The sequence below is a fragment of the Myxocyprinus asiaticus genome, chromosome 12 (assembly GCF_019703515.2).
Source record: "Myxocyprinus asiaticus isolate MX2 ecotype Aquarium Trade chromosome 12, UBuf_Myxa_2, whole genome shotgun sequence".
Lineage (NCBI taxonomy): Eukaryota > Metazoa > Chordata > Actinopteri > Cypriniformes > Catostomidae > Myxocyprinus > Myxocyprinus asiaticus.
Genome location: NC_059355.1, coordinates 25,895,978 through 25,968,066, shown reverse-complemented (window position 1 = coordinate 25,968,066; position 72,089 = coordinate 25,895,978). Strand labels below are relative to the sequence as shown.

Genomic DNA, 72,089 nt, shown 5'->3' with positions numbered 1-72,089 from the left:
ACTGAGTTGAATCCAATGTGCCATATGGCTAACAGAGTCCCATCAGAAATTCCCTTAAGGCAGGCGACGGGTGTACACAGTGCGATTTTCGGCTGTCGTGTGAGCTCCTGACCGATTGTTCCCCTTCTGTCACTCACTCAACGTTGTGTCGATGTAGTGACACTAGGGGTCGATCTTGAGAGCCCGAGCCACCTTTAGATCTTTGAGAAAAGGCCAATGAGAATTGGCGAGTAGAATTTGCATGCCACTCCCCCGACATACGGGTATAAAAGGGAGGCTGGAATGCGGATTCATTCAGAATTTTTCTTCGGAGCTGAGCGGTTGTATTTCAGCGAGCTGAATACTACTACTGATCCATTCACCTCTTCAGAAGCATGTGCTGTTGGATATATGCCGCATTCCAGCGGCTTTCTCTCCACTCTGCACTCCACTGCAGACTACACCCCTACAGTGCTTTAAAAGAGTTTATTTCCTCTATTAGAGCAGGCACAGTGATGTTGAACATCTTTTTAAAGACGCGTCTTTTTAAAGATGCACTTCCGTCTCTGTGCAGTTCCTGGATGCGGTCGTTACCTCTCTGCCTCTGATGGTCACGATCACTGCCTCACGTGCCTGGGCCAAAATCACATTGAGGAAGCGTTCTTGGATGGTTCATGTTCTCATTGCGAGAACATGACCATGGCAACGTTGCGGTCACGGCTTTCCTTCTTTCGAGGGAAAGCCACTTCAGTTGTCCCCACCCTCTGGTCCTTCTACCTATGGGTTCGAGGCTGCCCTGGTTGACGTTGAAGGCAATTCGGGGGCTTCAATGGGTACGGTTCTGCTGGGTAAACCCCCACGGACCGCCCATTCCCCAGTATGCTCATTTGCCCCCGTCCAGTTCTGGGTTGAGACAGGCAGCTCGCCTCAGTGCCAGCTTAATGTCTCTTTCGGAGCTCGTGAGCCGGATGAGATGTCGATCGCTGCATCGGAGAGCGCCTTGGTGATGTCGGACGCCAAGGACTTGACCAAGCTGCAACACCCTGAGGTCAACGCGGAGCTGACCACCATGCTTGCCTGGGCCGCCGTGAGTGTTGGGCTTGAGTGGAACCCTCCACCCGCCCCTGAGCACTCACGGCTTGACGACTGGTTTCTGCACTCGCGGTCACGTCCCCCTCCAGTCCCCTTCTTCCCGGAAGTGCACGACGAGCTGACGCGATCGTGGAGGGCACCTTTTGCTGCCCGATCCCGATCCTTCAGTTCTTCCGCTCTCACTACCCTCGAGGGTGGGGCGGCCGAGGGTTATTCCGTGATACCCCAGGTGGATAAGGTGATCTTGGCACACCTATGCCTGCTGAGAACCACCACCTGGCAGAGTCACCCTTTCAGCCCTTGGACAGACCTTGTGTTCCTGTGGGCTGGAGTCCCCATACAGCAAGTGTCCAGGCGCGTCATGGTTACGCCTCCAAGACAGGCTGGGGCACCGTGTGCAATGTGCATGCAGCCGCTGGCTCCTGGACAGGACCTCGCCTGCATTGGCACATCAACTGCTTCGAGTTGCAAGCAGTACAGCTCGCCCTGCGGAGGCTATTGCCGTTGATCCAGGGCAAGCACGTGTAGGTCTGGATGGACAACATGATGACAGTGGCTTATATAAACTGCCAAGGCAGTTTACGCTCTCGTCACATGTCGCAACTCGACCGTCACCTCCTCCTCTGGAGTCAGCGCTGACTCAGGTCGCTGCGGGCCACTCATATCCCTGGCAATCTCAACGTCACAGCAGATGCTCTGTCGTGGCAGGTGATGCTCAGGGGAGAGTGGAGACTCCACCCCCAGGTGGTCCAGCTGATTTGGAGTCGATTCGGCAAAGCACAGGTAGACCTGTTCGCCTCCTAGGAATCCTCCCACTGCCTGCTCTGGTATGCCCTGACGGGAGCTCCCCTCGGTACAGATGCGCTGGCACACAGCTGGCTCCGGGGGCTGCGCAAATACGCGTTCCCCCCAGTGAGCCTACTTGCACAGGTTCTGTGCAAGGTCAGGGAGGACGAGGAGCAGGTCATTCTCATGGCTCCGTATTGGCCCACCCAGACCTGGTTCTCAGACCTCATGCCCCTCGCGACAGCACCTCCCTGGCAAATTCCCCTGAGGAAGGACCTTCTTTCTCAGGGATGGGGCACCCTCTGGCACCCACGCCCAGACCTCTGGAATCTCCATGTCTGGTCCCTGGGCGGGACACGGAAGACCTAACTGGTCTACCGCCTGCAGTGGTTAACACGATCACTAAGGCCAGAGCTCCTTCTACAAGGCAGCTGTATTCCCTGAAGTGGTGTATCTTCGCTAAGTGGTGTACTTCCCATAGCGAAGACCCCCAGAGGTGTGCAGTCGGGTCAGTGCTTTCCTTCCTGCAAGAGAAGTTGGACGGGCGGCTGTCCCCCTCTACTCTCAAGGTCTATGTAGCTGCTATAGCAGCACACCATGACGCAGTTGAAGGTAAGTCTCTCGGTAAACACGACCTGATCATCAGGTTCCTGAGAGGTGCCAGGAGGTTGAACCCTCATAGGCCGTGCCTCTTTCCCTCATGGGACCTCTCCGTGGTCCTTTTAGGCCTACGGAGAGCCCCGTTCGAGCCCCTAGAGTCAGTCGAGTTAAAGGCCGTCTCATTGAAGACCGCCCTCCTGACCGTGCTCACTTCCATCAAGAGGGTCGGGGACCTGCAAGCATTCTCTGTCAGCGAAGAGTGCCTAGAGTTCGGTCCAGAAGTCTCTCATGTGATCCTGAGACCCCGACCAGGCTATGTACCCAAGGTTCCCACAACCCCTTTTAGGGATCAGGAGACAGACCCAGCCTTATCGTTGCTGTGTCCAGTGTGTGCTTTGCGTATCTACTTGGATTGCACGCAGAGCTTTAGATGCTCTGAGCAGCTCTTTGTCTGCTTCGGTGGACAGCGGAAAGGGAACGCTGTCTCCAAACAGAGGCTTTCCCACTGGATCGTGGACGCCATCGCTTTGGCCTACCAGACCCAATCCGTGCCCGCCCCCTTGCAGTTGTGTCCCTCTTGCCACAGGCTGAACTACACCGCTGTAATGGCCGGGACCTTGTCTCGGCTCTTCAGTGCAAAAACCTGAATGTATCTGCATTCCAGACTCCCTTTTATACCCATATGTCAGGGGGAGTGGCATGCAAATTCTACTCGCCAATTCTCATTGGCCTTTTCTCAAAGATCTGAAGGTGTCTCGGGCTCTCAAGATCGACCCCTAGTGTCACTACATCGACACAAAGTCTCGTTCCCTCCATCAGGGAATGGAGGTTACGACAGTAACCGAGACGTTTTCCAGTCGGGAGTGATCGCGTGGAAATCGTTCGTGTTCGTGTGGTCTCGGCTTGCATTGTGTGAGAGGAAGTACGAGTGGAGCCGAGCGGCTTACGAGCAGCTCACGACCTCCCGATAATTTTTAAAACTATCTAAAAAATTTGGCCATTGTCTGTTTGAATTTGTGAGGTGTGTGCTGTTGAACGAGCTGATTTGGCGATCTACCTGAAGTTGACTAATCAGTAGAAGGTGTTACAACTCACACGATCAATGTTCATGAAGCTTTTACACATTTTGAGAAAATGGTTGCGTTAAAACTGTTTTTCACATATTATTCACAACCACATCACTGGGAAGGATTCTACGGAAAGATCATGCTGTTCTCTGCTCTTCAAGTAAATAATTTGCCTTATGGGTTGCGCTAGAAAACAATCTTTATCACTCTGACAGAAAAAGTTAAAAAATTTCCATCATGGTCTATTTTTATTTGTTATACTTGCATTCATTTCAGTTCTAGGGTGACATTTAGGGGGGTAAATCATCTTTTATAATAGTATATACATGATAGTGGATATGTGAGAGATATTTTTCAACTCCTTAAGCATGAGTCTGGTGAAACCAAGGACTTCTAGGTTGAAAGTTCCACCTGTCAATCAACCGCAGTGCTAAAACAAGATTTTTAAACTTTGCTACTTGCAGCTTTAAAGCGCATTTACATGGACAAGACTTCTTCAGCATGTCTGCTTTCAACATGCTAGCAGTGACACATATGAGAAGGACGTATCCTACATCTCCACTACTCCACTACTGTAAAATAATTCTGCACTAAACGTCATGTTTGCACTTAAATTAAATAACCGTCAGAAACGGTGCTCATCTGCTGATAAAAAAAAAATACAATATATATATATATTTATTTATTTATTTATTTATTTTAATCGGCAGATGAGTTTTCAGATAATGCAGCCCCTGGCCATGCCAGTCTTCTTTTTTATTTCTAAATCGCCTCCTCTGGCTTTATGTCTTATAATGATAAATAGTACAAAAATGTGTGCGATTGCTTCGGAATTCGGCAGGTCTTTAAGTCGTGTCATGTATCACTGCATATGTAGCCTACGATTATCAGATAAACTGACTCATAACATGTGCAGGGGCTCACGACCTACTGAGAATCAGAAGTCGCACCGTGTACGCTCGGCTTTATACTGTACAAGACGCGATATAACTCCATTTAAATATTTAAATAAAAACAACGATTCTTACGTACTTTAATCACAGATGAGTTCAGTTTACTTGTAAGTAGTTAACATTACTTAAAAAAATTGGTTCAGTTTACTTGAGCTAAATAAGTATGTTATCTTAGAACTGATTGCCTTGAAATATCTAAGTAAGGCCAACTAATTCGATTTTACAGTGTAGATGATTCACATTTCTGAAAGAATAATATAAAGCATCATAAAAAAATTCACTTCTGGCATAATGGCATTAAAGAAATAACCTTATACAGGTTCCTGCACCTTGTTTTAGGTGCAGGTATAAAACTATATAGACAAAGAAGAATAGTTTCCCACGTTGTGAATTACGCTACCCTCAGCTCACTTTTGTCACAGTGACTTCTCCACCTAAAATCAGTTATGTCACCATTCATGGGAAAATTCCTGTTGCTGGTGGCTATCAGTAAAAAGGCGAAATGCCAAATTTGAGTAATCCAGTAGGACAACTTTTGGTGGGAACCAGATTTGTTTTCTATCTCTTTTTCTTTTTTTTAAAAAACTTCTATTGCCTTAATAGTGATAAACTGGTTTAGGATTATTGCTGAATAATATTAGTCACATCTAGGACAAGTTGTTAATCCACAACCAAAACAGTTATTATTATTATTATTTATCTCTGTGAAAGCATGAAGAAAACGCAGGTCTTGCAGCAGCTAAAAAAAAAAAAAAAAAAATATGTTCCTGAACTGTATACAAATGCTGCTTTTAGACATCATGATCTTACAGGATATTGGTGTGTTAGTTATTTCCTTTGATATTTACAAAGAAGTGAAATAACACTGTTTTTGGTCTCAGTTCTGTAAGGGTTAGATTTAGGAGTATATCTAAATCTATTACTTATTACTGTAAATTCTATTAAAATGTTTCCAAAAGTAGGACACACATCACATTCCTTCAAAGAAGTGGAAAAAAAATGCAATTTTGGTATCAGTACGGTTAAGGTTTAGGATAGGTTTATATATTAATGTAATTATTCCTCAGATGTTTAATTTGGATGTTTGCTCATATCTTGCGCTAGTACAGTGCACGTTGATTATGAAGCATAAAAAAGTGTGTGCATGCATTCAATTTTAGTTCCAGCTTTTGCCACAGTGGGTAAGTTTGGAAAATCTGAAAGAAGTGAGCGATTTTGACACCCTGTCGATGATATCCTGCAAGATTAGTCTGGGTTTTACCTAAACAGGTGCAAAAGTCATGTAGAAAACACACTTCTATTCCTTTTTTCACCTCTTCAATGGTTCTTTTTTCTATGCCAATTTAATAACAACAATTCAGTTCAATGAAGGCTGCAGAGTTTGCAAAAGTTAAGAGTAAGTGAAAATTAACAAGGATCATGTACATGTATGATAATATTAACAAAATTTATTTTAGCTAAATTTATTTTACTAAATACAGTGCATTACTATATCATTATAAGATCATTATTGTTAATTATCATTTATTCAACAGCTCTTTGTTGAAAGTAAAAAACAAAAACACATTTCCACTGATTATATGAAAAAGTGGAGCATACACTATGACATATAGGAAAGCCACCGTGCTTGTTTAAACAGGTTTTTCTGGACTTTGTTTTTTTCCCCCTCAATCTCTCCAGCATCCTTTACAGTTCATAGAGGGAAAATACTTTGTAAATATGACACAAAGTTCATGCCAGCAACCCCCCAAAAAACAACAGCCTCAGATCTCAGGCTTAAAATGTCAAAACACAAACAACACAAGTAATAAATCAATCACTGAAATTGCTTTGCCTTTGATCCACCCAAATTTTGGTAGTGCAATATTTTTTGTCTACCTATTATTATCTGAAATTATCCTGCCTTTTACTTTCTATTTACATAATCCAACAGGGTTACATTAGTGTTTGTGGATACATATTAAGTGTAAATATAAAATGTTTGCATAGACACTACAACAACAATGTATTGACAGAATCTGAAACAAAAACCCTATTACATTTGAACTTTAGAGACATAAAAGTGCTTAAGAATTCTTTTGGGGTTCAAAAAAATTGTTTTAGATGTTGTGAATATGTTGATATTGTACGTTTCAGTGTCTGTCTAAATTTATAAAAATGTACATGTAAGCATTATGTAAACGCTCCATACAACTGTCTATGAATGCTAATGAGATGACCCTGAATTATCTTGCTGGCCTATATTATTAAGCCTTAATTTTCGGTTGCCAAAATGTGAGCAAGGATTTGTTCATATTCTTTTCTTTTTCTTTTTGTATAATATAAAGTAAACAACTGCCTTGACTGCAGACAGAGTTAATATGTACTCTATGGCCTGGTGCAGTAAGGGGTCTAGTAAAGAGAGACCTATTTTAACAGCCCTTATACACATCTGAGCAGGTGTCTCCAGCTCAGCACTTCTATGAGGTAACCTTATCTTTGATATTCTAACTTTCAAAAAAATAGCTCATGATGTAAAACTTATGGCCTGGTGTTTAGCAACCAGGAGACTGGTATCCAGGCAACTGAGTGACAAGAGTGATTGGTTCCCCCCTCAACCCATTAAAATGGATGTATGCGTAGTACATAATGTGGCATCTCAATGACACCTTATCCCGGGTGCATGAGCTACCACACATCCATGCGTAATTTGAGAGAGGCTCTAAGGTGTCTTTTGTTACTGGATAGGCTTTAAAAATAAAACAGGATGAGATTATTCAGAGGGATGCTTTAATGCCAGCTAACAGATTTTACTGATTAGAAGATTTAGCTGAAGGTCTGTGTGACTAAAAAGGCATGCTTCAAGAACAAATAAGTGTATTTCCAATTGACTATAGAAGTATGATGTCATTGTACTTCAAAGATTCATTGAAATAGGTTGTTACTGTAAGTCATTTGCCTTACATGACCATTAAGGCCTGATCCACATTTTTTCCAGTTGTTATGGAAACAGACTTCATTGACTAGATAAACAATACCCAAACATTAGTTGTAGCTGCTGCTTATGGCAATTGTGTTGGCCTGTGTCCACATGAATATGTATGCTGTTGCTGTGACTGATTCACAGTGGCTACTTTACAGTAAAAGGCACTCATTTCACATTGTTAAATTTCCATCACGAGTCATCTCTAAAGCAGGCTGATGTGACAGTGTTTAACAATAATTGAGTTTTTTTCTATTGGTTCCCAATTGACGCATCTGCAATGGATACTCATGGACTCTCTAACTCGTGGAGTTAGATGCGAAGGCCATGTAATCTGTTTTTCTAATTGGTTTGGCTTGAGGAATTTACACTGCCATGGAAGAGAATGAAAGCCGATCGGGGTGAGAGGAAGGTAATAGTGGTGTGTATGTGTGTGTGCATGAACGCACACACTGTAAGGTGGGCCAGGTTCCTATGAGATAACGTAATTTGCCAATCAGGACAACCAGCTGCTGGGTTAGAGTTTGTCTGTATATTTGTGTGTGTGCACATGTATATGTTTCCAAGGGACATGGAGAGGTCTCATAAAGGCCATCCATTCTTCTCTGCTCTTCAATCTCCTTCAAATGACCTTTCATTCACAAAGAACTATAATTAAGCATCAATCGTGTGCAAACAATGCTGTGTTTCAGGCAGCATATATTGGTTTTCAGATGGTTAAACTCTAAGGAAGGTTTGGTAGTTGACTGGGAGTTGAGGATTACTCTTTAATTGGATACGATACATTCAGAGCTCATGGTGATAAACACGTCAGCAGCTGGATTTACACTACAGCTCTGTATTACGGTCTGTGTCACTTTGTCTTATTCTGAAGTTTAGCCTGGCCAAGTCAAGAACTAATGTGCCATGCTAATGTGTCATGCTAAGGGCTAATACCTCTTATGAATTCACAAATGAAAGTAGTACCTTAGTTATTCCACTGCTGGAAACAGAGTGGAGGATCAGTTCATTCAATGTCCCAGTTCTTAGCCAATTTAAAGAAATAGTTCACCCAAAAATTTAAATTCTCTCATCATTTAATCATCATTTACCATCATGCCATCCCAGATGTGTATGACTTTCTTCTGCAGAACACAAACAAAGATTTTTAGAACATCTCAGCTCTGTAGGTCCATACATTGCAAATTAATGGTGACCAGAACTCAGAAGGTCCAAAAAGCAGACACTGTAAAGACAGCATAAAAGTAATCCACATGACTCCATGTTTTATGAAGCAATCTACTGTAAGTGGTTTTGGGTGAGAACAGACAAAATTGTAACTTCTTTTTCACTGTACACCTTGCCATTGCAGTCTCTGGGCACAATCATGATGTCAAGCTTGATTGCATTTCCTAGTGCTTGACACATGCGAAGAGAGCTAGCTCAAGTTTGAAATCATGATTGCCAAGGAGATTACTGGTGCCAAGATTAATGAAAAAGGGGTTATATTTTGGGCTGTTCTTATACAAAATTGATTGGATCACTTCAGAAGACAATGGTTAAACTCCTGTAGTGGTATAAATTACTTTTATGCTGCATTTATGTGCTCTTTGGAGCATCAGAGATTTGGTCACCATTAATTTGCACTCTATGGACCTAGAGAACTGAGATATTCTCCTAATAATCTTAGTTTGTGTTTTGCAGAAGTGCTCAAGGATGAGCATGGGATGGCATGAGGGTGAGTATATGATGAGATAATTTTCATTTTGGGTGAACTTTTCCTTTAAAGTCTTGCTGTCAGGTGATTTGAGTGGAGTACTACAACTAATTTATAAATATAAAAATACTGTTGGTTCTTCCGTGAAATCTGAGGGAGCAACCTGTGGCTATATCCCTTTGGGTTTGATGTGTATATTTGTGCATTCATGTAAGTGTTGAGATGAGCAGCAAAACTCTATCCAGTTCCTCTAGCTGTGCAACCCCAGGGCAAATTCAGCTGGTTGTAGATAAACCTACCACAATAGACAGAAAATCTCCAGACTCAAACTCTCTACCCTCTACTTAAGTCTACATTAAGTCAAAGTTTCAACTAAGTGATACAGCAATCGCCATTCCTTTGAAAAATGTGATGTGGGAGGAAAGTGCAAAGGTCACATATATATAAAAAAAAAAAAAAAAAAAAAGCAAAACAAAAAACAAACAGCAAATACATACGTTCTTTGTCAAATTTGAAATTAATTATCCAAATTTTCAAATAAATTATTTGACATCTTAAATTGCTCTTAAACTGAAATAAAGTTATCTTGAAGCTAGCTTTTGCCAATGAAATGATTCTTAGTTCAGTCATGAAACTCTACATGGCCAAGATGATAGGTCCTTTGAACATATAATCTAATAAGCCAGTTTCACTGCAGCACGCTATGAGAGTTTCTCCCTGAAACACTCCTCCTCCCTGGCACCACCTGTCTAGGTCTGCTTCAAGGAGATTGTATGTGGCTGATTGTGCAGCAGAAGCATGTCTTACATGCTCAAAACAGCATGTCTTTGTATGTTTTACCTGTAACAAGTCTTCGTACTTGTTTTGCAGCAGCAGCAGCAGCAGCATAAGCAGATCTAATCCACCAAATCCAAACCTACCAATATGTCATATTCATTTATAACACCTTTAATTTATTCTGAGAGTTGTCATGACAGAACTGAAATAAAAAGTAATGAGAGTAATTAAAATCTATATACCTCACTCATTTTGCCCATTGGAATATAGCAGACAGTTTTTGCAGATATGTACAAATATAAAGAGATATACAAATCCAGGCAGCATGTTGGTTGATCCCATGCCACAATCTTAACATGGCTCCTCACACAAGTGAAGAAAAACCAACAGGTCTGTCATATATGCCACGTATAGATATATGATTAGAAGCTTAGAACAGAACCATATATACTGTATATCTATATTGTAATTTGCTCTATGTAGCTTTTTTTTTTTCATCAAAAACTGTCAACTAGGAGTCAGAGGATTCTGAGAACCAGTTAGTTAGTGTCATTCCACCACCTCAATTACAGACTTAGTCATGGCGTTTGTTCATATTGTCTCATATACAATAGATTAAAAACAAGCCATCAATCAAAACACTATGAATTTCAACAGGTCACATGACACCAGAACTTGGATGTCTGCATGTGCTGCACAGGGTTTTTCTTCCTAGCCTTGATTATAGAAAACAACATACAGTATATAGGTGTGTCTCTGGCAGTTAAAAAGTATTTTTCATTTTAGTGTAGTAGTAAGTCTTTTCTTTGCATGAGTTTATTGTGCAATGATTCTCTATGTGGCATTCACAAAAAATGAGTTGCTCCTATAACACTATTAATTTGGCAGAGCTGTTTGTGTTCCTTTAGTGCCCTATTCACTAAATAAATAATGCAAATCAGGTAATGCCACAAATGTGAATTTACACTAAATTAGTACTGAATGCAGTAGAGTCTGGTTTCAGAAGTAAAAATCTTATTCAATTGCTCCATAAGGGAATAGATTTTTAACAATAACTTATAAACTTTTAAAAACAGACCTACCTTGAGCTCAGAGTTTGTTCATCAGTAGTGTAAGGTTTTGTTAAAACCATCAGTCCGCATTATTTCAACTTAATTTTTTGTGTTTAAAGTGTTTAACAGTGGTATTTCTGGTGAAGAACTACACTACCCATGATCCTGAAAGGCAACTTTCTACCAAGAAGAGAACAGAACAAGCTGTACAGTGCTGCGAATTACAAAATCAAGTTGGTCTTCCTATACTCTCATACTAATGTATGTGCATATATCTGAATATTTTCCAATAAAAATTGTATATGTTATTTAAATGCATTTATACCATAGGTCTGTTGAACGCTTGATTCAGATTGGTGTACAGACGTTCTAAGGTGTGCAACTATTTTTCAGTAAACGCACGGCAATGAAGTAGTTCCAGGTCTTGACGCATAAAAGTTCCATATCACTTTGGCAAATTATTTCAGTTATTTCAAAGTGTCATACACGCTACCACAGCAAAATCACAGTTTCTACATTATCAGAATTTATTTTTTTTATATCTATGGAAAGCACCCTCACACTCTCCCTCTCTTTCGCTCTCACACACACACGGACAAACACACAAACGCACTAACGCAAAGCAGTGCAAGCCTCTGTTGCTAGTTCTAAAGTGACGCTTTTAAACTAGCAACTCCACTGTGCGTCGTGGCCCCATTACCACCTCGGGGTGTGCATTATCTTTCAATAATTCAACGGTCCATCTTCAATTACTCCTTACATAATCAACAACTTTAAAGTCAATAGTTTTGTGTTGTTCCATCCTTTTAATTCACAATGCTTCATGAAGGCTTTGTAGTTCATTCCCTCATGAAAGATGTTAAGTACAAAGTGTTGTACCTTTGTCTTTTTGTCTGATTTACAAATACCCATTTTGCTTCAAATTAAAGTTTGTAACATTGTGATTCACTTTAGAGCTGGTTGATTTGGATCATGGCTTGGAACTGTTTTATAAAGGATTTTATGAAATCCCTTTGTAAAAAAAAAAAAAAAAATAGGGGGAAATACATTCGGAACCCTTTCAGTAATTTTGACCCAATTGTAAAAAAAAAAGAAAAAAAAAAAAAGGTTATAATACACATTAACACATCAAATGTCTTCAGAATAATATACTATTACAGTAATCGAGGGATTTTGTATTGATACCTCATGGTCCTGTTATCAGTGTGAGTGGGGAGGCACAGAGTTACAGTAGATACATCCAGTAATAGACTTACAATGATTCCCCACCCCATATCAATTCTACAGATGTGATTCTACTTACACAAATCAACTGTCTCTCAGCACCACCCAGGTTATTAATGTCAATTATGAGACTACTGTCCATCATTTCTGTCTGCAATGTGTCAAGCCATGCAAGTCTCGCCCGAGATAATTCAGCTCTCTCCTCCTTCCATCCGCTCCTCCCCCTGTCATTATGGCAGAAACAATATTTACCAAGTACCCCAAATACATGCAGAGTCTGAGGGGCAGGAGGAGCAAGAGCAGCTCATGTCTGACGAAGGGTTATCACCCAGTGGACATCTGGTGAAACATTACCCCCCAGCTGTCGCCCTCATCTACTCACTCTAATTTATCTCCCACCACACAGACATCTGCGAGTGGCATGCCAGCAATTTCAAGGAGGACATATTTGTTGCAAGGGGTTGTTGGTGATACAGTGGTGGAGAAACAGCAGTAATGCAAGAGAGAAGAGCAAGAGTGAATGAGAATGAAAAAAAAAGAGGTTAGATGTATGATTTTGTTACATTAAAAATAAAAACTTACATCGACAATTACAAAAAAAGAGTAAGCAACAGAGAGTGAAAGAGAGTTCTACATTATGTTTATACAGTATGTATATGCATGTGTATGCAGTATGTATACAGTATATAACATACATACTTTGGCAATTTAAAGCTTCTTTTTACCATAGCAATCAAGCTACTTGATTCTGAATCTAAAGTGTTGTGATTCTCATTTATGCACATATTACGTGCCCATCACATTGTTGCTCTACTCCAAAAGGTCAATAAGGGGAAAACTTCCAGGAATACAATGGGGGAGAGAGGCCAGAGCTGGGTGTGGGATATGGTGGCGTGCACTTTGGGCGTTAGCTTTCCTTGAACACATGCACCCGCTGACATCTTAACCTGGCTCATGAACTTTCTCGCTTGTCAAGAGGGGTTTGAAGCTTAAGGGCCACGGGGGCTGAGGGGTGAGAGGATGGCCATTGCTCCAACTCAGGTCACAAATCCACAGCCCAAATGTAAATACCTGAGCTTTAGCTGGCTCAGATTTTACAAACAATATTTATGAGTTAGATTTATTTCTATTTTTTTAATTGAGCGCACTCAGAACGTGAGGCATGTAAGTGACTGGTGGAGGAACAGACATATTACAAAAGTAAATGCTGTGCTCTCCATCACAGAGAGGGTAAACACACAATATTTGGACATTTAAGCAACACTTAAAAATGTATGACTGTTTTTATACAAGAATATACCAAACCAAGTTAGAGACAGACAGACAGACAGACAGGCAGATAGATAGATAGATAGATAGATAGATAGATAGATAGATAGATAGATAGATAGATAGATAGATAGATAGATAGACTTCATACATCCACTAAAAACTATCAGTTTCAAACTTCTCATTAAGACTGCTTGAAAAGGAGAAAGCAGTTGTTATAAAAAGCTGCTTTAGGGCTAATGTGATGACCTTAAATGCCACAAACTAAACAGAATAACTGCTTGTTTAGCTGTCAATATCTTGCTGACTCCAAACTTTCCACATTGCATTGCAGTGGATTGTGTTACATTGCATTGCATAAAGGCATGCATTGCCCCCTGTTGGCAAACAATCACATGTTTGAAATTGAAATATATGGTGTGCTGATTTCATGTGGGATGAAAACAGACAATGAATTGCAGAGATGTCAAACAAACATGCAGATGCAAAGTAAATATTAAATATCCTATGTTCCACTGTACAATTCTAGCACTCTATATTTACCACAAAGAACTTCTGCAAAAATGTTAGAGATTGTGGTGGAATGTGATTGCATTGCAGCCTGCTCGTTAGCTCTGGTATCCCAAACGCTTAAACCAGCAAGGCACATAGGGTTTTTTTTGTGGGTGCATTTTTTGGGCTTCGGTTACACTGGGGGCCATAAAGTTTGAGATTGCTGGGAGTCACAAGAGGGATGGAGTGTGCACTAACACACCTTCAGGGCTTAGGGTGGGCCCCAGAGAAATGTCTGCTCTTTCTCTTTCTGATCTGCTCCCTTAAAGCATCTGTCAGCAGGCCTCACGCTGCCCCCTTGCTGCCTCAGTAGCTGCACGGCCTGGCAACAACTCTGATACAGCGCACATATCAAACTCTCTCAACACTATGCTATGCTTCACATCTAATTGGCTATGTCAACTGCAAGGTTGCCATTTTGAAGTTACTTGGAATTTAGATTAATAAGCAATGCATAATATTTGCAAATATGTAGGCAAATTTAGGATCTTAATTCAAAAGTGTCCCGTAAATGCATTTAGTTGAGATAAACATATAGAGGTTTTACTTTTGCTTAGGTGTTAGGGCTTAAAGGAATAGTTCACCCAAAAAGTTACAAATTCTGTCAATATTTTCTCACCCTCATGCTGTTCCAAACCTGTTTGACTTTGTTTTGTGTAAGGTTCTCTTATGTACTCTCAAGAACACGCAGCAGACATCAAGATTTTCACTGAATAATGACTTAAATGTTGCCTTTCACCCAAAAACTTTTGCCTTCAGAAAATTTGGAATATGACGCACAAGTTGCATGGATACTTTTGTGATACTTTTGCAACGTTTTTGAAGCTTGAATGTGGAGTCACTATCTACTGACATTGTATTGAACATATGGACTGGGACAGTTCTTCAAAATTAATTTTTAGCTCCACAGAGGAAAGACAGTCAAATGTGTTTGGAACAGCATGAATTTGCATTTTTGGCTGAACTATGTCATATCTATGAAAGAAAAACTTTTTTTGTTGTTCTAACAACACTTTAGAGGAAGAAAGAACCCCTATGTGTCTGAGATAATGTGTTAAGATAAAAATACAAATTTATTGCAGGAGCTTAAGGGGACATCAATACATTTTTTCACGAGTAAAGTCGCACAAGAATACCCTCGTTTGTCATCTTCCTGTAAATGCAATGACTAACACATTTCTGGATCAAAGATCTTTATCTTATCATGGTGTGTTGTTTTTCTTTCCTCTTTTCCTCTTCTTGCTGAGACAACAGGTTGCGCAAGGGGATAGGTCCTCTCCTCTTAGGTATTGATTTCAAGATGATTTCTGTTTAGTGAAATGCCATGGGAAATTCATTACGCAACCACAGCACAATTCTTATTAAAATTAAATTATAGAAAAAAAATCAACATACTGTAATAAGGCAAATAATGATTTCTTTGTGTGTTTGAAAAGAGTAGTTGGGATGAAAGGTTTAGACACTACTTTCACTTTATAAATTAGCACTACAACATTGATGTGCTTTGTCTTTTATCTCTTCCAAATCTATTTTATTAGTTGGCAGTTTTACTAATGTGTAAATTGCAGTTATTTTTTTCATTGATTTATATTGACATAATTACTTATATGGCAAAAACTTTATACATATATTGTTTTTTTTTTTTTGCATCACAAATTATATTTTTCTTTTGCAGTATCAATATAATGCTAATACCTTTTTGGGTAACTTAATGTGTAGATCTTGAACCCCACCTCCAAATAAATAAATAAATAAATAAATAAATAAAAAAAGAAGAAGAACAAAAAAAAAAAAAAAAAAAAAGAAGAAGATTTATGATACAGAAAATGCAAATGTATAAGAAATGCAATTATCCTTCCAGCTGCTCCCATTAGGGGTTACCACAGCAGAGCATCCATGATCCATATATTTGACTTGGCACAGGTTTTACACTACATGCCCTTCATGGGACTCTCACTCACACCTATGCAGCAATTTAGAGTCTCCAATTAAACTGAATGTCTTTGGACTTGGGGGAGAAACCAGAGCACCTGGAGGAACCCCACACAAACATGGGGAGAACATGCAAACTCCAGACAGAAAGGCCCAGTTGAGCCAGGGACCTTCTTGCTCTGGGGCAACAGTGCTAACCACTGAGCAACCGTGCTGCCCAAGAATAGCAATTATCCAATCGAGAGAAAAAAAGAAAGAAATCTTACATAACACAAATATAATCATAAATCATCTTTCATGGATAAGATTTCGAGTTAAAATAATGATTGGCTGTAAACAAAATTACAGGGGCTGTTGTTCTGCAGTGATGACTCCCTCGCATTTTTGTCATAGCCATTGTTTTCCATGATCTGAATCCAGGGTGTGCTCCACTCTACCCTTCACACTCACACTCATAGCTGAGAGGGCTAGCAAAGTTGATTCCTTTCCAAGTGTCCCATTCCCCTGTACGTTTGACACCACACTCCAGACACAACACTGACAGCTGAGGCAGGAGCAGCAAAGGGGGGGGAGGGGGGATGAGATAAATAAAAACAAAGTATCCCTATCTGCATCACATGTGCCCGTGCATGCTTACACGCTCCAGCTAACACACAGCTGTATGGCTGACAGATGGAAAGGGTAGAAAGCTAAAAGGAAAAAGGTGGCTGGGGTCATAAAGCATAATAAATGCCATCGGACTGGTCTAGTTGGCAACCCACATTCCGCAAACAGGTGCCTCATGTTTACTGAACAAACAAGCAATGGTGAGAGAGACTGAGATGGAATGGCACTAGTTTGACCTGTGGGCCCCTACAGGTCCACCCTTATGGCCAGCCCCCCACCCTCTTCTGGTGCATCTCAGAGCACGCTGCACATGTAAACACTGGATAAACCACATTACCCCAAACTGAGTTAATTGAGACCATTATAGTATGCAGTGCTGTCATTCCGCTATAATGATTTCACTCTAAAGCTTAATTTTTACAATGGAAGAAGCCAAACTTTTTGACCTGAACGAACTAAAGCACACTAGGTGAACAAAGCCTGCGTTAATACGCAGCCACCGATGTTTTAAAATAAGTTAGCGGAGAAAAATATACATTTTGTGATAAAAATTTAATTATTGATTCGTACAGTAAACAAAGGAAAGCAAAACATGTATATACACAGAATAAACATTTAACCCCCACTATTACCCCTCCCCCTTCAAATCCCAACCCCACCCTGACCCTCAACAAACATTCCTGTGGTCACACATGAGTATATATATAAAATATATATATACTGTATAATAATCACACACATTTATAACTATACCTCTCTCTCCACTGCCCCTCCTCGAGAGCCCTCCAAGAACACCAAATAGTTGCCCTATTTCCCAATAAACGAATCCAAGTTCCCCCGTCTTCTAGATGACACTTCCTCGAAAATCGCCACCCTCTCCATCTCCGTGCACCACTCCTGAAATGGGGGCGCTCCAGCCGACTTCCATCCCCTTAAAACAATTTGTCTGGCAATCATAACACTGGTAAGGACCCAATTTTTTGTGTGTTTATTCCCTATATTGATGACCGCCCCATCGCCTAAAATACAGAGTCTGGGGCAAAATGAAATTTGAGTGCCCAATACGTCACACATAAAACTCTGAAACTTCAACCAAAATTCTTGGATCTTAACACACCACCAAAAAACATGGGTTGTGTCTACATCTTCTGTTTGGCATCGCCAGCAGGTGGGTGTATCTTTAAGACCAAGCCTATACAATCTAGAGGTTGTCCAATAGAATCGATGTAAAATCTTGAATTGCATAAGGTGCACCCTTGCATCTCTAGATGCAGATTTGACGTTTTTTAGAATCGTAGCTCACAGTCCCTCCTCCAATAACAAGTTGAAATCTTTCTCTCATAATCTCTTGACAGAAGTTAAAGCTCCATCCCCCAGACTCTGAATTAGCAGGGAGTAATACACTGATGCCTCATGACCTTTTCCAAAAGCAGTAATGATCTCTCCCAAAAATAGTACAGAGCAGGTGGCGCAGCTGTAAATACCTAAAGAACTGAGATCTGGGAATCCCAAAATGTTGAACCAAATTTTCAAACTATCTCAACACTCCACTCTGATATAGTTCACTGAGCGTAATAACCTCCCTCACAATCCACTCTGACCAGCAGAAAGGGGACTTATTAATACATAATTTGCTTGAGGCAACATTTAAATAAATGTCCGAATTAAACACTCTGGACACTTTTGTCCATACCGAGTGCAAATGCGAGGTAACAGGGTGTAACTTAACTTCTCCGATTAATTTGATAGAAAGGCTTTGCAATGGCAAAATAGGGGAAATATCTTCCTGTTCAATACAAAACCAGAGAGGGGCTCTCTCAGGTGGAAGTGACCAATTAGCCAAATGTCTGAGACCGAATGCATAATAATAAAACAAAATCTTGGGTAGGCCTAGCCCACCTTTGTCACCTTTGCTATGCAACTTACTAAAACGTAATCTGGGATGTTTACCATTCTAAATGAAGGACTTCGTTATGTTATCAAATTGCTTGAAATAAGAGAGGGGGATATCTATAGGGAGAGACTGTATCAGGTAGTTGAATTTTGGAATACAATTAATTTTAATAACATTAACCTTCCCAATCATAGATAAATGTAATGAAGCCCACCTGCCCACATCACTCGAAAACCTTTTTATTAAAGGTTCAAAATTAACTCTAAATAAATCACACTAATTTGCTGGGAATAAAATACCCAAATACTTAATGCCCTGTTTGGGCCACTGGAAGGGGCCCGGCTGAAAAGTACGCGTCAGAGATCTAGCATAAGATCTAAAAAACTCAGCGGCAAAGCCATCTGGCCCGGGAGCCTTGCCTGTAGGCAAGGCCTTAAAATGACCTTGCCAAGCTCCTCCAAGGTTATCTCCGAATCAAGAGAATTTTTTTGCTCAGCTGTCAGTTTAGGAAGTTCTAATGGTTCCACGAAGTTTCTAATATCCTCATCAGTAGACGAAGATGTGGAACTATAGAGATCAAGATAGAATTCTTTAAAAGCATTATTAATATCAATGGCTGAGGTAAATATTTCACCACCAGCAGATTTCACTGAGGGAATGGTAGAAAAAGACTGCCTTGTCCCCTGACTCAAAGTATGACTGTCTTGCCCTGAATAGCCAAAACTCCACCTTCCATGACAAAATGCCCACATATATATAAAAATCTATTCTAGAATAAATCCTATGGTCTGATGAAAACAATGTATAGTCCCTACCAGATGGGTTCAAAAGACTCCAAATTTCTGTAAGACCAAGATTTTTACACATCCTGTGAAATGTCAATGTTGCTCTAGGGGGCTTGCACACTTTTGCTTCACTATGATCAAGGACTGAGTCCATCAAAAGATTAAAGTCTCCTCCCAATATTATAACATGAGGGGTGCCAGTGGCTTGCAACATCCCTTCAAGATCTATAAAATAGCCCTGATCATCAACGTTTGGTACGTAAATATTAGCCAAAATAAGACTTTGCCCCTGAATTTCTGCTAACACAATAATGACTCTTCCTAATTTATTTTTAATCTGTTTGAGACATTTAAATTGTAGATGCTTACTTATCAGTGTAATGACTTCCCTGCTCTTACTTGAGCCAGCACTAAAGAAAACATGTCCACTCCAAATCTTCCCAAATTTTTCAGCTTCCTGCGGGGAAATGTGCATTTCTTGAAGAAACACTATATCATATTTCTTACGCTTAAGAAGAGAAATAACCTTCTTTCTTTTTATGGGGTGCAACAACCCATTCACATTCCACGTGGAGAGAGACAATCCACTCATATTAACATTTGACATTTTGACATATTAGAAAAAATAGATTGTGTGTCAAAATCAAAATTATAAAGACCACCGAAGGTGAGTTACTCCACAAAACAATCTCCAGCCGCTAGGGGGAACCAGCACAAAACAAAAAAAGGTGCTCAGTTTCCTCGGACAGTCAAACAAATGTTCCATTCAGCTGCTACATGAGTGCAACAAATGACCTAATCACTCCAATGTCTTGCAAGAAATACTCCACAAAACAAACTCTAGCCAATAGGAGGCATAAGCACAAAGAACATGCAGATCCATCCACAAAACTGTCCCAAAGGAGTGTTAATCCAGAAAACAAACTCCAAAAAGAAACAAAAAAGGTACTCAGATTCCTCGAACAGTCAAATGAATGTTCAGTGAGTCGGTCCACTTGGCTGCAATGTGAGTATCACAAAATAACTTATTCCATTGACTTTATGAAGGACATCGCTTCCTGGGGACATGTGAATGTGTTATGGCCATCCTTAGCATCTATTCTCAATTTGGCCGGGAACATTAGTGCAAAAGTGACCTTCTGATGATGTAAGAGTTTCTTGCATTCTTTGAATTGATCACATTTTTCTCTTGTCGAATTCGCAAAGTCTGGGAACAAGAAAATGCTGTGGTTCTTCCAAGAAAGCCTTCCTTTACTCCTCGCCTCATGCAACACAAGATCTTTATCGGATGATCTTAGAAATTTGGACAGAATTTATCATGGCCTTTCTCCCTCAGTGGATCGCTGAGCCAGAACTCTGTGAGCTCGGTTGATTTCCAGCTTATGGCCTGTTATGTCAAGCAGGTTTGGAAAGAGCCCGTCCAGGAATTTCACCATATCCTGACCCTCTTCGGCCTCAGGAATTCTGACGATTCTGACATTATTCCACCGGCTACGGTTCTCCATGTCCTCCAACTTCTCCCAGACACGCTCCAAATCCACCTTGGTCGCTAGCGGATTAGCAGATAATTCCCTCTCTGATGACTCCAGATAATCGATCCATTTCTCAATATCCCCCACTCTTGTAACCACCTCAGTGAATTTCGTCTCCATGGCAGTGATCGATCGACTTATTACAGCAAGATCCTTAAAGTCAGCAACGACCTTCGTCAGCATTGCCAACATGTTCAACATTTCTCGCTGAATTTCCCTAATTTCTCCGACCAAATCTACTCCCGGGCTCGGGGCCTGCTCAGGGATGTACGTAAGTTTCTTTTAATGTCTCTAGAGCCTGAGGATTTTGAATTCTTTGACATATTGTCCTCCTAGAACAGTTAAGGAACAGAGTTTATCGAATCTCACCGGTTTATTTCATTAAAAGTGCGCAGAGCTCACCGTTCACACGTCCGAACCACATGGCATTATGTGACTCCAGAAAAATATACATTTATGTAAAGAAAATACACCCACGATTAGCTTTAACCAATGATCAATGCTTTTCGAGTTCTCAAGTGCGAGTTCTCCTAGGTTAAAAATTGGGGATCAGGGATGCATCATTAAAATAAAACACATTATTGGAACAAAATATGTCAGTACTTTAATAAATAAATAAATCCTGTTCGCCCAGTAAGCATAAATTAGCCTTAAGATTGCTTTGCCTATTGTTTTCTTTAAATACAATTTTTTTATTATTATTATTATGAGGACTATATACCAAATTATCCTAAACATTTTCTAGAAATTAGTGGTTGTTCCTGGTTTTCTGAGAATTTACACAACCTTAGATAAAACACACCTTCAGAGTTATGGCTTCAGCTTTAGTAAGTGTTCCTTGGAGACTGGGAAGCCACAGTCTTTGTGTCATGTCAGGTTGGCAATTGACTCTGTTAGTGTGGTATTACTCACCCCAGGCATGCTATGTTATGCTGGTGTTAGACAGGCCATTTGGGGTCATGGGTGCCTTGAATGTTTCTCAACCCCCATCTCTTTTGCCAATCAAATTCCACTCAAGGGCAATGGGGACTCTCTATTCTGATCACAACAAAACCAGCAAATCCAACCCGATCTCATGAAAAGTCATACATAATTTACGAGTTGGCTATTTCGTATTGTTGTACATAATTTACGAGTTGGCTATTTCATATTGTCTCGCACGATGTTGGTCGCATAAACGCATAACAAATTCCCGGATGTCTAATGCGAGTTCTGCGCATGAGGCGTTAAGGACATTATGCCCTTACCCAAACCCCTTATCTAAACTTAACCAATCAGTAGACTGTGTAAACATGATAGGAAGCTGTTGTGTGTGACAGAAGCAAGTAATTGTCGCATATTAGATGAAACGATGTCAAGCGACGTCATTGGCTGTAGTGAAAGTTGTAGGAGTTCAAACGAGTGGAGTTGCACGATATAATACGAATTAGCCAAATTTAGAAAAGTCATACAAATCCTGACGATTTCGCCGTGAGAGTGTGTTGGCAAAGTGGCTGTCTAATGGACAAGATTTGCCATTCCACTGATGCTTGACCTGTGTGAAGACACAAAGCCCTCTAAGGAAATACATATGCCACTCAAACACGTCTCTCATTTGAAATGTAAGAAATCTGTATGTTCTACCATTCAAACACAAATGACTGGAATACATGACTCTATAATCCAATCACAATACAAAACACTCACAACCATTCACTCACAATTGTATCATGATATGAACACTGAACAGGAAAGACAAGTTGTCTGAAGTCTTTTAATTCTGCTAATGTTGCGTTTCAAAAGCTAAACTATACATTTATGTTAAAGTTTGAAAACAATTTATGAGTCTCTGATGTAGGACAACATTTACTACAAAGGACCTTGCATGGGACTCAGGCATGGAAAAAAGCCTTCCAGTCCCCCTTTTCCCCTTTTATTACCTTTATGGCTTTTATGTTAACTCTTACCCATTTCCAAAATATGTGGAAAAAACAAAAGGCTGTAGTTTATCTGAGGTTGTGCTTCATCTTAAAAAAAAATATGATGGGAAGAAGGAGCCATATTCTGTAGCCTTGGGCTATGTCTTACCTTTTCACAGAAGAATGCAGCTAGAACTTTCTCTCATTATGAAACCTCAAGATGATTAACAGAGGAACTCTGTGTGCTACATGTTGCAAATGAAATACCCACACCTAAGCACAGGGATTACAACGGATGTTTATACATCCAGTATAGCATATCCACCTCCCCAAATCTATTAATCTGTACTTTATTCAAATACTGTACTTATGCCTACTGTATACAGTATGTACAATATCACTCTTTGAAAAGGTAGAAGCTGTTGTTATTTAAGGCAAGTTAAGGGCTCTGCTAATGGTCTCAAGCTAGTATTCAGTATACATTATATTTCCAATAGTAATTTTCTATGTAACTTTTAATAACATAAAAGTTCAAAAAGAGTGTAAACTTGTGGGATTTACATTGTAGCTTAGAGCACTGATCCAAAATAAACTTGTTGAGAAAGAACCTTTAGCTGAGTTTAAACGCACTCTCACTAAAATCAGGATGTCTTTCAAATAATTCAAATATCATTCTATTTTACGCACATTTTAGCAATATCACACGAGCAAGAGTGCTGTAGTTCTGTAAAGAGCCGCAGGTACTCACAGCTGTGCTGATATTCAGACCAAAAGCATGATTGCGAGTGTGATATTGCTTTTATATAACAGTTCATCAAATAAGTAGCCTAAATAATATTAAATAACTTACGTTTCAGAAAAAAATGGGCAGTAAGTTAAAAGTACATTTGTCTCCATCAGCGAAAAATAGTTTCAAAAGAAGCCAAAGCATCAAGCACAACACCTCTCTCTGCACTGCTCTTACAATAGTGGTGCTTAAATGTAAAATAATCTGTGGTTTTTAATTGATATTTTAAGGGAACAAATCATTCTCGGTCGTTTCGGACGTGAACGACTTTATAATGAATCAGCTGAGTCAATGACTCACTTACAACTTAAAATACACTCATTTGTCGCCACCGACTGGAGTAAATATGCAATCACCAGAAAAAGTCACTAAACAAATCAGTGAACTAATTCAAAATGAACGATAAATCAAATTACCCACCACTATTTGGAAAGCCGCGAACACAGACTTGTCTAGTGATACAAATAGAGATCAAGATTTGAGGATTGGAACTAACTGTTGTAGATTAATTTTTATTTCCATAATCAGCCCAGATTTTGGAAAAGGCTCTGTTATTTTAGACATGACCTACTATCCAAGACTCTAGTTCTTTGGGGGAAATTTTAAAGGCAGAGGCTATTTGCACTAAGTGCAAATAGTGATAGATGCTATTTACTCTAAGTGCAAATAGCAATAGTTCAGAGCTCGAGTTGAAACTGCTTCGTTGAGCCCCTCCACCGTGGACAGCAATGCCAAATAAGTTTAACCTTAAAAGCTAAAAGATTACATGGGCAAACAAACTTGTGAACTACTATTTACAACATGTTACTGTAGTAACACCAGGGTTAGTACATCATAACTATATAGTTTCCACCAAAACACATGGTTACTACAGTATTACTACAGTAAAACCTTGGTTAATTTAATCAGGATCAAATCCTTCTCTCAACTCCCCAGCCTTCACTGTGACCAAATCACTGCGAGGAATCTCTTTTATTTATTACTATAAGTAGTATTATAGGAAATATTAAGAGACATGGGAAAAGGTGTCAAGGGGTGGGATTCAACCCAGATCTCCAGCATGACAACACATACACATACCGTCGTTACAACCAGAGCTACCGCAGCTGCACATGGGGATGCAGTTTGCTGTAAAATTCTGTTTCCACCAGACTATTGGAGCGCAAATAGTGACTTAGTTATCCAGTCTCTTAATCCACTAAATGTCTAACCCGTTAACCTGTTTAATGTCTCTGCCCCATCGTGAAAAATTAAAATATTCCCGCCTTCATTTGATCAGCAGTTGACCCCAAATAAATCTGTTGTGTGTGTCTTGAGTTTGGTCTGAGCAGTGGTGGGCGGAGTTAGAGTAAATAGCCTCTGCCAACAAGATGAGCTATTTGCACTTAGGGTAAACAGACACTCCGATTTTTAAAAGACTAAACAATATGTACAAAAGATGACTAAAAGAAAATAATTGTTGTGCTGCCTCCATGGAAACATAACTCTACACAAGCAACACCACAATTATAGGGATGACATAAATATGCTTACAAAACCCATGAGGAGAAATAGAAAAGCAGACCACAAATGGCTATATTAACTGAAGTCAATCCTACAGCGTGAGTCTATGACAGTCAATAAAATCAAACATCTATCACAAGGCACTTATGGAAATTTCCTTTGAGTGGTAAGATACAATACTGTTCTGTCTGTTTCATCTTGTCATTTTCCTAGTGGAATCATGATTCTTTTACACTTCAGTGAAGCTAAGGGGATATGTCGTGCCACTATAACACCAGTAATAACAAGGTACATTGCTAATATAGACACTCCCATCAAAAATAGCAATAATATTCTATCACTTATCCTCTTGTGAAATCCAGCTCATGTACACACAACAGTGTCATCACTCTGTTTTATTCTGCCTCTTTTTAAACAGTGTACATTTATTTGGCATTTGATCCAAAGTTTACTCTGTAGATCTTTCATGAGCAGAGGTGGAGATACATGGATGAGAAGCTATGGCCTGAGGGCACAGCAGTGCCTGATCCTGGATTATGAGATAAGTCCCCACTTTGGTAGGAAAACATTAACCCTTTGAGACCTTAAAGAGAAAAATACAACATACAAAGCAAACATGCAAGGACTGAACCATCTAAATTGATTATAGACAGTGTTGAAACTCTGATAATTGTGAGGAAACATCTTATATCTTATATAACACAAATATTGCAACCATGTAAAAAAAAAGTAATTTGTTTTTCAATTTTTAGAGTTCTTTTAACCAGTCTGATCTAAAAAAAAAAAAATAATAATAATAATCTGAAAATATCTAATAAAATCGGTCTATGCTTTCCGAATTTCCAAACTACTCCCAGTGGCAGTGACTGAACAATTGTGTGCATGTGCACCTTCGCATGAGCCACTGCACAAGAACTTACTTTGAATTGACGTGACCTGAAACACACAGCACGTCTGATTTTCTGACACATATACTCCTCCTAACCCTACCTAACATAAACTAACCTAACCTAACCCTAACCCAAATCCTAAACCTAAACAGTACTGAGAACAAAACACTGTGCTTTCACTTACGTCTTTTCAAATATAGTATCTCGCTAGCCGGAAATCAAAAGGGACATCGAAGGCATAGCACGGGCGATTTGTGGGGCATGAATATTTTCGGCATGGTGGCACTTGTCCAGAGTTTAGCATATCAGTTCTGAAATTGGGTGGTACAACATTCAGAACTTACACACAGATTTCCAGTGTGACTATGTAGGACTGATCTCCTTTGACTTGTAGACAAAGGATATTAATATGCTTTAAAAAAAAAAAAAAAAAAAACCTACATGGTGAAAACTTTACATTATTACATGAGCAATAGGCTGGCAACATTAACATACTAAAAACTCAAACTCAAACTGTGGAGTGTAAATAACAGGTTACAAAGCAGGCCATTAGCATGCTTTGCTGTAAACTGATATTGTGAGACGTTGATGAATGGATAGAAAGCACACGTTCGCAGAGAGCTTCTGGTTTAAAATCTGGTAGCAGCATTCACAAACACTGGGCTATTGTGCAGCCTACAGAAATCTAATCAGATGAACAAGAGATTAACACATAACATCCGCCAGACCAGAGTTATGGTGTACATTCTTTAAGTCTTCATTCTCTGCACATGGGGACAGATCCCTCTTTACAGAGAGGGTGCTGCAGTCAGGTAGTAAACGACAAAAAACAATCAAATAATCTGCTAAAATTTGCAAAATTCCAACAATCCATACCTATTAAGCTGAATACTGTTAAAGTGGGACAACTGGTAAAGTGGGATACACAGGGCCCTATTTTAAGAGTGCATGCGCTAAGCGCAGTTTATGCTTTAAGTCATATATGCAAAGTCACTGGGCATGGCCATGAAGTTTTGGTGTTTTAGAGCAAGTATGTGCTAATACTAGGCCATGTGGGATTGGCGAAATTGCATGCGCAAAGTGCTAATGGGCTTGGTCAAGTGCAATTTAATTCTGAGGTTCTTCTCCAGTTGATGCACCGTATGCATCCAATTATGTAGGACATTCTCTGTCAAGTACCAGTGATATAAACAGATAGCACATTCATGAGAAGTTGGTTGAGTAAATGGGCTGTATGCAATGAATAAGAAGAATAGAAATATGGATTTACATTCTTTTATGCATTAACTGCATCCTTGTTGAATGTCTGGCATATTTCTATTGACACACTCCTTTTATACGCATGGAAAATGTGGTTCTCGTTAGGCTCCATTAAATTATAGAGAATGTAAGTATTATTAATCATATTGATCAAGTGTCACACAAATCATGGCTAGTATTTACAGTGATTGTATAGGATGTGAATCGAGGGATCGTATTTTTATTTGTATTTATTTTTTGCACGCACTTCACTTTTGCTTTCAAAATTAAATTAATTTATAGAAACACAAAAGTTAAACCAAAAATATTTCTAAATTCAAATTACACTTCAAAATTAACAAAAATATCATCAAAATAACAAAGTTATCAAAAAATAAAATAAAATAAAATAATATATATATATATATATATATATATATATATATATATATACACACACACACTACCAGTCAAAAGTTTTGAAACACGACTGAAATGTTTTTCATGATCTTAAAAATCTTTTGATCTGAAGGTGTATGCTTAAATGTTTGAAATTAGTTTTGTAGACAAAAATATAATTGTGCCACCATATTAATTTATTTCATTATAAAACTAAAATTTAATAAAAATAAAAAAAGGTTTTTGAAATTGATGACTTGGACCAAATAATAAAGAAAAGCAGCCAATAAGTGACCAACATAGATGGGAACTCCTTCAATACTGTTTAAAAAGCATCCCAGGGTGATACCTCAAGAAGCTGGTTGAGAAAATGTCAAGAGTACATTTCTGCAAATTCTAGGCAAAGGGTGACTACTTTGAAGATGCTAAAATATAACACAGTTTTGATTTATTTTGGATTTTGTTTAGTCACAACATAATTCCCATAGTTCCATTTATGTTATTCCATAGTTTTGATGACTTTACTATTATTCTAAAATGTGAAAAAATAATTATAATAAAGAATGAGAAAGTGTTTCAAAACTTTTGAACGGTAGTGTTTATATATATATATAATCAGAATCAGAATCAGAATCAGAATGAGCTTTATTGCCATGTTCTCATGAAACAAGTGCACACAGAACATTACAGTGAGACACAGAATATACAACAAGGTAAGACTATAAATAGTGCAAGTGGTAAGGTATGTGCAAGGTAGGGGTATGTACAGTTATTTAATTAAATATGTGAATTTACATATGTACATGAGATAGGTATTTACATTATTGCACTATGGGGAAGTCCTGAGGCAGTTCAATTGTTCATGTGGCTGGATGTCCTGGTGCTCTGTGCTCTGTAGCGCCAGCCAGAGGACAACAGTTCAAAGAGGGAGTGGGCAGGGTTTGTGGGGTCCAGAGTGATTTTACCTGCATGTTTCCTCACTCTGGAGATGTACAGGTCTTGGAGGGTGGGCAGGGGGGCACCAATAATCCTCTCAGCAGTCCTGACTGTCCATTGTAGTTAATCAGTGTCTGATTTGGTGGCTGAACCAAACCAGATAGTTATAAATGTACTCAGGACAGACTCAATTATTGTCAAGTAGAACTGTGTCATTAGCTCCTGTGGCAGGTTGAACTTCCTCAGCTGGTGAAAGAAGTACAACCTCTGCTGAGCCTTCTTCACAATGGAATCTATGTGGGAGCCCAGGAACCTGAATGACTCCACTGCTGCCACAGTGCTGTTCAGGATGATAAGGGGGGCATTTCTCCTGAAGTCCACTATCATCTCCACTGTTTTGAGCGTGTTCAGCTTAAGGTTGTTGTGACCGCACCAGACAGCCAGCTGATCAACCTCCCGTTTGTATGCAGACTCGTCACCATAGCGGATGAGACCAATGACCATAGTGTCATTTGCAAATTTCAGGAGCTTGACAGTGGGGTCCTTTGCAGTGCAGTCATTCGTGTACAGGGAGAAGAGCAGTGGAAAGAATGCATCCCTGAGGAGCACCAGTGCTAATAGTGAGGGTCTTGGATGTGAGTTTCCCCAGTCTCACTAGCTGCTGTCTATCTGTCAGAAAGCTGGTGATCCATTGACAGATTGGGGTGGGCATGGAGAGCTGGGTCAGTTTGGTTGAGAGAAGGTCAGACATGATGATATTGAAGGCTGAACTGAAGTCCACAAATAGGATCCTTGCATAAGTCCCAGGTCTATTGAGGTGTTGCAAGATATAATGCAGTCCCATATTGACAGCATCATCCATAGACCTGTTTGCTCGGTAAGCAAACTGAAGGGGGTCCAGCAGGGATCCAGTGATGTCCTTCAGGTAGGCCAAAACCAGTCTCTCAAAGACTTCATGACCACAGACGTGTGAGCGACAGATCTGTGGCCATTAAGTCCTGTGATTTTGGTTTTTTTGGGGACCAGAATGATGGTGGAGCATTTGAAGCACCAGGGAACTTCACATTTCTCCAGTGATCTATGAAAGATCTGTGTGAAGATGGGGGCCAGTTGGGCAGCGCAGACTTTCAGACAGGCAGGTGAGACACCGTCTGGGCCTGAAGCTTTCCTAGTCTTTTGTTTCTGAAAGACCCGGCACACATCCTCCTCACAGATCATAAGAGCACATTGAGTAGCAACATGATTTTTAGGCCTTTCCACACAGATGCAGGATCGTTGGCTGAAAACAGTTTTTTCAGCTTTTCAGAGTAGCTTCTTTTAGCCACTCTAATTTCCTTAGTCAGTGTGTTCCTGGCCTGGTTGTACAATATTTTATCCCCACTTCTGTAAGCATCCTCTTTGGCATGACGAAGCTGTCTGAGGTTTATCATTATTGAATTATAAAAACGTCCTAGTAGGGATATACATATCCTCACAGAAACTGATATATGATGTCACAGTATCTGTGAGCTCATCCAGGTCTGTGGCTGCAGCTTCAGAAACACTCCAATCAGTGCAGTCAAAGCAGGCTTGTAGTTCCAGCTCTGCTTCATTAGTCCATCTCTTTACAGTCCTTATTACAGGCTTAGCTGATTTTAGTTTCTGTTTGTAGGTCAGTAGAAGATGAACCAGACAGTGATCAGACAGTCCTAAAGCTGCATGTGGGACAAAGCGATATGCATCCTTAACAGTGGTGTAGCAGTGGTCCTGTATATTTCTGTCTCTGGTGGGGCATGTGATGTGTTGTTTGTATTTTGGCAGTTCACGGGTGAGGTTAGCTTTATTAAAATCTCCCAGAATAATAATAAGTGAGTCCAGGTGTTGCTGCTTTGTGTCTGTGATGTGATCAGCCAGCTGTTGCAACGCTGCATTCATGCATGCTTGTGGCGGGATATAAACACTCACCAGAATGAATGAGGAAAACTCCTGCAGCAAGTAGAAAGGCTTACAGTTGATGAAGAGTGCTTCTAAATTTGGACAGCACATCTTCTTCAATGCTGTTACATCTGTACACCAGGTTTTGTTGATGAAACACACTGGCCAGAATGGCTTCATTCTGTCAGATTTCCGTGAAACTCAGAGCAGCGGAGTTAGAAAAGTTCTTATTTGTTTGAGTGAGCAGAAGCAGTTTGTCCGTTTTGATGGCGAGGGAGCGGATATCCGCCAGATGAACACTCGGCAGCGGAGTCCTAAACCACGTTGACGAAGCTTCACAAGCGCGCTGGCTCGCTTCCCTCACGTGCGTCTTTTGGACCGCTTGTAGAGCACCGCTGCGCCTCCAACTAAGATGTCTAATAAAACGTCAGAATAACCCAACATCGACAAAAAATTATCAGGTATGCTCTGGTGAATATTCAGCAGTTCATCCCTGGTTAAACTGATCGGGAAAGAGTGACAAAAAACATGACAAACAAACAAAAGTAACAAAAACGCTAAAGAGCTCCACACCGAAGCAGTCATCTGCAGCGCCATCTTGAAACTAAAAAAAAAAAAGAAATACATATATATATTGTTGGGGTGTTGTCTGTTACTATATACTGTACTTTACTGTTACTGTAGATTGTGCAATCTGCGTATAGACAGCTGCGGAACTGCAAATCTGTACATATCGTAAATGGGTCATTCCTACAATTTGGTGACATTCCGGCTTTGAAACTTTTGAAAAATAAAACATACTTTTACAAGTTTCTTCATGTTTCATCATTACAGGGACATATTAAAGATTGTATTAATCATACTGGTCAAGCTAAATTACAAAAAAATTCAGATATCCATCCAGTTAAATGGGCAGCATCAGGGTGGACAATAACAGTGTGGACATTCCGTGGATAAATGAGCCAATACATGGTCTGTGATTGCTATCTAGGAAACATATTTGTACACTAATATTTATAATTTTATTTCTGTTAACATAAATACTGTATATTGACATTTTAAAATTATATTAATTTCCAGTTTTTCTTCCCATAATAGGGTGGACATATTATGCTTGACCACCACAAAATATAGGAAAACATAAATAAAACAATAGAGTTATAAACTTCAAATAACTCAAAATAATTTTGCAGAATGGTTGATGTCCACCTCCAGTGTGTGTGATGTCATTTCATAACACATATCTTCAAAGAAAAGTCATAATATGACATAACAGGGTGCGCAATAAATCAAGGGACACACAAAAACCTCCACTATCATTGTTAAAATTCCACATTTACCACAAATTAATACATGTTAGTGAGAGAATGTTACACTAAACTCTTAACTGTATTTGGGGGATAAAAATTGAAATCTAACGATTTAGCATTTATTTTTGTCAAAGATGTTTGACGTGCAGTTTTTAGGACATGAGGAAGTGACACAGTGCAATAGAAAAGGATTTCAATTATTTAAAATTTAACTTTTAAGCCCACAGAAGTTTGTAACATAATAAAGAGTCTTTATTCTTTTTAACAAGCCTATCAACATTGTAATCGGGTGAAAATAAACAATATAAATACCACACACACTTGTAATGGGGACTTATCAAAGAATTGTGGGAATGACCCATATTTACAGGGATTCCTGCGCGAGAGGTTGCCTAACATTGAAAAACAGTCCCCTACTAAACTTGAGAAATGAAAAACGCTTTAATACAACGGCCAGGAAGAAGAGAGAAAGGGCTTAACATTAAAATAGTGTATTTTCAAGTGTTGTTGTTTTGGTAGTAAATAGTGTTTATCATAAGGGAAATGTAAGAAAATCATGTTAAGTGTTTTAACTAAACCTGTACTATTGTACTTTTATTTTTAATAATGCAGTTTTTCTTACCTATCTCTCTCTCTCTCTTCCAGAATGAGCTCTGACATATGCAATAAAATGTAATGGTATGTCATGAATAGGTGTTTACTGGTATTTTAAAATCCCAGTGGTGGGAAACAATTAACATGCACTTGAATGCTATTTGATTTTGACAAAATTATCTTGCTTCTGACAGAAAACACGACAGAAGACATCCGCTGATTGTCACTGATCTTTCCCCCAGCTGTTTCTTCAAGTGTAGCGTCTGTGTAAATCAACATCCGATATCTCACACAACTCATGCGAAAGGTGTGTGTTTCAGGTCCATTTCTCTCAATTTGTGAAACATTCTCAGCTATTTGGGTGTGTGACGCTAAAATACAGGATAAAAAGCATCCCGTATGGATTTCATACAGAACGCATTTTTTCCCTTAATTACAGGACTATTCCTTATTTTACAAGACATTTGGCATATTTCGTTAATTCATTTTACCTGATACTACTTCAGCTTAAGGGTGGCTCTCTCACTCCATTCACTGGCATGAATTCCCTCAGTGGATGATAGCGGTGACAACGGTTGTCAGGGGTGGCGAATGGTAGAATTCAAGTGATAATGCACCAATTACAACAAAGAACCTAGTTTCACAAAACAGCATTCAATACAGTTAAAGGGAAACTAACAGTAGATTATGGACTTCTGAAAAAGCAAAACAAGTGGGTATATGCAAATATTAATCCTTAGAAGTCGTTATACGCAAACAGCCCTGGGAAAAAAGTAAGTATACAGCGTATATGTGCGTATGGCCCCGACTACACCACTGCAATACACCCACGGTTTGCGCACATACACCCACAAACAGCGCAAACACTCCCACCCATGCCCACTTGTGCCTTGCGCTGGCACAAATGTTGAGCTTAGAATTAGCGCTCTCACAGTGGTTGCACATGGCGCTGCACTTAGCGTGGCCACGAAAATAGAGCCCTTAAGCTTAATCATCTATCATTATGTGCATATTCCTCCATTACTAAAAATCAGTTTTAAGTTCATTAGACTTGAAAGGGATGCCACTTAGGTAGCCATTTGGATCATAATTTTAAAACAATCTCAATAACAAATTATTAGGAAGTGTCCCACTTTTTAATATATATATATATATATATAATGTCACCACAAGACAAGTTTATAGATTTCCTGATATCACAGACTGCATTTAATAAAACATAGTATAATATTGGTTCTACGGTGATAACATGGGTAAAATGACTTGACTAAATGACTGAAGGAAAAAAAAAACTTTTTAAAAAGCTACAGTGTAAATTTTAAGAATCTGTTTGCTATAGGGACAGATGGCACCTTTTCTTCACTGTGTTTTTACAGAGGAGAAAGTTTATAAAATTAAACTTGCATTACTCAAAACACACAGCATATTGTGTTATCATTTTAATAACACAACTCTGAAGCATCAACAACAAATTATTTTCAGTAATTATTATTCAGTAATCATGACAGCAGTTTCCATAAAAGCACTTACAGTATTTTATAAAGGCTTTACAGATTGTTTGCCTCTCTGCTGTAGAAAAAAAATCAAGAAGGCTGTGTGAATGTAGCAATTACAAAATCTGGGAAATTCCAGCGCTGTTCTGCTGTAATAAACCCTAAACCATCTTACAAATATGACTTGTGTCAGTATCTTCAGGTGGCTTGTAAGAAGCCTCGTGCAAGATATCAATACAGGTACAGAAAGAAAAGGCAGAATTACAAATTAGTAACGGTAATTCCTGCATTTCAACAGTGAGGAAGCTGAAAGAGCGGCACATTCTGCAGGGGCACAACAACAGCAAAAAAAAAAAAAAAAAAAAACATACAAAAACAATATATTTCTACACAGGAAGTCGTAGGAGTGACCACATTCTTTTTTTTTAAATATTTATGTTATGACACACCCAAAGGAAATGACTGTACAACACTGCCATTTCATTGTTTTTTTTTTTACATTATTAAGTCATATACAGATTTATTATCAATCATTTATGTTATTAAGATTTGTGGCAAATCTGAAGTAAAATTTTGAAATGATGATGAAATGAAATGAATAAAACAATCATACCTAAAAAAACAGCTAAAAAGAAGCTAAGAAATCCTATGAATGCGTAATTCATAGAGGAGCAATATAACTAGATGAAACTGTGAGGTTTGATGGACATTAAAAGGTATAGAAAAACATGTTTTAAGAATATCAATGATAAACTGATTTTTTTTTTAAATATCTTAAGTTATCTTTTATAAGTATAAACTATTCGTGCTCAGCTGGTACAAGAGATTTACTAACATTCAATGGAAGACTCAAAGCTTTCTCAAAACCCAATATTGCCTCGTGCTAAGCAATATCCCAGCTTATTCTGGTTTCCTATGACAGACATCAGACCCACATATGCCTCAATAAGGATGGGTTGATTCAGCACAAGAACCCCATTAGCTTTCCCAGGTATAGGCTTCATGTTGTGGGCTTTCTGGACTGCCAAAGTCAGCTGATCCCTGAAGTTGTTGATCTAAATGATGAGAGGCAATATAGAAAAGAGGTTATTTATTCAATATACAATAATATACATTTATACAAAAATAGCCATTTGTTAAAGGAATAGTTCACTCAAAAATGAAAATTCTTTAATAATTTTGTCACCCTCATATTGTTCCAAACCTGTATGACTTTCTTATGTTAAGATAAGCCCTTAAGATAAATTAAGATAGCCTGTCTTTTGAATACAATTCCAGTGAATAGTGCCTCATTTTAAAGCTAAAAAAGGACCAAGAAGTATCATAAACTTAGTCCATTAAACTTGTGTTTCATATTTCAAGTCTTATGAAGGTGTCCGACAAGTTCTGGTAAGAAACAGATTTTAAGTTACTTTTCAGCAAAAATCTCAACGTCTGTTGCATATTAATGAGAGTATGAGAGAAGTTTGTTCACAGTGGAGCGCGTGTTCACACAAGGGTTAGGAAAAAAATTATTCTGTTCCAAATCACGATTCTTGAGACAAACGATTTTTATATTGTCTCCCTGATGAGAAATTGATTTTTAATTTAGTTTACATTTAATTACACATTTAATTAATACAGTCACAATAGATTAATATGCTAGTACAATGATAGAGAGATATAGGAAGCCATATTTGTGCTGACTGCCACATGAACAGGATATATCTCCAAAAAGGTTTGTCTTTCTAGTTCTTTACATTTAGTCCTTTAATGCACCACTGCCATAGCCATTAAAGCAGCTGTTGTGTACAAACTCACCACATTCATGACATTCAACTAAATATTGTTTGCAGTATCGAATCGGGAGGTCTGTGGGAATTCCCAGCCCTAGTTCACATGAGAACTTTCGTTGTTTTAGCGCTAAACAACTCAAGTTCTTGCACTAAAACGCAAGCCAAATGACATAAATTCCAGGTTGCTTATCATCAAAACCTATCATATGCCTTCAGAAGACTTGGAATACAAAGCATGAGATGCATGGATTACTTTTCTGATACTTTTGAGTCTTTTTTTGAGCTTTAAAGTGAGGTACTATTCACAGTCATCATATTGAAAATAGAGAGCTTACTTTATTAAAACATCTCATTTTGTGTTCACCTTAAGAAAGACAATGACAGGAGAGGGAATGAATTATGACAGAATTTTCATTTTTGCTTGAACTATTTCTATAAAAAGAGTTCTCTGAATCAACCCCAGTTTGTCAGGTTGGTGATTTCTGCATGTCAAAACATTCTTGCTTATGTTGTCTCTTGTTTTTGTCTACCCGTTCTTTGTCTTTTTTGAACCTGCTGTTCACCTCAACAGGCGGGGTGGAATGTGAGAAATGGGAATGTGGCTATGTGATTAGACGCCCCTCAGCCCCCCAAATGACTGGTTATACGATCTGTGAGGTCACCTGCATAACACCTTTCCATCACACCTTGAACTACATAATGTGGGGTTTTAAAGTTTGAAACCACACTGAAAATGTGAGATTAAAATCTAATTTAAGCCTGGAAATAATCAACATTTTGGGACTTTGAAAAACTGAAATATAGGAAATGTTATGACGTAAAATGAATAAGAAATATTTTTGATTCTGCACTATTTCTAGATTACTAATCAAACAAGCAATTTTTGTGATATTGATACAATTTGTGATATTGACTATATTAACTCCTTCGTACGAAAGTTCAGATTTACTTTCCTCCATTGAAGCACACAAGTTCCATGCAAGTTCGATTAAAGTGCATGTTGGGTGCATGCTGCATGTAGAAGAAATTCTGAAATTCCTGTAAATTTTTTAGTTCAACTTTCCTCTGAAATTGTTATAACAACATGTAATTTGTAATGAAAAAATGGATTCTTACTCCACATCTGCATGTCCTCTGGCATTCTCTGTAAAATTTGTGAGTAATGGCATTTGAAATTGGCTAAGTGAGCTCATATAATGGTTGGGTTGTTATTAAGTCTAATAGTTTGACTAAAAAAGGAGAAGATCTTATAGAAATATGCCAGAGGTGAGGCATCAGAGCTGACTGTGAAGTGATAAATGACTTTTGAGTGATGCATTACAGGTTGTAGTACTCTCACCTCACACAGACGGCCCAGCTGCTCGTTTGCGCTTCTGACAGGGTGATAGGTGAACGTAGAGAAAGGATAGTCAACAGAAAAGGGATTCCAACGGGAAGTGAAAGATGGCTCTCTGAGCTTGTCCCAAAACACCCGCACCCCCTCGCCCTCTCTCCTGAAAAAAAAAAAAAAAAAAAAAAAAAAAAACACACAACGATAGTATTGTTAGACAAATACAGTGGGATTTAAAAGTCTGAGTTCACACTGAAAATCAGGGATTCAAAATCTAGTCATCAGATTGTGAAAAAATAAATAAATAAAACAAAGAAACATTAGTTAAACATAAGAAATATAAGATTCTGCACTATTTCTAAGTCACTAATTAAGCTAATTTGTGACAATGAGCATGTTAACTCATTTGTACAAAAGTTCAGATTTTCTTGCTTCCACTGAAGCACACAAGATGCTCTTTGGAACATTCTTTAATCATGCAGGATAACATCGATCATCAGGTTTGGCCTTAAACTAAGCTTACACGTGACTAAGCCGTTGAATTAGCCACACCCTATCATTCAAAAACCCCGTCCTTCAAAGATAAGAAGGCCAAAACTGGCCAAAAGAGCAGCACTGTTTGTTCCTGTGGCTGGCAAATTCAACAGCGGCACAATAGCGCCCTCAACTGACAAACATTATGAATCATAGCCTCAATGATAAGCTTCAAATACAACACTATGAGAACAAGTAAAATGATTGACAGGTGAAAAGCGTCAATGTCCGTGCACACATTTTTGTTTACAAAGTCTACAGCTGTCACAGAGACTGGTGAAATATCTCAGGAAACTTATTTCATTAATATCTTTAAGGGAGTAGGAACATTTTTTGCGTACTTTTCCAATAAAAAATAAATAAATAAATAAAATAAAAAAATCACTTATAGCACCTTTAAGGAGTTCATGACAGCTTGAGTGCATGCTGTCATTAAAGCAAAAGAGAGATGAACAATAGTATTTCCTAAATTAACATAAACTAAGATTAATAAATGTTGTAAAAATATGGTTCATTGTCAGTTAATAATACCTAATACCTAATAATAATGTTAACAAATAGAACCTTGTTGTAAAGTGTTACTATATTTTGTAATGACATAACATTATACAAAATTTGATGCAAAATAGAAGCATTTTGTGGACTTTTGAATATCACTGTATATATATTGCCATTAAACTGTGCTGTAGGAGTGCATATTTAGTAGGAGAACATGATGGGAATAGAGAAAAACACTGGGACAATGCAGAAGAGCAATGAGAAAAACAATGAGAATGCATTTCAAACTCAATTCAAATAAAACTACTGTGCTTGTTGCATGGGTTTGCTGAAGCATGCACAAAAATCACTCGAGTGCACATAAATAGGAACGGGTGGCACACATCTTTTGTTGCTACATCTGCAAGCCCTTAAAAACAACTGAATTACTCTATGTGCTCAGTGATTCATACACTTGCGCTTGCAATTTGGTTAGCTTGACCCAGACCCCCCAGCTTTCCTCTCCCTGCCAAAACTGTCACCATTTCTCTTCAGGTCGCCTTCTTTATACACAAGCCAATGTAATGTTTGCTGAGCTTAGAGGCAATTCCCTCCGCTCATCAGAGTTTCTTTCATTCCTCCTGCCATTTTCTTTCGCCATTTTAAGTAAATAGATTTTAATGAAAAGCCTAGAGGGGATGTCTTTAGTATTTTCTAGGCTGATGAAACCTCAGAAGACAAGAGAGCGCCTGGGAGCAAACACAGGGCTTTTAAACCCTAAACATTCACTCTTTGAAATTGTGCTGGCATCCTTCCATATTTTGCAACCATCTTTCACAATAGACTATATACCGTTTCTTCATCAGTCATGGTGTGAAAGGTTGTGATTCCTGTGACTGTCCATACAGTACATACTACAAGAATATAAACTTTTTTTAAAACTTTTTTTTGGAATGATTAATAACCAGACAGATCTGGGAAATATTAGGAATTTAATATTTAAACTTAATTCCTAAATTCAGAAACTTGATTCTAGATTAAAATGTAAGTTATGCTTCACTATTAACATTTGATGAACAAGAGGTCTTTTGAGAAAGACACTTCTACTGTGTCTTGCTGAGACTGATGTGCCCCTCAGCACAACACCATGGCACCTAAACATACGTAACCAGTGACCTAGTGGTCCTCCTTTACTCTCGTAGACAGACTGGGCTCCAGGTAAAGTCAAGCATGTACTGTAATCACTACAAAGCATTCAATGTGTAGCCGCAGGAGATCTCAACTCCTTTTTTTGTTTTTCTGAGATGATCTGATCGATGGATACATTCAGCCTGAGGGTTGAAACATCTATTTCATTTTCTCTCACATTCACTCTCCCCTGTTCTCAGTTTTCCACAAAACTCTGTTCCACTCTGCTTTTCTACTTGATCTCACTGCAATGTTTCTAAAAAAGATATTGCCTTTATGAAAATTTATAAAAGTTCTTATTTTGCAACCATAAATTAGTACCATAGTGGTATTTGTAGTAATGCAATAGTAACCACTGGTAAAACCATGGATGGCTCCTTAAACAGGCCTAAAAAGTAAAAATAATCTGCCCTCCCAATCATAACTTTCTCCACGTAGGTGCACTGAAAATTGCAAATGCTGGAGCCATAATAAGTAGAACACTGGAGTGGTTGTCCAAGTAGTCCACTATTATACAGACCCTTAATATTTTTATTAAACTATTTAAAAATATATATTTTTTATTTTTATTTCACAAAACTTTTATTTTTTTTACCTTAAGTTTTTCTATTCTAAATGATATAGTCTGAAAACATTGTATGTCCTTTTTATGTTTGAATCTTTAACTAGTTAATTTATTGATTGGGAAGTTAAAGGTGTTTCATTTATGAATAATTATTTTCAATGAATGCTGCAGGTGAGCTATTTAATTTTAATTACACATGTGGGTGACAGTGCTTGGAATCATTCATCTAATAAATAATGTATTTTATGGAGACCTATGTAGACAGATTCCCATCTTCAAAACAGTTGATTTGAACAAGCAGTGTACACTGAGAGAAGAGCTGCTTAAATTGTTTGTGTTGCATTTCCAAGTGTGTTGTACTTTGGCTAAACCAATAGACTCCTGAACACACCTTAAGCAGGACCAGTGGCTGCCAAACACTCATACCTTAAGGCTACAAAGAACGAGGGACTCAAACATAGAAATAACATAACTACAGGGCAAGGCAGTGTCTCCAGCTCACCCGGTGCTGCCTGTGTTTACACTAACACTCTCAGACCTTGACAATGGCTGCTGAGGTCTTGGTGGCTACACCCTGCTGAATAAATTCTTGTGTTGAGAGAAAAAGAGAGGAAAGGTGATTATAGGGAGGTACAAAGCCCGACTCAGAGAAAGAGCAGAAAACCTGACTGTTTATGTAGAGTATATATGGTTTGTGTATATATGGTTAAAAAGCGTACAATGTGCTTTGTGTGTAGATGAGCACGTGCACATGCACTCATTGTTTGTGTAAAAGCAGTTGTATATTTTAGTGTGTGTGTGTGTGTGTTTGTGTGTGTAAGTTCACTCCAGATCTCCAGGTGATTCCAGAGGTAAGCTATCAGTACACGAGGGCCAGTTGAGACAGGTAGAGGGCTGGGCTGCAGAAGCCAGAGGGGCTGAGACATTTACTGTTTATGATACAGGCTTGAGCTTTCACTGATCACTGCCACGAGTCTCTCTCTCTCTCTCACTCTCTCTCTCTCTCTCTCTCTCTCTCTCTCTCTCTCTCTCTCACACACACACACACACAATTTCATTCCCTCACTCGACATGATTGAGAAAGATTGAGAGGGAGGGATGGAAAGAAGAGGTGAAAGAGAAGAGGTGAATTCAGTGAAAAATGGATGCTAGGGTCTGTCATGCATGACCCACAAGCTTCCCCGAGATATGTTACACACAGGGGTGCATTCCTAGAAATGCAGTCACAGTAAATGAAGTGTTTCCTGCTGGCCAAAAAACTAGCACAACACTTATGGAATGTTTCTAGAGCACAAAGACGCACAAATAAACAGAAACAAACACACTCCAAAGTACACTTTTGAAAAGACCATCTAAAACCGGGATGAATTTTATGTTGGCTCAGAATGGTTTATGTTGATTAGACCTGCTCTAGCAGGTGGAGCGGCAAAACGTAAAGGGATTGTTAACCCAAAATGGAAAATTCTGTCACTGGTACAGTTTACAAAGTATGCATTCCTCTTCACTGTATTACAGCCTTTAGAGCTCAACTCACACCTAGAAAATAGAGCCCACACGTGCCCATATACCCAATGACACTTACCGCTTTGGCCACTGGGGGCACTGTTTCAAATATGCACAGATCTAATGTAGCTACAGTCAACCAACTGTTTCTGATTTCACTGTGAGATCAGTCTGTCAGCATTCCCTTTCACTGCATCGTTTTTCCACATAATGAAAGTGAGTGGTGACTGAAGCTGTCATGCTGCCTAACATCTCCTTTTGTCTTCCATGGAACAAAAAAAAAAAAAGTCATACAGATTCAGAACAACATCAAGGTGAGTAAATTGTGACAGTGAAATGCTGACGCAGGAGCAGAAACAGATGTTGACTTGAAGATGAGATGTGAAAGAACAGTTTGTTTGCAGTTTAATATACTCATTACAAAGTGAATACTAAACAAACATATGAACTTAACACGTGCTTGAATTACAACTAGACTAGATAAGACTTCCGACTACTTTATTACTATGACTATGACCAAGAACCATGAACAAGAACAAACCATGAAGACACATGACAAAGGAGAAAGGCTTAAAGGGTTAGTTCACCCAAAAATGAAAATTCTCTCATCATTTACTCACTCTCATACCATCCCAAATGTCATGATATTCTTCTTTAGAAGAATATCTCAGCTCTGTAGATCCATACAATGCAAGTGGATGGTGATCAGCACTTTAAAGCTCCAAAAAGCACAGACAGTCATAGTAAAAGTAATCCATACGACTCCAGTGGATAAATTAATGTCTTCTAAAGCGATACGATCGCTTTGGGAGAGAAACAGATCAATATTTAATTCCTTTTCACTATAATTGTTTAACTTCTGGTCACTTTCCAGTGCACGTCCATGAGGGGAATCAGTTCACGCTGCCTCTCGCCTGACGTAAGCGCATTGGCATGTTCACGTGAGAACTGACGCATGACAACTGGAAGTGCAGCTCAATTTGTTTACAACCGAATGCCATTCACAAGCTTCAATGGTTTTGTTTTCATTTGAAAATTCCAGTGTGGTTACGTCACGCGAGAAGCAGCGTAAACCGATTTCCCTCATGGACGTGCACTGGAGAGCGACCAAAAGTAAACAATTATAGTGAAAAAGACTTCAATATTGATCTGTTTCTCACCCAAAGCGATCGTATTGCTTTAGAAGACATTCATTTAACCACTGGAGTCAAATGGATGAGAGAATTTTCATTTTTGGGTGAACTATCCCTTTAAATACACAAGGGTAAACAAGATAATGAGACAATGAAACAAGAACCAATGCCAGACCAGAAATAATTAACAGGATAACAAGACTAAAGAACCGAAACTAATCAAAAGGTAAGACTAATAATCATGATGGAACACAAAGTTCACATGACAGAACAAGGAAATCCCATGACAGGAACAGGAAACAGTGAACTAAGAAAATAAATGAACTAATCTTCAGTATATAAAAGACATAAAAGAAAACTTACAAACACAAACACAGACGCAACAGACAGAAATGTCAATTTTGGGTGAACTATTCATTTAAACTGGTGAAGCATTCTGACAGCATTTGTGGCATAATGTTTATTATCTGCATTTTTTTTTTTTTTTTTGACTTGTCCTTTTTCTTAAAATAAGATGCAAAAATCGATGATACAGTGAGGCACTTACGTAGGAAGTGAATGGGGGTTAAAGGCAGAAATGTGAAGCTTATAATTTTATAAAAGCACTTACATTAATTCTTCTGTTAAAACTTTTGTTTTATTTGAGCTGTAGTTATTTAAATTGTTGTTTTTATGGTCGTTTTAGGGTTTTAGCGTTTACGGCGTTGTGTCGTCATGGAAACATAGTTGTTAAATTGGATATAAATTTACACAGAAAAGGTTAGTTAGCGATATTTTATTTATTATCAGTCAAAATAAATGTTTGTGGTAATCAACATTATGCCACAAATGCTATTGATTGAGCTTAACTTGCATTGAACCCAGATTATTCCAACACACCAGTATCCCATGCTGGGGACCAACAACCAAAACACAACAAACCCTGGTGACCAGCATGCTAGTTGTTTCAGCAGGGTATTCTTAGCTAAGCTTTGGTGCAGCATCTTGAAATTCCTGTAGCGGTCGGCTGCACTTTGTATGGTTAAGGACTGGTAAGTCAACACACTTCATGACTATCAGAGGCCTGCTACAGCTGACAGGGCAAGTGGTTCGCAGCAGAGTGTCAGACCCAACAAACAAATCCCCAGATTGCTCAATTGGTCATACGATTGAGCAGCTCTGCAAGATTTCACACTACTCTTTGTGGCGGGCCATCCATGAGCCAGTCTTTCACTGAGCAGAACTGAAGAATTGAAGAACGGGTAAAACTAAATACATCCAAGTCAAGTACATCCAAGAGTCGAACATTATAAAATATAAATAATATATAAATATTATATAATATATAATATTATATAATAAATATATAATATAGAATATTTATAATATGTCTGTTATGATTTAAAAAGAAATTAATTAAAAATTAAATTAGACAGTAAATATTGTGATGATTTTAATGTGCTTTTTAACTGGCCATTAAGTTTGCTGAACACGGTATCATCAGACTAGTGTTGCAATCCTTCCTTGTCTTGTGATTGCGAGTATGAGAGCATCAAGAAGATTTAATTGATTCAGTGGGAAATAACAGCAAGTTTGTAGGTTCTATTCTTTTATGTGAATCAGTTCAAACAGATTTACGCAAGTGAACCGATTTGAGTGTATCCTAAAAAATGTTAATGGAAGTCTGTGCCTATTTTCTTATGTACATAGGTAAATATTGTTTTATATTACTATGTACAGTTATAGTGGTGCTTATAAATTGATTATACATTTTTAAATGTAAATTTTCCTGGTACTCATTTAGTAAAAAACACTATTAAAACATGCCTTTATTACTTTTAACAAGGTTCACTGCATTTTACTTTGCGTATTAAACATTCAGAATCTACTTGACAACAGTGGCTGAATGTTTGGTCGAAATGTTTGTTCCTCTGATTTAAAAACAAAAAACAAAAACAAAAACAAAAATCAACCTTTTAAGACATTTCAGAGCAGGTACATGAAAATGTTTTGAGATATCATTTTATTATATGTATTGCCCAGCCCTAAGTAAAAGTGAGAGAGAGAGAGAGAGAGAGAGAGAGAGAGAGAGAGAGAGAGAGAGAGAGAGGGGAAGAAATTCAAGGTGGGGCACTAATCCAGTGACTAATTTTCTTTAGGAGGTAAAGATTCAGGGAAATAAATACCAAGGAATGAATACACTATCATGCTTCTGTGTAATATAGGAATTAATATATATATATATATATATATATATATATATATCACACACACACACACACACACACACACAGTATTTATATAAAAAAATTTAATCAGCATAAATTGGGGATCTCAACATAAAACACTCACAAGATTCAGAGACTGAAAGTGCTACGTTTCTGACAATGACAAATAAGCATGAAATCTCTGATGCCCAAACAATGCTGACACATTAATCTACATGAGCGCAGTGGACACAGTCAATACAGTGAAAAACTTGACAAGCACAAGCATGTTGACACATAGTTAAGAAATGGTTAACAAATCCCAGTGTAAACTTTAGCTAATCCCTCCCAGGAAGTCAACCACACTGAATGCGGCAATACAGTTTTGTTGTTGGTTTTGTGCACTCTATACCCACCCACACCACTTGATGGAAACAGTACAGATATATTGATTGGTCTACTCTAGGGAATCTGGAAAAATATTAAATGCTTTAAGCAATTTTAGGAACTATTAAACAGGTTGGCCTAATGTGTGTAAGTTGTTTTTTGGTTACAGTGCAGATGTGGGTTGGTATGAACTGGCTACTGTGCATTGATGTTGTAAATGTGTAAGATTGCCCCCTCTGCTGGACGAATGTAGAAATGCTTTTCCTAAATAAACTTGCATGCAAGTTTGCATGATTCAAACCTTGTTAAAACACACTTGATTAATCAACTTTCACTGTACAACTCATACTCTAGCGTTTTAACACCACCTGCTGAGCGTATTAATAATTCTCTAATTTAATGTAATTTTTAATATTATTATTCACCACCATTCTCCAATTTCTCAATAATTAATGCTGGTCTTATTGGGAAGACACAAATGCCAGTGAAAAAATAACAGATCTGAGATAAATAAAATAAAATAAAAAGAGAGTAAAGGACCATTTAAAGGGGTCATGACATGAGCAATTACACTTGTAAGAGTTCTTTGTCCTATAAAAAAATATTCTGTACATTTTAGAATTCAAAACTTCCTTCTCACTGCAAAAAGAGCATTTGTTGAAACGAAGCTGCCAAAACAACTAGTTGTCTATTTCCTTTACATTGTGATGTCACACTGTGGTAGATACAGTGCATCCGGAAAGTATTCACAGCGCTTCACTTTTTCCACATTTTGTTACGTTACAGCCTTATTCCAAAATGGATTAAATTCATTATTTTCCTCAAAATTCTACAAACAATACCCCATAATGACAACGTGAAAGAAGTTTGTTTGAAATCTTTGCAAATTTATTAAAAATAAAAAATGAAAAAAATCACATGTACATAAGTATTCACAGCCTTTGCCATGACACTCAAAATTGAGCTCAGGTGCATCTTGTTTCCACTGATCATCCTTGAGATGTTTCTACAACTTGATTGGAGTCCACCTGTGGTAAATTCAGTTGATTGGACATGATTTGGAAAGGCACACACCTGTCTATATAAGGTCCCACAGTTAACACTGCATGTCAGAGCACAAACCAAGCCATGAAGTCCAAGGAATTGTCTGTAGACCTCTGAGACAGGATTATATTGAGGCACAGATCTGGGGAAGGGTACAGAAACATTTCTGCAGCATTGAAGGTCCCAATGAGCACAGTGGCCTCCATCATCCTAAATGGAAGAAGTTTGGAACCACTTGGACTCTTTCTAGAGCTGGCCGCCCGGCCAAACTGAGCGATCGGGGGAGAAGGGCCTTAGTCAGGGAGGTGACCAAGAACCCGATGGTCACTCTGACAGAGCTCCAGCATTTCTCTGTGGAGAGAGGAGAAACTTCCAGAAGAACAACCATCTCTGCAGCACTCCACCAATCAGGCCCGTATGGTAGAGTGGCCAGACGGAAGCCACTCCTCCGTAAAAGGCACATGACAGCCCACCTGGAGTTTGCCAAAAGGCACCTGAAGGACTCTCAGACCATGAGAAACAAAGATTTTACTCTTTGGCCTGAATGGCAAGCATCATGTCTGGAGGAAACCAGGCACCGCTCATCACCTGGCCAATACCATCCCTACAGTGAAGCATGGTGGTGGCAGCATCATGCTGTGGGGATGTTTTTCAGCGGCAGGAACTGGGAGATTAGTCAGGATTGAGGGAAAGATGAATGCAGCAATCTACAGAGACATCCTTGATGAAAACCTGCTCCAGAGCACTCTGGACCTCAGACTGGGGCGAAGGTTCATCTTCCAACAGGACAACGACCCTAAGCACACAGCCAAGATAACAAAGGAGTGGCTACGGGACAACTCTGTGAATGTCCTTGAGTGGCCCAGCCAGAGCCCAGACTTGAACCCGATTGAACATCTCTGGAGAGATCTGAAAATGGCTGTTGCACCGACGCTCCCCATCCAACCTGATGGAGCTTGAGAGGTCCTGCAAAGAAGAATGGGAGAAACTGCCCCAAAATAGGTGTGCCAAGCTTGTAGTATCATACTCAAAAAGACTTGAGGCTGTAATTGGTGCCAAAGGTGCTTCAACAAAATATTGAGCAAAGGCTGTGAATACTTATGTACATGTGATTTAAAAAAAAAAATGTCTTTTATAAATTTGCAAAGATTTCAAACAAACTTCTTTCATGTTGTCATTATGGGGTATTGTTTGTAGAATTTTGAGGAAAATAATGAATTTAATCAATTTTGGAATAAGGCTGTAACATAACAAAATGTAGAAAAAGTGAAGCGCTGTGAATACTTTCCGGATGCACTGTATTTGTGTCTGGCCGCCTCCACAACACATTAACGCCTACTTTACCTTATCACTTCCATAGCCCACCCAGTAGCAGTGAGATGCCAAGGAGAGAGCAGGTCAATCAAGAACAGGGAGCCAATCATAACATTGACTAACATAACATTTATGGCACTTTTCCACTGCACGTTACGGTTCGACTCGACTCGACTTTGCTCACTTTACTTTTCTGAGCTTGCTTTTCCACTGTTGTTTAGTGCCGCCTCAACGTGGGTGGGATTATAGGCTGATCATCATAGTTGCACCGCCTCTACTGCCGTGACATCATCTTAAACGCAACACAAACATTACTGACCATAAACAATAACACGACCGCTAGCTGTTAGCTACTAGCTCATTGTGCTGCATAAAGCAGTTGTTGCATGGTGATTTTACACAAGTGTAACAGTTAAATTGGCCTGGTTGTTTTAGAAGCAAGCTTTCCAGTAGCTGGTCAACTAAATAAAGTGAAGCTTTCAAGCAGAATATAGAGTTAACGTAACAAAATGTACCATCCTCCATCGTGGACTCCAACAACGCTGAGTCCAGGGCACTCTCCCTCCCACTGCTCGCCGGTCTATTACCATAGCGTCCATTTGGTCGAACCACTTCCACTTTCTTCTGTTTGAACCACTCTGGCTGTTGTGATCCTTGATGGTTCTGTAGTCACTTTTAAGTTTTTTTAATTTTTCCCTACACTGTTGGTAGGTCCGGTGGTAGCCGTGTGCAGCCAACATCTGAGACACTTCCAGAAAGACTTTTTCGTTTCATTTCGTTTGTCGCTAACGAGAGGAACGTCTGCACCTCGTTTATTGACCACGGCGTGGTTTTGCGCACAGCCATTTCTTTTTACAATTTGAAAGTCGCGTGAACAAATGATATTGCTGTCGCTGTTGCTAACTTTAAAACTAGCGGGTTGATGTCCCGTGTCGCAAATCCAGTGAAGCTGGTAGTGACGATTCTCTCTGACCAATCAGTGATCTGCAGGGTTTTGACGTCACATTTAGTATCGGCTTGGCTCACTTGGAACCTCGACCGAGGTGGTACTAAAAAAAGTATCAGGTATCAGGTACTATCCACAGTGGAAAACCCCCAAAAAGCGAGCAGAGTTGAGTCGAGCTGTACCGTGCAGTGGAAAAGCCCCATTACTGTCAAGTCTTAAAGGGGAAGAAGCACCAAAACCAAACGTGATCCTGATGAAAACATTATCAAAAATGATCATGTTTAACAAATATAAACAAACTATTTTTTGTAAAAAAAAAAAAAAAAAAAAAAAAAAATAATAATAATAATAATAATAAAAAAAAGCATTTCATAACCCCTTTAAAAAGTAAAAGTAACAACTGAATTATACATATTAAATAATTACATAAAAAAACTAACTGATACAGATTTAAATATAAACATATGATCTCTTCTAGGTCTCTATGGCAATATATTGTCATCACTTTGCCTTTTGTCCAATGGTTTTTTTTTCTTGATTAATTGCTTGTTTCAGTCTCGGTATGTTTTCATTTGGCAGATGCTGAAAACATTACCTCCGAGCCTGACACATTTTGATGCAACGTAAACATCCTCTTTACACTAAATTCGCTAAATATATTTTTATAGAAACATTCCGTACAAAATAAAAAATAAATGCTCTTATCAGCAGCAGTTACTGAGTACACATGAGTGATGTGCAGGGAAGATGCATAATGTCCTTGTCTAGACAGTCTGGGAAAGAAGCACTTTTAGAAAACATTACATACTCCTTTATTCAGCCACAGCAAAGACTAAGACTCTGTTCTTAGTAAAGATTTACAGACCACAGTCCCATCGCTTAGCACTGTAGTGACAGATGATAAAGTCCACATATAATCTGCATACACTATTATAAAACTATAATTTTCACATTTTCTGTACTGATTTTGGAGGAAAGTCTATGGAATTCCGTGAACGGATGCAAATATGGTAAAATGTGTTAAACATAGAAAGGAGTACTGCACTTTTATTGACAGCTGAGAACACAATAAATGAAGAAAAAAGGGCAGGGGTTATATAGAACTTATTATTGTCTTATTATAAAACTATTATCTAACTATTATGTTGGTGTTGGCCTGCTGATGACTGATGGCAAGCAGTATAAATGACCAAAGTTCAGCCATGCAAATCTGTGGCGCAATCTGATAGGTTCTTAGACTTGTTATTTGTTAGTCAACTGGGTTGTTCACATCTTACATGTGCTGAATGGTCCTCTGACTTTTTTTATCAGGTAGCCAATCAACTTTTGTCTCTCTCTTGTCTAACATTTAAATGGCTCAGTGTTGCAGTTGAGCTGGCTTTCTCTGCAGCACGCTTCAAGAGTTTTTTCTCTGAAAATGCTATTTGCTCAGGTGGTTTGCTGGAGGTTTTCTTCAGCTTGCATGGTAAGGTCTGCTTTGGCCATGACGCATAGCAGCGCATCTTAACAATTTAAGCCTTAGCCAAATCTGGCTGGCACACATCGCTATCTTAGGTCATTACATTAAATAAATTCACACATAGATGGGCTAAATCACTAGTTAAATAATCTCTGGGCTTGCCTGGCTCAGGTACACACTATGAGTTAGGTCACTAACGTTAAAGCTAATAGGCTAAGCAGGCCGAGGTACAAATAGAAATTTAGTGCATTAGCAATACGCCATTTGCTGTGTGGCCTAGGCATACCTAGCTAGCACACACTCGGTGCACGTGGGATTGTTTGTTATGTCTATTTGTGCAGCAGCATGTAACATATGCTCGATGCAGCATGTTTTGCATTTTGTCTAATTGTGCAGCAGCATCAGCATGTCCACATGCTAACTCAGTATTTATGTGTATTTTCTAGCAGTTGCCATTCTCCGTATTTGCTCTGTAGCAGCAGCATTGCAGATCTAGTCCGCCAAGACCAATATCCTATCCTATATGTCATACCCACATTTACATGCTAAATCTTTCCAAGAGTTGGCATGACTGAACTAGCAATATGTTGTAGTATATTGGGTGCAGAAAAATGAACAATTGCTATGCAAAATGACTTGAATCCAGGAAAACCCATCCTTTTGAGATGAACCACATCTGGTCAATAAAGCGAACAAAGGAGACTTGTCCAAGATCACACTCCACATGGGGAGTCCCCTCTTGGGAGACTGATGCTCCCTTTATGTTGTTGATTTGAGATAAATAATGAGTGCCAAATGGCTGGTCAAGGAGAATAACCATTCTGCTAAAACAGCAAAACAGCATGATTTAAAACAAAGCTCAGAGGAAGCCCTTCTCTTCTTTGCGCTACGACTCACCAACGTGACGGGAGACGAGAGTCTCCCATGCGGAATGCCTCGCTTCAAAGCCCCGCTTCATCATCCCAGTATCAGACATTCACGATCATATCAGTGGTCCAAAACATCGACGGAACAACCAGGACTTTCTATAAACAGTCTAAGAACCAAAGCAACACAAGGAAAAGCAATGAGATGCAAGTACATGTCCAGACTTTTGCTGAAAGTGCTGTATTATTTAAATACTTAGGGTAATCTGTTTGCAAATCGAGTTAGACTCAAAGAAGTATCAATGGTTCTTAAGGCATTGTCTACAGACTGCATAAAGTTCCTTTTCTCTGTATAGATCATTTTCACTCAAGTCACTCTGTTCACTTTACTCAACAACTTGTGTCCATGTTTGTCTATGTGTTTTATGTTTAGATTAGCAATAAAGTCTTGTTTGTATTCAAAGATAATTTGACTGTGGTATATTTTGATAAATAATCTAGTAAATTGATTTGAAAAGATCTTGCTTCAAAGCTCAGAACCATATCTAAAATATTTGTGATATTATTTTCAATAAGCCATGAGAATAATATTACTCCTATAAGTGAATTAATCATAATTTCATTATTAAAGCTAATTCCTTACAATAGAAATTGTGAACGAATACAATGAGCCTTTGTATTATGATTTTAATGGTGGAGAATTTTATTCAGACAATAATCTAATTATTTGTAATTTATCTTTCTTATAATAGTTGTCGAACACGACTAATTCCATTATAAAATGCCTTACATAATGATGTAGACATACGGACAGTTTAATTTAATTCCATTATACTGTTCCTACAATGTATGGAATTCTTCAGAATCGATGCAAATATGGAAAAAATATGTTAATCCCTTCGACACTTACTGGTAACTGAAAGCAATATCACATTTTCCAAAATTTAGGGTTGTGGGATGAGCTTTGAACTTTGTTCAATGGGATGCACTTCGTGAATGACGGCTGTTCACTCTTTGTGAATACAGCCCACTCTTGTATTCCTTGTACACACATGACTGTGTGGCAACACATAGCTCCAATGCCATCATTAAGTTTGCTGATGACACGACGGTGGTAGGTCTGATCACTGACAATGATGAAACAGCCTACAGAGAGGAGGTGCACACTCTGACACACTGGTATCAGGAGCACAACCTCTCCCTCAACGTCAGTAAGACAAAGGAACTTGTGGTAGACTTCAGAAGGAAAGACAGAGAACACAGTCCCATCACCATCAATGGAGCACCAGTGGAGAGAGTCAGCAGCTTCAAGTTCCTGGGAGTCCACATCACATGGTCCATCCACACTGAAGTCGTTGTGAAGAAGGTTCATCAGCGCCTCTTCTTCCTGAGACGGCTGAGGAAGTTTGGAATGAACTGCCACATCCTCACACGGTTCTAAACCTGCACTGTAGAGAGCATCCTGACTGGCTGCATCTCCGCCTGGTACGGCAATAGCACCGCCCACAACCGCAAAGCACTGCAAAGGGTGGTGCGAACTGCCAGACACATCATCGGAGGTGAGCTTCCCTCCCTCCAGGAAATATATACAAGGCGGTGTAATGAAAAAAGCTCGGAGGATCATCAGAGACTCCAGCCACCCGAGCCATGGGCTGTTCTCACTGCTACCATCAGGCAGGCGATATCGCAGCATCAGGACCCACACCAGCCGACTCCATGATAGCTTCTTCCCCCAAGCAATCAGACTCTTGAACTCTTGATCTCCCACAATCAAAATACATCAGCACTGCACTTTATTACTCTTACTCTTATATCTCACCCCGGACTGTCATAAATTACATTATTATTATATATATTCTCTCTTAACAACTTACTATCAACCAACAGCCTGAATGTCAATACAGTACAATACAACCTACTGTACATTCTATATATACTACTACAGGTGCATCTCAATAAATTAGAATGTCGTGGAAAAGTTCATTTATTTCGGTAATTCAACTCAAATTGTGAAACTCGTGTATTAAATAAATTCAATGCACACAGATTGAAGTAGTTTAAGTCTTTGGTTCTTTTAATTGTGATGATTTTGGCTCACATTTAACAAAAACCCACCAATTCATTATCTCAAAAAATTAGAATATGGTGACATGCCAATCAGCTAATCAACTCAAAACACCTGCAAAGGTTTCCTGAGCCTTCAAAATGGTCTCTCAGTTTGGTTCACTAGGCTACACAATCATGGGGAAGACTGCTGATCTGACAGTTGTCCAGAAGACAATCATTGACACCCTTCACAAGGAGGGTAAGCCACAAACATTCATTGCCAAAGAAGCTGGCTGTTCACAGAGTGCTGTATCCAACCATGTAAACAGAAAGTTGAGTGGAAGGGAAAAGTGTGGAAGAAAAAGATGCACAACCAACCGAGAGAACCGCAGCCTTATGATTGTCAAGCAAAATCGATTCAAGAATTTGGGTGAACTTCACAAGGAATGGACTGAGGCTGGGGTCAAGGCATCAAGAGCCACCACACACAGACATGTCAAGGAATTTGGCTACAGTTGTCATATTCCTCTTGATAAGCCACTCCTGAACCACAGACAACGTCAGAGGCGTCTTACCTGGGCTAAGGAGAAGAAGAACTGGACTGTTGCCCAGTGTTCCAAAGTCCTCTTTTCAGATGAGAGCAAGTTTTTATTTCATTTGGAAACCAAGGTCCTAGAGTCTGGAGGAAGGGTGGAGAAGCTCATAGCCCAAGTTGCTTGAAGTCCAGTGTTAAGTTTCCACAGTCTGTGATGATTTGGGGTGCAATGTCATCTGCTGGTGTTGGTCCATTGTGTTTTTTGAAAACCAAAGTCACTGCACCCGTTTACCAAGAAATTTTGGAGCACTTCAGGCTTCCTTCTGCTGACCAGCTTTTTAAAGATGCTGAGTTCATTTTCCAGCAGGATTTGGCACCTGCCCACACTGCCAAAAGCACCAAAAGTTGGTTAAATGACCATGGTGTTGGTGTGCTTGACTGGCCAGCAAACTCACCAGACCTGAACCCCATAGAGAATCTATGGGGTATTGTCAAGAGGAAAATGAGAAACAAGAGACCAAAAAATGCAGATGAGCTGAAGGCCACTGTCAAAGAAACCTGGGCTTCCATACCACCTCAGCAGTGCCACAAACTGATCACCTCCATGCCACGCCGAATTGAGGCAGTAATTAAAGCAAAAGGAGCCCCTACCAAGTATTGAGTACATATACAGTAAATGAACATACTTTCCAGAAGGCCAACAATTCACTAAAAATTTTTTTTTTATTGGTCTTATGATGTATTCTAATTTTTTGAGATAGTGAATTGGTGGATTTTTGTTAAATGTGAGCCAAAATCATCACAATTAAAAGAACCAAAGACTTAAACTACTTCAATCTGTGTGCATTGAATTTATTTAATACACAAGTTTCACAATTTGAGTTGAATTACTTAAATAAATGAACTTTTCCACGACATTCTAATTTATTGAGATGCACCTGTATATATACTTTATTTTTTTATTTTTATTGAATAATGTGTATCTATATTGTGCATATTGTATAATGTACAGTGTATGTTATTATTTGCATATTGTGTTGTGTGTAATTATGTGTATATTAGACTTTAAATTGTGTTGTGTTAATTTGATGTTATTGTAAATTAGTATATGTCTCATCACTGTCACGACTGCTATATTGATCGGAACTGCACACAAGAATTTCACACACCATTGCACCTGTGTATATGGCTGCGTGACAATAAATGTGATTTGATTTGATTTGTTCCAATTCTGCTGAAATCTCACGAGCTTTCAGGCAAATTTTGTCATGTGACCAACGACCAAAAAAAAAATCCTCAGTGTTAACCTCTGATGCCACAAGACAAGTAATAGTGAATCACACAAATGTGTAACACACTAAAAGTTTCCTTAAAATGCAGAAATTAAAGCACTCTAACAATGGGACTTCACAATTTATACATTGGTGACATGAAGATCTTATGTCACATGTTGCCCAGAGGCATTTCACTAATTAATTTTAGTGATGCTGGCCCATAATATTAAATAATTACTAAAGTTTGCCTTTGTGGGATTTTAAGTATTCAGCTGTGCCACTAAGTAGGGGGAAGACAAAAGTCAACTAAGGTGACAAATATAACTAACCATAGTAGAAAGAAGGGCTCATCAATTGGAGTGATTAGAGATGAAAGGATGGAGTGAGATTTCCGTGAGATGATCAGAGTTGGGATGGTTACTTTTAAAATGTATTCCAATCCAGATTACAGAATACATGCTGTAATATCTAATATGAACGTATTCCATTAAATTACTCAAGGTCAATAACATAATATAAATACTTTGGGTTTCTTCTTCAGCACAGTTTTTTTTTCACTTGTTTTGACTATAAACAAGTTATTAACAACTATATAATAACAAGTAATCAAAATGCTTTTTCAATGTAAATGTATTCTGATTACTAACGATTAAAATTGTAACTGTAGTGGAATACTGTACAGTTACTAATATTTTTGTATTTTAAATAAAAAATCCTGTTACATGTATTGCGTTACTCCCTAACCCTAGAGATGATGAATTTAAATAGAAAACTCTGTGGACATTTGCCTAAAAGAGAGAAATGCAGACAGCTTGAGTAAGAGATTAATAATGAGACAGGAGAAAATGATAAGAGTGATGAAATGTGAGATTATTGATTATATAAAATGTGAGAAATTATTAAGCAAAAGAAGAAACAGGGACGAAAAAGAGAAAGAGTGGCTTTGGTTTAAAGCTTGCCTTTTTTCCTCCAGCACTCTAGGGTGGTTTTCAGTGGTGTTTTATTTATAATTGAATGTAATGTGGGGAGATAAAGTCAGCCCAATACGGCCTGCCTCTCCTAAGCACTTCACGCCACATTACGTTTTATTCATCAAATTAGTTTTACTTGGGTTGGTGTCCCCTGAGCCAGCTTTAAAAGGTTTGGATGAAAGGACTACATTAATTTCTACCACTAATCGGTTACACAAGAGCTGCACTGACAGCTCTCTCCTCCCTGTGTTATAAAGTCCCCCTTACATCCCATTTCCCTACACATAATCCTTCCACACAAAAAATTAAGAGAAGAAAAGAGGCTCTGGCCTCCTTCCCCTTTGCTGCCATTTGTTAAATCCTGAGCTGCATTGTGGGCATTATCACCCTGTAAAAACCTCTAATACGGTTAAGAAAAATGACTCATGGTCTCTGCTTTTTCCTCATTTGTCTGTTTAAGGCTTTAAGCACCATACCGAGGATATAGAAAAGTACAGATATGAATGGGAACCATTGGTTAAAATATTCACAAAGATACTAAATGTTGTAATGAGAGAATATTACAGATTATGGACCCAGTTGGAACACCTGGGCACTTTATCCAAAACATCAATCCAATTAGTAATTTAGGATAGTGTGCTGTACAATAGCTCTGATAAAAAAATATATTTCAGTCATGAGAACTCTCAGAATACATTTATAAATAAAAATATATTCAATTTATTCAGAATAAAGTATTATCATGAATATGAAAAGTTGGTGACATTAATCTTGGCAGACAAGATCAGCTAATGCTGCTGCTGCAAAGCAAGTTCTATACAAAGACTTGCTATTGCTAAGAACATACACAGACATGCTGCGTCAAGCATGTAAAACATGCTGCTTAATTAGACATAAAGAAACATCCCATACAAGCGGATCTAAACAGGTGATGCCAGGGAGAAGGAGGGTTTTGGTGCAAAAACTCTCTAGCGCACTGCAGTGAAACAGTCTTACCTGCAAATGTCTGAGGCAAGACAAATTAAATTCTGGACAAACAGGGTACGCAAGCTGATTGGCTGACAGTTAACAGTCAAAAGAACCTATCATCTTGCACCATGTAGAGTTTCATAACTGAACAGGTTGTCATCTACAGAACACCTCTTCACATATTGTATATTTCCCCAGACCTTCCATTTATAAGGCAATTTAGCCAACCTAGTCTCATACTGAAAACATGACTCTATATATATTTTTGCAAAACTTGTTATACGTGTCTCCAGGTACAATTCCCTGCAGTTTCCAGGTGAAATGAACACTAGAGGCGCTACAGCAACTGTGTGTTTTATTCCCTTTCACTCAAATCATGACTTCAATGGCTGATTATAACTTTATAAATACTTATTTTTCTCTCTATTACTCAGATCCTGCTATGTTATATCGTCACACTTTCACTCTAATGTATCTTTTGAAAAACAATACATTTTAACGCTTGTAATACAGACCCACCTACATATATACACCTATTCCAAGGTGATTAGCTTGAGCTGTAACTCACCTCAAGTGTTGGACTTTGGATTCAGAGGACCACGGTTCAAGACCAGCCATGAACTCAAGCTGACACGTGACCCGACAGAGTCATACAAGCGACACGAAATGATGTGCTTGCTTCAGGAAATGTTCTTTTCATTTCGCTTCTGCATTTTAAAACACTATCAGTTAAGTTTAGGCGTTGATTAGGTAAGGATGTCCTTTTAACGTCTTTTAAAACACTGTTGGTTAGGTTCAGGCTAAAAAGTTTTAGGTTAGTGAGGTACTGTATGTTTTAATCATTAAAACATCCATCTAAAATTCAACTTAAAACCTCATCTGAATACGACACCATTTCACTGGCTTTTGGCGCCCCCCGCTGGACATTTCACTGGAAACCTGCAGCCAAACGTGTTATACAGCACGTAAATTTTGAATTGCAAAAATGTTGTCATGGTCACGTAAATTTAATGAGACCAGGCCGGATATAGCATGACATGAAAAAGGTGGAGAGGAATCTACAAGTGATTACCAGAACTGTGAGTAAGCCAGTGTGTAAACTGTTTCTTAGAAAAAGATCTTGATGGTTAAAGACCTTGCTACTCATGGCAACAGGTGGTGAAATAAAAATCAGTGGAGTGTGGAAACTTTTTAGTGCTTGTATTTTTTGTTTCTAAAGTTTACAGTTGAGCAGAAACTGAGAAAATCAGATGTGCAGGTGACGAGGAACTGCTGGCAAATGAAGATGAGATATGGTCTTTTTAAAAGTGAATGAACGGCTGGAGGGAGAGGGTTTTACTCACGTCAGGAGGGAGCGTTGTGGAAAGCAGAAGTTGCCTTGGCAGATGCGGTCGATGAAATTGAGTGGAATCCTCTGGATTTGCTCACAGTTGAGCATGACAAAGTCATACTTGCAGATAAGGAGGGTATTCTCTGTAATGAGCACTAGACGCTCTTTCTCATTGTTCCAATGATCTATCCTACACAAGAAAAAGAGGGAATAAACAAATATAGGCAGGCCTCGACAATAAGCTTTTCCACAGTAAAACTAATCATTTTCTTGTTTGAAAGCTTAGGTTTCTTGTCCATAAAGTATTTTTTCTTGCAAAAAGTGATACAAATTAATATTATTTAAAAAATGGGACGATATAAAGCAAACCTTATGTGATCCAAATATATACAGTTATTTAAACTACATGACCTTATACTGTAAGACCTTATCAGTTCTCTTTGCATTTACATTATCTGTGTTCAACACACTCTCAAGGCGAAATAGTCAGGATTCGTACGACTTTTCTAAATTTGGCTAATTCGTATGATATTGTGTGACTGCACTTGTTTGAAATCCTACGACTTTCACTACAGCCAATGATATCGCTGGACATCGTTTCCACCTAATACATGACAATTACTTGTTTCTGTGACACACAACAGCTTCCTATCATGTTTACACACTCTACTGGTTGGTTAAGTATAGATAAGGGGTTTGGGTAAGGGGATAATATTAATAAGTATGTCCTTAACGCCTCGCGTGGATCTCGTGCTTACTTCCGCATTAGACATCCAGGAATTTGCACGTGATGAAGACGTACGAGTTTATGCGAACAACATCGTGCGAGACCATACGAAATAGCCAACTCGTACTGTAAATTATGTACGACTTTTCATGAGATCGGGCTGGTGTTCTCATCTCGTCATTAGACAAATGTGTAAACAAAGTGAACCTGGATTGGGTGTACAGTATAATTAAAGGAATGTTTCGGGTTCAATACAAATTAAGCTCAATCGGCAGCATTTGTGGCATTATGTTGATTACGACAAAAACTAATTTCGACTCGTCCCTCCTTTTCTTTAGAAAAAAAAAGCAAAAATCAAGGTTACAGTTACTTACAATGGAAGTGAATGTGGCCAATGAAAGTGAATGTGGCCAATTTTTGGAGGGTTTAAAGGTAGAAATCTTAAGCTTATAATTTTTAAAAGCACTTCCATTAATTCTTCTGTTAAAACTCATATTATTTGAGCTGTAAAGTTGTTTAAATGGTCATTTTTACAGCAATTTTAAGGTTTTAGGCTTTTGTTGACATTACATCATAATTTTGTAAAATTATCAAATTGGCTGTAACTTTACACAGAAGAGGTTAGTAAGTGATTTTATCACACTAAAATCATGTTTACACGCATATTGTTAACGTCTTGTGGCTTTGTATTTTAATATTCAAAAATTGGCCCCCATGCAATTTCATTGTAAAAGCCTCACTGTACACCACATTTTTGCTTTTTTTTTTTTTAAAGAAAAGGAGAGGCAAATAAAGTTATTAAACTATTAAAGTTATTTTACTAAAATAAAGTTTTGTGGTAATCAATATTATGCCACAAATGCTGCTGACTGAGCTTAACTTGTATTGAACCTGGCCATTCCTTTAAACTAGACCATGGACTAAAAGCAGACCAGAGCCACAATCGATCTGGCACAAACCACCGAAAATGTCATGACAATTAGCATGCATACGCTGACTCTCAGCATAAGATTAAACATATGAGCATGCAATACACGTTTCCCATGATTATGATTCCTGTTTAAATACATTAATGTTGCCTCTGTGTCTCATTTAAAAAATCTGTGTCAATGCACCTTTTCTGTGCCACATTTGCAAATCAGATTCAGTTATTTACCGCAATAAAACTTTCAGTTGTTTTAATTTTTTATTTATTCTTTGTGGTTGTCCTGGACATAAAGATAGCCCTGACAGGAATTGAGTATTTGAGTATTTCCAGATGCTATTTCATCATTATTTTGTGAAGTACTAAAAATTCTAAATTTTTACTGAAAAATAAAAAGTTAATATCTTGAATAAGCAACATATAGACTTAAGGAACTACTTACGATCAGAGTTTAATTCTCGGAAACATGTTAGCTGGATCCCCTACAGGGGGCCTAAAGACCTCTGCTGTGTTGCATACAGTAAATCAGTCTGACTACAACACTGGCCTACATTCCTACAAATCTGTATCTCACAATCCTTTCCACAGCTTTCATAAAACATGGAAAGGATTTTGTAAAAGGTTCTTGGACAGACATTAATTAAGAGTTTGACAGATTATGTTTAAAGTTGTTATGAATTTTGTCACTGTTTTTATTTCATCCCCCCTCCACCAAAAGTGACACAACTTAGAGCATCCTTTTTCAGATAGCTAAATACCTTTCAAGCAATTGCAGTGAGTAGCTCCGTTCTGACAAAACAAAGCTAATAAACCCAACCAAAAATTACTCTATTGCAGAATAATATGTATAACTACATAATTTGCACAAATGTATGGGATTTCACTGTATTGTGAATTTTATGGTCTCAAATGCATTTATTTTAGGAGTTTACTCAGATACAGATTCATTCAGACTTGTGGGCATGTTTTTATGAAATGGCATGAATTCTGTGTTGACTTACTCTGAGACTTCACAAAATAGTCTATAAGCATGAGTCTCAATTATTTAGGCCTACATATTCTAACAGCTCCCGAATTTTGGCAGTTGCCTTTGGCATGCTTCTTAAAATATGCATGCCCACATTTTCAGATCCCAAAGAGATGTATTCAGGAAATGCATAACTGATGCATAAGCCACCTTTTATATTAATTAAATGTTTGTTTAAATAAAAACCCAAACAATTCTAAATCTCCAAATTCCTAAGCTCATATTTTTTGCAAGTGCTTTCACCCCAATTGGCCATTGTTGCAGTGAAAATCAAGTATGGAGAGCTCCGGGGCATGAGAGAGAAAGAGAGAGAGAAAGAGAGAGAGAGAGAGATGCTGTACTGTACATACTGTCTTAAAATTCTCCACATCTCAAAACTCCTTCCTCTGTATTTCAGCAAGCAATTGTGAGACAAGGGGGGAAAACACAAAACTTATATCCAGATCTGTGTACTCTGCAACAGCTCTCTGACCCGGTGGGCAGTGACAGAAACATAGCACAGATGTAATTCTCTTCGTAAAACACAGGGGCTTGGAGTTCCCAGTGACTTATGAAGGACACTTTGCTAAGCACACTTAGGACTATAGAATAAGAGACTGTGCCAAGTTTAGGTACTTCTGACTATGCAAATGGAATGATTTCAACTTGACTGTACATGTGGGCCTGGGGACTTGGGTGTGAAGGACCTCACACACTTACACAGACACACACACATGCACACACACTAATAGGCCCTGTGGCTTTCAGCGGTGCTCCAGGGCCTTTGGACGTGATACAGAGTGGTTTGTCAGAGTTGCCTTTGGCATCAACAGACCAACCTGTTAACTCTCTCCATACAAATCCCTCTAATGCAGAGACTAAACTTAAATGATCATGATTTTGCATCTTTTGTAATTAAAATGAACTGCAAGCTTTACTGCTTCATAAATTATGAGTTATTTTATAATTTGTTATTTTGAGTGGTTTCATTTATTTTATACATTTGTTTGGTAGTTTTGCATACGAGCATGTTTTAAAAAACATGTCTTTTAATGAACAATGTGGGGACATAGGGCGGCACGGTGGCTCAGTGGGTAGCCCTGCTGTCCCCAGTTCAAGTCCCTTCTCCCATCTCACCCAGGACCTTTCTGTGCGGAGTTTGCATGTTCTCCATGTTCGTGCGGGTTTCCACTGGGTGCTCTGGTTTCCCCCACAGTCCAAAAACATGCAGGTCAAGTGAATTGCCTGTAGGTGAGAGTGTGAATGTGTATGTCTGTGTGTGTTAGCCCTGTGATGGACTAGCCACCTGCCCTGCCTTCAGCCCAAAGACCAGGGTTTTCAGAATTATGAGGCAGCTGCCTCCGATTGTCAACGAAACTCAGGCAGACCCCAAGTGGTGCTCAAGCACCCACCCTCTTTCACTAGATAAGTGCCCTTTTTGTCATTTCTTATTTTTAATGTATGTTTGAGTTTTTATTTAAATGTGGCCCTTGTCATCAATTCTCAATTAAACGTGTGCCCTACATCTGCATTTAAATTGTAATTCTGCAAGACCACACGAGCCCCTCCCCCTCCCCGACATTCTTTGTCACAGCCTCCACACAGTTAACGCACGCAGAACGAGCACCCTGAGGAGCAACATCAAGGTCTACCTGACCAGCCTTCATTTGTGACAGCCAGGTAAGGATAATGTTTGCCCTAAACTTCGACATAGTTTGCCACTGCTGTGAAATTAAACCATGTGGCAGCGGGGGCGTGGTCAAGCATCTCTCCGGAGAGAGAGAAAGCGGTAAGGGCGCTTACACCTGAGCTAAATTATGTCTAACACCTGTCTCTAATTTCAGTGAGCACGGGGAGAGCGGCATAAAAGAGCCACACCGCCAGAAGACGCGGTGAGAGAGAGACTGGTGCAAGAAAGGCCACGACGTGACATTCTGTTGTATGATTAGTGTATTGAACTGGAAGTGTTTAAGTAAATGTTTGCCTGTAAAACCGACGAGTGTGGAACTGTAAGCGTCAGAGTGCATGATTAAAACTCCTACCTGAACCAGGAAATCTGCTTCTCCTTTCCACTAAGTAGTGTTACAAACCACTATACAAAAATCTCCATAGAGCCAGCAGAACTTAGGCAATAGCTCTCCATTAAGCTTAACAACAAGCAAGCTAATCAGGCATTGGCTCAAAATAACATCGTACAGGGTCGGAAATGCCCCCAAAATTCAGTATTTGAATTGCTCCTGTTTGAGTTGTTTTTTATATTGATAACATAACATAGCCAATCCTCTGCGATCACCTGACTTTTTCCCTGAAAACAGCAGAAAGAAATACTCCAATATTTTTCGTCATACAGATAAGAGTAAGACATCACTCGAAACTATAAAGGGTTTACTTTTATTTGTGTACACTCACAATAACAGCAAAACTGTTCTGTCTGGAGTGCGTCACGAAAATTAACCGAAACTCAGCGTATACTTGCCTCGCAGACGTGAGAAATATGTCTATAGAAAGCTTGAATTGTTTACTTTTAAATGAACCAATTTAAATCGAAAATAAATATTCTCTGATTGTGTAATCCGTATGAAACCAACAAGAGGTACAGTCTTTCCCGTTTGAGCTCATTATCGTTTTTGGAAGAAGACACGCTGTGAATTTACCTCAGAAGAAGAGCGTGATCCGATACGCCCTTTCTAACACAAGAAGTGTCTCACAAAAGTTAATTTTGTGAGCAAAAACTGGAGTCTACAAAATCTATTATGTATTTTATGGCCTTCTTTCAGTGACTTAAAAATTACTAACCACGCATAATCTTGATTTTCTCAAAAATGCAAACATGTACATCTCATGTTTGGAGGCTCTTATGTTACAACACTGCTGAGAAAGTGATGCAGTTTATTTATTCATTTTGTTAATTATTCATGCTTGATATGATGACTACAATTATGTCAACTGTATCTGGGCAAAATTTTGTATTGTTATCTCAAAGCAAGTTATGGCATTTGGAACCAAGGTAGCCTTTTTCATCAAAAGTCCAAAAAACTCTCCAAACAAGTGATCTGAGGGTTTTACTGAACCTAAGATCTACTTACATTTGTAAATGCCACAATAAACTAGAAACATAATTACATAATTTAAGTAACAAGTAATAAGATCCAGCACTGTTTCAGTTGCGCGCATGGTAAATCAAGACCTGTCAATCTAAGCGATCAGTCCAATCCAAGCTGTAAAACAGTGGTCTCTACACATCGTCCCATCCCACCATACCCACCCACATACCTGAGATCAGAGATGATCTTATTATCAGTTTAAGCGGTTAATCAAGTTAATCAATCAACTATAAATTAACACATTAGCTGTTATGTTGTATTTAATTAATGTTGAACAGGTTAGCTTTTTTAATTAAATATGCTATAAGTTGATAATTGTCATTTTCTTCAATCATCCAGTTATTGGAACACCTAAAATATGTTGCTTGTAAGTGTTTGCTTCAGCCAGTGGAAGGCATGGTACAAGTGTATGTGTGCACATGATCAGGATGGTACCACCTCTGCCTCATTTTGAGCCAGGAAAAACCCTGGTGACCCTACATAGGACAAGTGGCTACCGACCATACACAGGACAAGCGGCTACAGAAGATGGATGGATGAATGTGGGGACATGCTCAGAGCTAAAACACAATTTAAAGCCACTTTAATGCAACTAAAATGTTATGTCTTTATTTTGAAAGCATATACAGAAAATGTACAGCTAAAGCTATTTCCAACAATGTCTTTCATAAGAAATTTATAGCAGTCGCAAAGCATGAACCACATGAATTTCATCTTTTGTTTCAAGTCAAAGCTCAAACCACAGAGCTGCACAGGAAATAAGTCTGTGTGTATGAGTGCCAGTCCGGAGCATGGGGAATATATTATTAATTATCATATAGCAAGGCCATTGAACTGTTTCTTGAAAGCCTGCTCCCAGACAAATAGAAGTTGACATCTGCCTGTGCATTTAGCAAAATGTCTTCTAGCAGCCCTATTCTGCTCCCTGTTAATTTCAGTTTAATTACTTCCTGCACATTTTACTTATTTACAGAGCACAGAGTGGGATAATGGACTGTGGTTTGATTGTGGAGTGCACAATATGACAAAAAATCTGGATTTCATTTAAGGATGAAATAAGCTCATGTAGCCTTTAGCATGTTTTACAGGGCTGATGGAGATATTTTACTTGTTCTACTGATTGTTGTTGTTGTGTTCTGTAGTTTGGGTAGTTTGTTTACTAATGGGATATGTATGGTTACATCAAAAGCTCTCTTTAAATATGGTTCACCCATTCACTTCCGTTGTAAGTGCCTCACTGTAAACCAGATTTTTGTTTTTTTTAAAGGAAAGGTGGGGCAAGTCAAAATTTATTTTTGTGGTTATCAACATTATGTCACAAATGCTGTCAATTGAGCTTAACTTGTATTGAACCCGTAATATTCCTTTAAGCAACGTCTGTTCAAGCATTCATGAACAGAGAGCTCGCAAAAACATGCATTAAATTCAGCTCGGCTAACTAACAAAGTTGCATAGCCAATGTTATCTCCCTGGTAAGTGGTGTTTACTGAAACAAAAGAACCATACTGTAATGAGTAGTTTCTGAGATGAGACGGGAGACGCTGGATCTAATTGCAGGCTTTTAATGAAGATGAAAGTGAAACAAAAAAAACCGTGAACTCAAACAGCAACAAACAAGAACTGACAAAGAGGGAACAAAACTAGAGGGTATTTATACACACAAGGGCTAATGAGGGAATGGAGAACAGGTGAGAACAATGGGGAACAGATGGCAGTGATGAGGGCAGTGCATTATGGGAAATGTTGTCCGAGGGAAACAGAAGACAGAGGACAAAAACCACTTCAAAATAAGAGTCCTTGGAAACACGACGGAAACACACTGTGACAAATACATTCCACTATGCTGTTGTCCACCACATCACTTTGATGTTGCTTTCCTTACAACATGTTCTCAAAATATTAAGATTTTATTCTCATAATGCTACGACTTTACTCTCGAAATCTTAGGGGTTTTTTTTTATTTTAAAATTTTAACATGGCACTAAAATGCCATTGTGGATCTCCTTTTGTGTTCCACAAAAGAAAAGGTCATATGGGTTTGGAACGACATGAGGGTTAGTAAATGATGAATTTTTTTTGGATGAACTTTCCTTTAACTATAATGTTCTCTTTTAGACAGGCATGTGAAAATAATAATAATAATAATAATAATAACTTACTCAGCCATGAGCCAAACACTCTGGACAGTACCATCTTCTGAGGGGTCCACCAGGCCTTTAAGTTCCTCAATGGCTTGGTCCAAAGTTCCAGGCTAAAATGTGTCAGCACAACAATGCATATTCATCAAGTCATATAACAATACAATATAGTGCTCATAGTCCTTTACATGGAATAGTATTTCAGAGAATTTGGAAACAGTGGCTTTGAGGGCGGGGATGATGATCCCATTTTACAACTTTCACTTGAACAATTGCACAAAAACGAATTAGGTCTCTGAGCTGAACAACAGACTCAAATTTGCAAACCAAATAGCCTCAGGCAGACTAAAGAGGAAGACAGTCATCAGTGATCTCTGCAGGCGCAAAATACATGTTTGACTGAATATTAGCTCACATGTCAGTGGGCAGTACCGGACTGGTAAAGCAGTGTATTATGACTACCATTGTTTGCTAAAGGTGTTGTTGGCAGCGTTCAATTGTACTGCTGCGCAACCATGGCTTGTTTGCACCAAGCACTCAAAACGCAAAAGAAGCGTACTGTAGATTATGTGTCAAGACGATTACTAACACACTAGAACATCCACTTGTGGTCAATGCAGAAAACTGTGATTAGGACTAGACATCAAAAAGAACAGAGATTACCCTGAGGACAAAGAATCTCTTCATTTTATACTGTTCCACAGTTGACGTCCATTTAGCTTTGACCACTGAAGTACGTGCAGAGGAGACAGTTTCCTCCCTGGCCTCTGGTGAAGGTGTGCTGTGTTCATCTGTTTCACTAGGAGATTGCTGAGGCTGGATGTCTGACTCTGGTTTGGGAGTCTTCTGAGCCTGTTGCTTCAAGTCCACAGCTTTGAATGACTCTTCATCTCCGTCTGACATTGTGCACTGCAAAGATTAGATTGTTAGCAGTCATCATCGAGAGTCTGCAGTCATTAAAAACACTTATTACAAACAAGTAATGATCAAATAAAATAGCGTACTGTTACTACTAGTCATAATAATAATAAGTTGGTTATTAACTGTTCAAAACAAAAAGCTCTCTCACTAGCAGTATAACCATCATGAAGGAGTTTTAAGTTTAATAAATCATTATTGTTCTCAATAATCATCACTAACATAGATATGGTTACGTTTCTTAGAAAATGAAGTTCACACAAGAATGACTGTTAAAATAACAACTTCAGTGTAAACGGGCATAAAATATGGCATCTTACCGATGGCTGCACGAATTACGTTTAAATCAACCTGCTGTGTGTTTACTAGACGGTTTGACTCTGCGTCAGGTGCATCAGAAACTATTTCCTGCTTCCGTGATGCTCGAGTTTACAGCGAGCTGAAGAGATGGGCGTTGAAAAGAAAAGAAAACCTTCCTAGTTTTTACTACGAGCCGGTATTTCAAAAGGTTACCGCAACTTCCTCGCTAGAGGCTATGTGAAAAACACTTATGTTTTTCCCCTAAACTGTAACTGGATTATGTATGAAGATAATTTAATGCTTAAACGGGTTGAATGCGCAGAGTAAAATTTATGAAAGTGTAAATACATTTGCAAGTGTAAAAATAATAATAATAAAAAAATAAATAAAAAAAAAAACCCTGCATGCTTGCACCTAACGTTTTGTGAAGGTGTATACCACGTTTCAAGCCTAAAGAAAACAGATTTACAGTATTTAAATGCTTTGCATACGTGTAAATCATGTGTTGTAATCTGTAACTTTATAATAACACGAAATAAATGTGTTCAGTATTCTTCTGACTTCTGACTTAAATATGGCCAAAAACATGGTACACCTACAAACAGTGATATGCAAGCGAAACTTTTATGTGTCTTCCCTTTATGAATCAGTCTTTATGTGTAAATGAACAGTTGCAAAAGCGTAAATTATTTGTGTTTGTGGTGAAAATATTTTCCAGAAATAATCTGATATACACTGGTGGCCAAAAGTTTGGAATAATGTACAGATTTAGCTGTTTCTTAAGGAAATTGGTTCTTTAATTCACCAAAGTGGCATTCAGCTTATCACAAATTAAAGTCAGGACATTACTGATGTAAAAAACAGCACCATCACTATTTGAAAAAAGTCATTTTTTTATCAAATCTAGATAGGACCCATTTCCAGCAGCCATCACTCCAACACCTTATCCTTGAGTAATCATGCTAAATTGCTTTTTTGACACTAGAAAATCACTTGCCATTATATCAGACAGAATTGAAAGCTATTTGTTCGTTAAATGAAGCTTAACATTGTCTTTGTGTTTGTTTTTGAGTTGCCACAGTATGCAATAGACTGGCATGTCTTAAGGTCAATATTAGTTCAAAAATGGCAAAAAAGAAACAGCTTTCTCTAAAAACTCGTCAGTCAATCATTGTTTTGAGGAATGAAGGCTATACAATGCTTGAAAATGGCAAAAAACTGAAGATTTCATACAAAGGTGTACACTACAGTCTTCAAAGACAAAGGACAACTGGCTCTAACAAGGACAGAAAGAAATGTGGAAGGCCAGATGTACAACTAAACAAAAGGATAAGTACACAAGAGTCTCTAGTTTGAGAAATAGAAATAGTCACATGCTTGTTTACTTGCTTGTTTTGCAAGTTACCTCCCCCATCCCCACTGGAATCTACGTCACTGTGTGCATGCAAATCTTTCTATCAAGCTTGTAACTTCATTTGCACTTTTACACATCTTAGGCCTACTATACACAAATCTTTTAGGCACAAATTTACCTTCATAATTTTGATTACAACAAATTAGTCCATAAATCTCTTCATCTCAGTATCTAATTCTGGACACCTTAAATAACCAATTAGGCTTTGGGAATGCATCTAATCTTTTTTCTTTATCATTTTTTACAACAATAATTCAACTAGCCCAAGCCACCCACATTTCTCCAGCTATATAAAGAGACATAACTGGCAACTGTATTTTTCTCGCATTTTAGGATTTAACACTTATCCTTAATCTTTTGGCAGAGAGAAAGATGAGAACAATTTGTCCTGCATGCATTTCACAGACACATTCTGGCCACAGATATAGGCTACATTGTGCATGCTACTCCTGTTTTACGCTTATTTTCCACCTCTGCCATGTCTTCCCAGAAATACCAAATTCATGCAGCAGAATCCCTCAAATATTCACTCAAACAATTATTTGAGTGGGATGTTAAGGGTTTCTTGAGTATTAGGGCCTCCCACAATGCATCAAAAGGCTTCACCATTTAGGTGTCATTTTCCATTCCTGCTAATCGCTTTTGACGTGACACGCTTCATGGCCACACACCGTTCTTTTACTGGCCTGTTAGAGAAAGCTATTCAACTTGCTTGATGGAAATTGAAAAAAAAAAAAAAAAAAAACATCTGCACAATTTCCCAACAATTTCTCTCTCAAAAGCATATTAACTGTGTGCATGCTTGAGAAAGACACTTTGAAGGCCAATGTTTCAAACCACCGCATGATACAATGACATTCTTTTTTCAGATGCATCATTTTCAGATTTCATGGGTCACTTAGAACAATATTCACATTACATACAGTAGACTGACATCATGCTGTCTTGTCATATTGTGTTATATAAACCCTGATGTTTGGGAATGTAGCCTACAACTTCTGCATTTTGTGTATCCACAATGTGCATCATCCAGATGTTTGATTTAAACTGCTTTACTAAACAAATTCGTTGACCCATAAAGCAATGAAATTTCCCCAGAGCTAAGAATAACTTAATTAACCACAGGCAAACACTGGAAATTATACTCATTTGGTCAGCACATAACAGGGAACTTGAGGAAACGTGACATCTCATTCTGGACTGTCAAACATTGCAAATTAATCTCAGTTGGAATGAACAGGCTCAGTGCAGTTGAATGATAATCTCTAACAAAAACACTGGACCATGCTTTACCATCTGCTCAGCACAGTTGTTAATTTTCCTTTAAAAACCTTTCACAATATCATTAGTTACATTCAAGTTGTTTGTCAACCTGATCTCACGAAAATTGTTACATATTTTACGAGTTGGCTATTACGTATGATTTTGTACGATTTTGTTCGTATGAATTTGTACAATTTCATCACGTGCAAATGCCCGGATGTGTAATGCGGAAGTGCACAAGGTGTCAAGGACATGCTTATTAATATTATGCCCTTACCCAAACCCCTTACCTAAACCTAACCGATCAGTAGAGTGTGTAAACATGACAGGAAGCTGTTATGTGTGACAGAAGCAAGTAATTGTCATGTATTAAATGAAAACAATGTCCAGCAACGTCATTGGCTATAGTGAAGATCGTGTGAATTCAAACGTGTGCAGTTGTACGATATCATACGAATTAGCCAAATTTAGAACAGTTGTACAAATCCTTACAATTTCGTTATGAGAGTGTGTGTTTGCACATACACTGTAAAAATGAGAAGCTGCTTAAGGCAGCATTGAATTGCTCAACAAGATTACACAGGAAATTGTCATGTTTTTTCTGAATGTCTTCACCTAAAGACGGACCCAATGTGCCGAATTCCAGACAAGTGCCACCATGCGGCGAATGTTCATTCCCCAAAAATCACCTGCACTGTGCTTTTAATGTCACATCCATTTTGATCTCTAGCTAGGGACATACTTCATTTGCACTGAAGTAAATTAAACAATGCTGTTTAGGTCTCTGTACAGTTATGGTTAGGATAAGGGATTGTGTTGGGGTTAGGAGTAGATTAACATAATTATAGTCAAATGTTGCTAAAAACTGGACACAACATGCATTTTACGTTACATTAATTCAAAAAATAAATAAATAAATAATTGAAAGAACTCTGTTTTCGTCTTAGTTCTGTTATGGTTTGGGTTAGATTTAGGGTTTGGGTTAGGGCTACAAATATGTAAATGTAATTACTACTCAAAAATGTCCAAAAATTGGATGAGCTGTGCCATTCATGTCACATCCATTGAAAGAATTCAAGGGATAGTTCACCCAAAAATGAAAATTGTCTCATCATTTACTCACCCTCATGATATACCAGGTGTGTATGACTTTCTTTCTTCTGCCAAATACATTTGAAGAAAAATAGAGAAATATCTCAGCTCAGTAGGTCCTTAAAATGCAAGTGGACGGTGATCCGACATTTGAAGCTCCAAAACTCACAGACAGTCAGCATAAACGTCATCCATACGACTCCAGCATTTAAATTAATGTCTTCTAAAGCAGCACGATCGCTTTTGCTGCGAAAAAGATCAAGTCAAGTCATTTTTATTTGTATAGCGCTTTTCACAACACACATCATTTCAAAGCAGCTTTACAGAAAATCATGTATTAACAGAAAATTAAACTGTAATATCTATAAAGTCTTAGTCATCATTGTGTAGTTTGAATCAATTTGACTGTAAATTATGTATAAAAATAAATAACTAAATAATTAAATAATAACTATATTTAGAATCCTGTAATGATGCTGGCAAAGAAAATGATGAAGACGGTGATGATAATAAGAACCCAAGTGCAATTTATTAATAAACGTGAAATACAATAAACCCTAACATAAACATGAAACAAAAACAAAACATGAACTTGACTTGACTTTTACATGACATGACTATGAACCAACCAACATCAACAATACTTGACCAAGGACAATGGAAAACGTCATGGTTACTTTCGTAACCTCTGTTCCCTGATGGAGGGAACGAGACGTTGTGTCGATGTAGTGACAATGGGGGTCACTCTTGGGAGCCCCAAACACCTCTGTTTTTTTGAAAAAAGGCCAGTGAGAATTGGCAAGTGGAATTTGCATGCCACTCCCCCGGACATACGGGTATAAAAGGAGCTGGTATGCAACCACTCATTCAGGTTTTGTGCTGAGGAGCGAGACCAGGTCCCGGCCATTTCAGCGTTGTGGCAAGAGGGACACAACGTCTCGTTCCCTCCATCAGGGAACGGAGGTTACGAAAGTAACCATGACGTTCCCTATCTGTCACTCACTCGACGTTGTGTCGATGTAGTGACATTAGGGGTCCCTATACAAAATGCCACAACTATCTGAACTGTGTTACGTGAACTGGCGGTGTGTGATGGGCAGACCGCTGTGTGCCTCGTAGCCAGCGCACCAGGCCGTCACGTAACCTCCCCCAACGCTCTTATGAGTGTCGAGCGGTCCATCAGGAACAAGTCGACTGCCCAACTATAGGGATAGGCTAGCCCAGCCGAGGCCTCTTTCCCTCTCTTTTTCTCCCCAAAAAGAGTGGAATTTGTTAACTAACTGGGAGCCATACGTGTCTGTGTCGGGGGGTGTCCCTCCCAAGGGGAAGACACTGTGGAGACCACACCCTGCCCATAAGGGGGGGGGGGGTATTTTGAGTGGAATATGTCACATGGTCTTACCGAGGTCCCATGGTAGGTCCTACCCGAGGGGGGAGGAGTTTCTACAGAGCATGGCGACCGGGGGCAGAGGGGCCTCTGCCCAAGGAAGAAGCAGATTGCTGAAAGGGAAACAATTTTGCAGAAGATATCACATGGGGTCGCCATCGGGGAACCAGCACATGTGGAGCACCTGCCTCAGTACAGGGGCTCATTAGCACACGTACTGGGCCGGTCAGCGAGTTTCTCCGCAAACTCAACTGCCAGAGGG

At 38.7% G+C, this 72,089-nt stretch overlaps 1 protein-coding gene across 1 annotated transcript; it reads right to left on the bottom strand.

Moving 5' to 3' along the window:
* Window positions 1–33,654: 33,654 nt before the first annotated feature.
* Window positions 33,655–66,840, bottom strand: LOC127449652 (tumor protein p63-regulated gene 1-like protein). The gene is made up of 6 exons (XM_051713202.1): window positions 66,692–66,840; window positions 66,117–66,362; window positions 65,475–65,566; window positions 57,567–57,743; window positions 36,836–36,989; window positions 33,655–34,776 (listed from the first exon to the last, which is right to left on the bottom strand). Exons 2-6 carry the CDS (start codon window positions 66,354–66,356, stop codon window positions 34,582–34,584), a joined length of 858 nt encoding a protein of 285 aa, XP_051569162.1. The 5' UTR covers window positions 66,357–66,362; window positions 66,692–66,840; the 3' UTR covers window positions 33,655–34,581.
* Between the last annotated feature and the right edge of the window lie 5,249 nt (window positions 66,841–72,089).

What these genes read in the sequence shown, in the direction of transcription:
- LOC127449652 (XM_051713202.1), bottom strand. Translation starts at nt 66,356, where the DNA reads ATGTCAGACGGAGATGAAGAGTCATTCAAAGCTGTGGACTTGAAGCAA. An exon ending in AGAGATTCTTTGTCCTCAGG is followed by an intron (nt 65,567 to 66,116) that starts GTAATCTCTGTT and finishes GACACATTTTAG; the next exon opens with CCTGGAACTTTGGACCAAGC. An exon ending in AGCTGGGCCGTCTGTGTGAG is followed by an intron (nt 34,777 to 36,835) that starts GTGAGAGTACTA and finishes CTCATCATTTAG; the next exon opens with ATCAACAACTTCAGGGATCA.